This window comes from Callospermophilus lateralis, chromosome 5 (genome assembly GCF_048772815.1).
Source record: "Callospermophilus lateralis isolate mCalLat2 chromosome 5, mCalLat2.hap1, whole genome shotgun sequence".
NCBI lineage: Eukaryota > Metazoa > Chordata > Mammalia > Rodentia > Sciuridae > Callospermophilus > Callospermophilus lateralis.
This window is the reverse complement of record NC_135309.1, coordinates 5,140,360-5,207,949: the sequence shown is the minus strand read 5'-3', so window position 1 is coordinate 5,207,949 and position 67,590 is coordinate 5,140,360. Positions and strand designations below refer to the sequence as shown.

The 67,590-nt window shown below is 45.9% G+C and overlaps 4 protein-coding genes and 2 pseudogenes across 4 annotated transcripts; 5 read left to right on the top strand and 1 right to left on the bottom strand.

Annotated features, from left to right (window-relative positions):
* The first annotated feature begins 6,533 nt into the window (after window positions 1-6,533).
* Window positions 6,534-7,451, top strand: LOC143400177 (olfactory receptor 13G1-like). The gene has a single exon (XM_076857497.2). It carries the CDS (start codon window positions 6,534-6,536, stop codon window positions 7,449-7,451), a length of 918 nt encoding a protein of 305 aa, XP_076713612.2.
* Window positions 7,452-15,419: 7,968 nt separating this feature from the next.
* Window positions 15,420-16,383, top strand: LOC143390343 (olfactory receptor 1C1-like). The gene has a single exon (XM_076842779.1). It carries the CDS (start codon window positions 15,420-15,422, stop codon window positions 16,341-16,343), a length of 924 nt encoding a protein of 307 aa, XP_076698894.1. The 3' UTR covers window positions 16,344-16,383.
* Window positions 16,384-23,529: 7,146 nt separating this feature from the next.
* LOC143390338 (olfactory receptor 6F1-like) lies at window positions 23,530-24,487 on the top strand (annotated as a pseudogene).
* An 11,944-nt stretch (window positions 24,488-36,431) lies between these two features.
* Window positions 36,432-37,762, top strand: LOC143390337 (olfactory receptor 14K1-like). The gene is made up of 2 exons (XM_076842775.1): window positions 36,432-37,361; window positions 37,706-37,762. The coding sequence occupies exons 1-2, from the start codon at window positions 36,432-36,434 to the stop codon at window positions 37,760-37,762; spliced, it is 987 nt and encodes a 328-aa protein (XP_076698890.1).
* Window positions 37,763-48,146: 10,384 nt separating this feature from the next.
* On the bottom strand, window positions 48,147-49,090 carry LOC143400117 (olfactory receptor 14K1-like; annotated as a pseudogene).
* Window positions 49,091-60,519: 11,429 nt separating this feature from the next.
* LOC143390345 (olfactory receptor 6F1) lies at window positions 60,520-61,446 on the top strand. Its single transcript, XM_077109369.1, has one exon. The coding sequence runs from the start codon at window positions 60,520-60,522 to the stop codon at window positions 61,444-61,446; it is 927 nt and encodes a 308-aa protein (XP_076965484.1).
* The last annotated feature ends 6,144 nt before the right edge of the window (window positions 61,447-67,590 follow it).

Sequence of the window (67,590 nt, the reverse complement as noted above, 5' to 3'; positions counted from 1 at the left end):
GTGAGAGATGCACCCCAGAAGTGTGGGTATTTCTCTCCATATGAGCTGCTGAGGGGTTTTGCCTCTTTTCCTAGGCTTTTTGCTATTTCTTTAGTCATTTTTTGCTATTTTTGTAATTATGGACATTAACTCCTTATGATATTCATTAATTTTTTTTTCAGTTAATTTGGACCTTTTGAATGTATTCATTGTATTTTCCCCCACACATTTGAAACACATTGTCCTTGGTCAAATTTACCAATTCAGTAGAATAGAAACTGTTGGGAGTCGCCCAGGCTCCAAAGACTAACTTCTCCATCCCCAAGAAGAGCTGACCAATGGTGAGCCCTGTTGGCTCACATAATCCTGCCATCCAATGGTGAGCCCTGCTGGCTCACATGGTCCTTTCCCACCAATTAGAACGCACCCCAAGCCAGCTGACAAAAAAACATTAAAATGTTAAACTGTTTCAACTGTCAAACCACCCCTGGCTCTATAAATATGCAGAGCTGCCTCAATAAACAGGCATTTTTTCTCCTACTGAGAGCCTTTATTGTTCTTTCCGAAACAGTGACGAAGTTCACCTGGGATGTGGCCCTCCACTCATGACTCACTACCGATTTGGAGAGTCTATTAGAAAGCCAGTCCCTCCTCCTGCGTGATAGAAAACATTTCCCACTTTTCCATCTAGTGGAGTTATTGTTAGCATTTCAACTGTTCCATTGTAATCTCAGAATCATTTTTTCCATTGACTGGCACAAGGAATGGATGTCCTGTTATTTTTGCCAAATGACTGTAGAATTATTTTAACCCCATATACTTAAAAGACTGCATTTTCCTCAGTGAATTTATCATCTGTTAGATCCCTTCCCTTCTTCTTTTTTTTTTTTTTTAGATGGGTAGATACCATCACAATTGTACTAAATGGCACGACAGTCCATTGGTGTCCAGAGAAAAGTATTGAAAACAGTAAAAAAAATCTTTAATTTATTAACTTTTACAATAAGTTGCGGGAGGGGAGGGCTCTCCCACTGAGCAGCCAGGCCTCATTCAATGGCTTTATTTATCACTTTGGTTATTTCCACACTAATCATATATGACTTTGCTTCAGGAAAGGCTCCGATTTCCTAGAAGCTGTGTGAGGCACAAGCCCTTCACATGACCACTGTCCCAATCAAAAGACAGAGGAGTCAAGGCTGACTTTAGGGCCAGGAACACCAACAACATGAAGGTCATGAACTGTCCAGTGAGATGTTGGGAAGTGCTGACACAGATGCCCATAACTTCCCCATATCTTCTTGCATATCTCTCGGGAGTTGGCAGAAGTCGTGCCCGTGAGGTTAGAAAACAAACGTTACAAGACCATCTCTGCACATTACTCACACAGGGAAGAATCTTGAGAGAAAGGATGCTGAGCAACACTTTGCAAATTGATAGGGTGTGAAACTAAACTTCAGAGATCCTGTATGGTAACATGGTACGCTAGATGATGAAACTGCATGCCATGTGGGTAAAGTTGATGATCCAGACCCTGCTGTATGTGCTGGAGCTGCATCATGAAGTCAGTGCGTGAAGCTGGCCCCTCACTCCCCATGGGAATTTACCACCATTCACAGCAGAGACGGGAGTCACCTGCATGTCCCAGAGGAGACCCTGCCAGTTGAGTGAGCACTCTTGTGAACCTAGTGCAGACGTGGATGATTCTACTCATAAACACGTGTAGACACGAGCTCTCAAGGTGAGGATACACACACATGCCCTTATCTGACTCCCGAGATGATCCACCCGGTCGCACAGGCACCCACAGAGCACCCAGAGCACCTAGCTCCCAGCCATGAGGTCTGACACCACCCTCCAGGAGGGCGCAAAGGGATCCTTGGAGAGGTGGCTTCCAGGACTGGATTATAAAAGAGGAGGACGAGCTTCCTAAAGTGTCAGAAAGTAAGGAATTGGAAAAACAAACAAACACACTTATCTAGACTTGTCAAGGTGATTAGATGGAATAATAATCTGCTGTATTTTTCAAAACAACTAAAAGAGTTAATCTCACTGTAAAAAAGATAAAGTGCAACAAATTATATTTCTTGCACATTGATTATGTCAAAATAAACCCCAAGATTATGTATAACTATAATACACTTGCAAACACATAACAACGTTATTTACAGTTTTTAAAAATGACAGATGAGGTAAGTGCTATGTTAACTAGGTTGATTTAACCACTCTGCACTGTATGTGTACATCAAAACATCGCATTCAAGCCCTTACAAGAACACAGCTGTGATTTGCCAACTAAAACAGTGCTGATAATATTAACTATAGTAATGATGAGATAATCCCTGTGCCTAGACTAGAATGGTTCATCACAGGTGGAAAAGTGTCCTGTTCTGCAACCACAGTATGGAACACAGTTCCCCAGGTGCGCTGAGATCAATAAAGACCTAGGGAGAACTGGCGGGAGACACGTCTGCACCTGAATGTGCCAACTGCTCCAGACACCCTGTCCCAGGGACATGGGTGCTTTCCTCCCCACTGAGATCTGCCCATTGTCCTCCTATGGAGAGGGCAGCAGGGGACAGCACTGAGAGGCCAGGAGCCCTGGGGAACACCACCCCGCCTCTGAGCAAGGCCAGTGGTCTTGGCACCAGGACATTCGAGTGTCCCCTGCAATGTGGTGGGAAGGCTGTTCCTTCTCGTGCCATAGAGAGTGTGAGAGGACAGTTGTCCCTCTCACATTCTCGTACCCTGCTGTGGGGGTGTTCTGCTTCTGTGGTTTTCACTGAAGAAATAGGCCTTCATCTAACTGGGGGATTAACTGGCAAATCCCACTTGAGGGACTTTCTACTGAGTACTGCCCTCAAGACTATCATGGTCATCAAAACCAAGGAAAATCTGATAAGGTGACCATCCCGAAATGTGACGTGGTCACAGAAAATGCAGAGGATGCTGGGGAGAGCAGCTTTTCCCCTCTCTGGCAGCTTGTTTGCAGGTGTGTTTGTCTTTTCTGTGTCGCTGACCACCAAACCCAGGGCCTCTCACCCACGGTGCGTGTGGGGCCTCTCCCACTGAGCAGCACCCAGCCAGCCTCATTCAATGCCTTCATTTATCACTTTGCTTATTTCCACACTAATCAGATATGACTAATGGGGTTACAGAACTTGGAGTGAAAGGGAATTCAATGTTTTATCTTTCCATTTTTTTTTTCTGAAAATCAGAAACTCTTCTAAAAAATCTTTTTTAAGTAAAAGGCCAAGTGTCCCAACCAACAAGATTTTTCTTAGCTCATCAAATTTATTTTTCCAAATAGCAGGTTGTCGTATTGCAAAATGTATGACCTTTCCAGACTCCGGGGTGAAGTCTGGACTCGTGCTCCTTCCACCATGCATTTACCAATGAGATGTGTTTAAGAGGCAGTCGGTTCTTTCCTTGGTGCATAAATATAAGTAATTCCATGATGACGCCTCCATACTGAAGTCCGCACAGACCGTCCTGCACATCTGACCTTGGAGTATTCAGATGTTTATTTGTATAATTAATTCAATGTTGTTGTTTTTCCTGTTTGGTCATTAAAAGGTGAGAAAATACCTTCAAAACGTTCTCTGATCAACACTGAAATTTCTGCCATTCCACATAAAAGTGCATTTTTGTTGTACTTTGACTTGTTTTTAAAAATATTTTTGTCAAACACTTAACATACGGTGATGTCACAAAAATGGGCCTGTGGCACGGGGAGCTCCAAGGACCTGTCCTACACAGAAAACCACTCTTTTGTCAAGACTGTCAGAAGGAACATGGAGGGACTGGGATCTAAACTGTGACAGAGACGTCACTGAAGCGGCAGGCAGGTCAACCCCGAGGGAGCAGCGTCTGCTTCACCCAAGGCCCAATCCAGGGGCAGCTGTGGGTTGGCCACACCCTGTGCATCCCTCCTTCTCAACAGAATGAGATCTTGGTGTTTTGAGCCAGCTGGCAGTGCCGTAGGGGACAGGCCCAGAGGCTGGCCTTTGGTCACCTCCTACCCCTTGAAAGCATCTGGATACACATCACCTGCAGCACACTAAGCCTGGGACAGCAAGTGGGGCTCAGGGGATAGGGCAAGGGCCCAAGAAGGAGGCTGTGGAGAGGAGGATGCCCCAGGGAAGGAGGTCTTCCAGGGGCTTCCACATACTATCATGGGTAGGGGGTCTGTGGCTAGAAGGATACTGAGGAAGTGACCACAGGTCCTAGGCAAGCCCCCAGGCTGGCACTTGGGCTCTCCTAAAGGAGACGGAGGGCAAGGCTGTGCCGAGGGCCCCACTGTGTGCTGAAGGAGTGCCCAGCTGGAAACCACTCTGCAAAGCCTGGGGTTCTTCTTCCTATATGGATGCTTAGATTTAGGGAGACGTCTATTAGCTCAGTGGCCAGCTGACAGAACATCAGTGACCACACACAGGAATGTAGTAATTGCAGAAATAGTTTGGAAAAATCTCTAAACAAAAGATAGAGAAAAGACACTCAATAAAATTGTTTCAATATTCTTCCATTTGAAAACTCAGAAAACTAGAGAAAGAATGTCCTTAACGCAATTGAGGCATGAATCCCACGATGCTGGAGGCTGGGTCGACGGAGGCTCTCCTCTGCACCTGGAACAAGAAAAGCAGGCCCACTCGCCATTTCTGTTCCTCAGGTTCCCGGCAGCCTTAGCCGGGCATGAGGCAGGGGAGGAAAGGAAAGTCCCGAGGACAGGGCAAAGCCCCCCTGTCTTCATGCTCAGATGACAGTCTGGAGTGGAAAGCCACACAGAGCACACAGAAACTCTAAGAAGTAGTGAACCAATGCAGGAAAGCGCAGGTTGCAAAACCAATGTACAAAGTCCATAGTCTTCCTTTAAACAGCAGACAGACAAGAGGACAGACAGAAGGGGACGGGGTCAAAGAGAGGAGGAAGGGCTGGGGAGCAGATTAGGGCACAGCACATCACATCCCCGTTTTGCCACGTCAGAATCCACAGGTCATGCATGACTAAAAAGAAATTAAAACATGCAAAAAATCAGTTGATTACCCAAACACTAACAACTAGCTATCCCTCCCCTCAAAATAAAAAAACAAAAACAAAAACAAAAAAAAAAACCCATAAATGTGACTCCGGCTATGATAGCCAAAAATAAATACATAAAGATAAATACTTAGCAATAGATTTAACCAATCAAATGAAAGACTTACACACTGAAAACCAAATCATTAATGAAAAAATTAGAAAAGTCACAAATTAATGGTAAGGTACTCTGCTTTTGTGGATGAGACTTAATACTGTCAAAATGTCCTCAGTACTCAATCAATCTATAGCTATAAGGCAATTCCTACCAAAATTCCAGCTACATTTTAACAGAAATATATAAAAATAATCCTAAAATTCCTATGCAGTCACACACACACACACACACACACACACACACACACACACACACACATACACACACTCACCAACAGCCATGGCATTGTTGAATCAGAAGGAGAAACCTGGAGGCATCACAGTGACTTATTGCAAAGACTGCAAAGGTGCAGCTGCGCACATGCACGCGTGTGTCTCTGTGTGTGTGTGTGTGTGAGAGAGAGAGAGAGAGAGAGAGAGAGGGAGGGAGACAGAGAGGATAATGACGAACATTTTTATCAGCTTGTGCTGGGATGGGTTATTTCACCTGTTTAAAATGTGACTGAAGCTTGGGGGTGGCCCACACCTATGATCCCAGGGACTTGGGAGGCTGAGGCAGGAGACTGAAAGTTTGAGGACAGCCTTGGCGACTGAGCAAGGCCCTAAGCAACTTCACAACATATTGTCTCAAAATTCAAAAAAAAAGAAACCGTCTGGGGATGTGGTTCAGTGGCCAAGCAGTGCTTAACCAGGACCAGCATGTCCACGTGCCTGGGACAGACTATGCCATGCCCACCACCTGAACAGTGGACGCTCATTAAGAGAACCATTTGATTTCAGCTTGAACGTGTGCCTGGAACCCCATGGATTTTCTGCCCATCTCTTGCTTTTTTGGGACATATTTGGCTAAATTTGCTATGAATTTTAAATACGTATTAGCTCACTCCCTGGCTGGACACTGCGAGAGAGCCTAGCATTTGCCCACAGAGCTTTTCTCTCAACCAACAAACAGAGCAAGGAAGCCTGTGTGGAGAACATGGAGATGTACCTTGTGTGCCCTGTGGACCTGCACACCGAGTCCATCCAGCCCCGGGGACAGCATGAACGTCCCTTCATCATGAGTGTATCACATAGCTTGGTGAACTTAAGTAATTTATTTCTCTTGTATTTTCTCCCCAACCTCTGCCATTAGTTTATTCCAGTCTCCCATGGAAGACCACGCACCAGAGAGTGGAACCTGCCTGGAGAGTAGAGGACCCTGCCTGGACACCAGAGCTCCGTTCTAAGGGATTCTGGCTGCAGCATTCACCAACCTATATTCATATCGCAATGCACAACCCCCTCCCCAGTGTGCCCTGGCAACACCCCCTGGTCCTTTACCCCTGTGGTGCACCGAGCAGCCCCTGGCACCTGTCCCAGGCAGGATGAACCACACTGTGGTCACTCAGTTCATCATGCTGGGGCTCACCCAGAACCCAGAGCTGCAGGGCGTGCTCTTCTGTGTCCTCCTCCTCATCTACATGGTTGCGTTCCTGGGCAACATGCTCATTGTGGTCGCCATCATCTGCAATACCGCTCTGCACACGCCCATGTACATACTCCTCCTGGGGCTGGCCATCATGGACATCGTCTGCACCACCAGCATCATCCCCGAGGTGCTGTGGACGATGCTATCCGTGGAGAGCACCATCTCCTACGGCAGCTGCATGTCCCAGCTCTTCTTCTTCACCTGGTCCCTGGGGGCCGAGATGGTGCTCTTTACCACCATGGCCTATGACCGCTACGTGGCCATCTGCTTCCCCCTTCATTACAGAATTATCATGAACCCCTGCACGTGCATGGCCTTGCTCAGCTTTGTCATGGCCATCGCCGCCACCAACTCCTGGGTGCACACGGGTCTCATCCTGAGGCTCACCTTCTGTGGGCCGAATACCATTGACCACTTCTTCTGTGAGATACCCCCCCTGTTGGCCCTGTCCTGCAGCCCTGTGAGGATCAACGAGGTGATGGTGTACGTAGCTGACATCACCCTGGCCGTGGGGGACTTCACGCTGACCTGCATCTCCTACGGCTTCATCATCAGGGCCATCCTGCACATCCGCTCCGCGGAGGGCAAAAAGAAGGCCTTCTCCACCTGCTCGTCCCACCTCATTGTGGTGTCCCTCTACTACTGCCCCATGATCTACACCTACATCCGCCCCGCCTCGAGCTACACCTTCGAGAAGGACAAGGTGGTGGCCGCACTCTACACCCTGGTGACACCCACGCTGAACCCCATTGTGTACAGCTTCCGCAACAAGGAGATGCAGGAAGGGGTCAGGAAGGTGCTTCTGAAGTGTTAGCAGGTTCAGGGGGCATCACCTCTGTCCTCCAGAGTCAGCGTCACATGTCTCAGGCTTGAGGGGCTTTCATAGCTCCGTCCCCAGTTTCCCTTCCTGATGCTTCTTTCTGTCCCTGGTCTTCTCCACAACTCCGTTCTCCTCTTGTGAACATGTTTATGATGCCGCACACACAGCACACTCACAAACACACCTCACTGCACTCTCCCAGTGTGTGTAAAGTGCACACCTACAATTCTCCTGTGTACATGGACACAGTGACTTACAGCAGCCTGCGTGTCCCACGTGCATACATGATGAATGTCACTGCTGATGTGAAAGAATGCACTAGTCTATGAGCCAACCCCAACACAGCAGAGAAATATATTTTGTCACCGTGGAAAATATTTGTCACAGGAACAGCACAGCTTTCCCTCCTTGAAACCCATGTCACAGTCAAGGTTTTGAGGCAGTAATTTTTAAATCTATGCAGATGAATTAAAATAATACCATCATTTCATTGCTGCCTGCTTTAGAATTTTTGCTCCATGAATACAAGAACTATCAATTATCATAAAAAATGCTTGTGTTCTTAACATCAATTCTTAGTAAGCCTGCACCTAATGGCGAGAGCATGAATCACATGGTACCTTGCAGTAAAGGCCAGTGTGAAGGCTCATGGGGCTACTGGCCAGGCTCCTGTGGGAGGCTTTGTCAGCAGAGGAGAAGCACAGGGGACTCCTGTCCCAGAAGCTCTGATTCTGCCCATCGGGGAACAGGGGACTTTCAAAGAGGTGATTCAAAGCTACACTCCCGGTGTGCCCTATGGGGCATCCAGTCACTGACCACAGACCCTGCATGGTGCACTGGGGAACTCTAGAGACCCAAATCCTCCACCCAAAAATCTTGAATAAGACCATCTTTGTGGGCCTCTGACCTTGCTCAGAAGGGCCTTGTGCTAGGTTTATTGCTATTGTTGCCATCTTAAATTTTTTTTCTTTGCAATACTGATGGTTGAACTCAGGGCCTCACATGTGCTAGGCCAGTCTCTACTACTGAGCTGCATGCCCAGTCCAACTATCTTAAAACTTAATATTTTACTCCCTGAACATGTTTTTTTTAAATCAATCAATTATTTTTACAATAGAATGCATTTTTACATATAGTACCCAAATGGAGCACAATTTCTCATTCCTATGGCCGTTCATGGTTCAGATTCACTCCAGTAGTGTAATCGTCCATGTATATGGGGTAATAATGTCTGTCTCTTTCTACCATCCTTCCCATCCCCACAGCCCCAACTCTCCTTACACTCCCCTCTACACAAATCAAAATTCCTTCATTCTTCCCTATTTCCCTGCCACACTATTGATAAGCAGATGAGAGAAAACATCTGGCCTTTGTTTTTTGGGGGATTGGCTTAGTTCACTTAGCATAATGTCCACTAGCTCCATCCATTTACCTGAAAATGCCATAATTTCATTCTTCTGTAAGGCAGAGTTGACTTTTCTTGCTTCCCAATTTGCATACAGCATTCGCTTTGCCCCTGAGCAGGGCATTCAGGTGGACCCACAAGGGTGGGATTTCAGCAGGACTCAAGGCCAACAGGAGAAGGTGAGCATCTGGCCTTGGAATGGGCTGAGTCATGAGATCCACTCTCACTCCCACCTAACTTGCTCTGGAACAGAAGGTGGAAAAGAAGCAGCACCTAGGAATCCCATGGTGCTTCCTCGCCTCGTTCTCTGCCTTAGCAACTCTCTCCTGAAAACAAGGATGTGGGTGGAGGGAGAAGGATGCTGCTAATGGGAAAGGTGGCCTCTGCTTTTAGCCCAACTTGCCAGCAACCTTCAGATGGGAACTTCAGCAGCATATGTAAATACCGAGAAGTGAAATACAAACAAATGAAGGTAGTTTTGTGCAGTTTCCGCGTATGCATTTACAGATGGGAACCTTGAGTTGTGTGACTTGTTGGATCAGCATAAAGATTTGCATTTAAAATGGTGCTGCCCCCTTTTCAGATAAACGGTGAGATCCACAGTAATAATTTAAACTTACCATTTTCTCATAACAACATTGAATGGCCAACTCATTCAAAGGTCAGAGCAGACAGAGAGATGCTGAGAAGAATGAAAGCCACATGAATCAGTGCCTCTGCTATCCAGCTAGGCCCACTGTGCCCCTTGTGCAGGTGCCGGTCACTGCAAAGATGAACTTGGCAGAATTTGGGGTCTATTCACTAAGCAGCCCAAGAGGGAGACAGGAGCAAGCCTAGTGTCCACTCCCCAAGGACAGAGTTTATGGATCCTTGTGCAATAGAGTGGCAGGTAGTCTAAGGCTTGGGAAAGGTGCCTAGAGGCCAGGGAGGAGCCACTGGTGGTCATGAGGAGCCAAACATCTCAGTTCTTCATAGGACACATGTTTAGAAAAATGGCAGCCTTAGCTTGGTGAGGTAAAGGCTTGCCCTCCAATATCAAAGACATCAGCTGTTGGAAGCTCAGCAGGCCCAAGGTCAGTGGTTTCCACTGGTTTCAGACAGACACTAGTGGCTTCCAGCTTAGTCCACTAGGACCACCATCACCCCCATCTCCAGGCATCCTCTATTGCAAACTTAGGGGGCTCTTAGCTTCCTGACCTCTGGAAATGCTGTGTCCAGGCCAGCTGAAGCAAGGGGAGGGGGCAGTCTAGAGGGCATACTCAGGCTCACCTGGAACTCAGCTCACTCCTGCATTATGGAAGAGGACCCACAATCTAGGACCTCACAGATCTCAGCCTCAGGTCAGGAATCAGATAAAACACGGACCGCATGAATGTAAACAAAACATGGTCAGCTAAAATTCAGATATAGGAGTGCTCTGGGGAGCCCCAAAGTGCCCTCCCTGGTCCTCGCTTCACTGTCACAGTGGCCCCATGCAAGTATCTAGTGTAAGGGCTTCAATGGCAGGCTTCCTTTTGCCCAGGCAGATATGGCCCCGTCATGTGGACGGGGGACTTGAGGGAGCTCATTGGCCACATCACTCAGAGGCAGGTGCAATCCAGCAGCTTCGCCTAGAGTGCTGCTGTGCACTCAGTCTTGTCCTGAGGCTGTGGTTGGACTGTGAAACTTCTCCTGTAAGCAGCAGCTGCAACAATGTTCAAAATATCAGAAATGTGTGACAGAGGGCAGATGGCATTGCACCACCTCTAACATGAAATAGTGGTCATGATCCACTTTAGTTTATGATGGGAAAGAGAAGTACTGAGAAGGTGATGAGCCTTAAGACTTCTGGTCATAGAGCTCACCCCAGGACTGAGCTCATGAATCGTGACCCCCCCGCAGCACCCTGCTCTTTCAAGTGGGGTTTTGCATTCTTGGAAAGCATGGAGCATGGTCATGGGATAGATTTGTGTGGGAGCTGGGAGGACCCCAGGAGCCATATGAGGAAATGTGGCATTTCAAATGGGCCTCCAAGTGTGCGCAGGATGGGGAGTGCTGAAAGTCAGGGCATGCAAGTAGCCAAGGGCGGAGTGGAAAGAGCCCAGGGAAGAGCACACTCCATGCAGTATCCAATTCCCCACAGTTAGCGTGTTGTGAAGTGTGCGTGCACTGAGGAGCCCATTACATGGAAATAAGATTGTCAAATGCTCCTTGACATGTAGAGTATGCCGCTTACAATTTCATTTGTTAATTTTCCATAAAGTGCCACTAAGTCTTTCCCAGAAATTTGGGAATTAGGATTTTGTTGAGACATCATTCACAGCATCATGTACAATCTAACTATAAAAGTAGGCTTTTTTTTCAGGAAAGAAAAAAGTAACCTCAAATGTGAAAATAATTTTTTTAATTTAAGATCCATTTTTTAATTCAAATTTCCCGTGGAAGATGATCAGCCCATTATCATTCAATACCATGCAGTGAAATTTAACGTAACCTAAGTGCTGCCCACTTATCTACCTGCTCAATTTCATTTTTGGATCATGTTCGATCAGCGGCCCTCCACTCCTGCCCATCAGGGTCAGCGCCACCCTTGCCTCCTGGCTGCTGCCCGCACTGGCCACAACTCCACCTCCTGCAGGGCATTGCTCTGGCCACACACATCCTTGTAAAACATTACTGTCACAAACTTAAGCAACTGCATATTTCATGACATCTAGCTGTACTCTTCAATTTCTTGTTGAGATTTAATATAAAATGGCTTTATATGATGACTATATTGAATACATATCCAATAGGAAATGTGATACCCTACTACATACATTTTAGTAGTAACATGTTTTTATTGACTTTCTGATAAACACATTTTACCTTTAAAATAACTTTTATTGTGTGTGCACTTAGGATACACAGCATAGTTTTGTGGGATACACACAGACTGAGAAAAGGCCACCGCCAAGCAAAGTAAGGTATTCTTCATCTCACAGACCCTGCTGCTTTTCCTGTGGGTATTTCCTGGACAAGCTGCTAAGATGCACTTGTTCAGCAGGAACCTCAGATATGCTACATTTCTTACATTAGCCCCCAAGCTGTGATTGGATTTCTAGGGTTGTGCTTTCTTCATGTCTGATACTCTGTGTCCTCTGACCTCTCTCCCTGTCTCTTCTGCTTTCTCTGCCTGGAAACTCCCACATTTCCCTCTCCCTTCCCTTCTGCCCCCACCCCTTTCCTTTTCCTCCTCATTGCCTTCCTCTCCCTTTCCTTCCTGTTTTATACTCCACACCTAAGTGGGGGCAGGTGATTTTCTTTTTCTGTCTGACTTATTTCACCTGGTATAAAGCCCTCCATGTTCATCTGGATTTGGTAGATGACAGGATCTCCTTTTTAAGACTGAATGGTTTTTCAGTCCAACAGTATACCATGTTTTCTTTACCCATGGGCAAAATCCGGGCATTTAGGTTATTTTTTATGCCTTGACTAATGTGAACGCTGCTGCAAAGAACCTGGGTAGTCAGATATGTTTAGGAGACGGGACTTCTTTTCATTTGCAGGCTATTGGGGGTCTTTTGTGGTTTCATAAGGATCATAGGGCTGTTTTCTACTTTCTATGAATAACACCTTTGGAATTTTGATAGAGGTCACAAAGAATCTGTGTATCATCTGAGTAGTGTTGCTGTTTTGATATTAGTGTTTCTGATCCATGAACACTGGATATCTTTCCATTATTTGCATCTTCTTCAATATCTTTCATCAATGTTTTATGGGGTTCAATACAGAGATTTCACTTCCTTTGTTAAATTTATACTGCAGTGCTTTTTAAAATGCTACCTTTCATGGAATGGTTTCCTTGACTTATTTTTTCAGATAGACCATTTTTGTGTATAAAAATGTTTTACTTTTAAAAAATATAGCTTGAGGTAATAAGTGAAAAGATGAGACACTGAAACCGAAAACCTACAAACTTAATTATCCATCCCCATAAAATTCAGTCACCACTCCCTGCCTGTGCCAAAGGAACTCAGGGACACAGAGAACCCTCTTTGGAGTCAGACACACGCAGGCCCAAATATTAATTAGTTGTTTGAATTCTACAAAGCATTTTGTTTTAATGTCATGTAGAAGATAAGGAGAATTTGTCTTAGAAACTTCGTAGATTTTAAAGCTTTTCCTGGCATGCTCTGTTGGACCCTCGGCTTGCCTTCTCTTCCAAACAGAGAGAAACAACTATCACCATGAGAAAAGCTGTGAGGAGGTGAAATTAGAACTCCACATGGCCTCTGCAGTGCTGAGCTCAAGGGACAAAGTGTGCCTTGATCATGGCCTGTCCCTCTGAGTCACTCAGGTAAACAAATTACTGCTATTCCCAGAAGAGAGGAGCGCGCCCCTGTCCCTCCGGTTCCTCTCCTCCTTGTTAATCTCCTCTTAGGATCTGAACCCGTGTGCAAGTCCACCTCCATTCTCTTGGTCGGACCTTCAGAGAGAATAAAAACGTACAGATGGATCTCCTCCCGACAAGAAGGGTACGTACTCTGAGCTCTTCTCTGTCTCATCAGAGACACCCTGAGTATGTGAGTCCCAGAATCATGACACTCAGACTTTTGTAATGGCACCGTCAAGGTTCCCGTGGAAGAGTGGGCTAAGCCCAGGTTGAGGAAGCCACCCTGGAGCTCACAGAGGTGCCGTGAGGGAGGCGCTGTAGTGCTCTCTCCGATAACTACAGGCTGGTGCAGTCAGGTGCTGCTCCAGAATGTGACCTCAGCTGTTTCGATAGCACTGTGTGTCACCAACTATGTGCAGGTTCTTCTTCCAGCAGGACACTGGCCACAGGGAAGCAGACAAACAAGGTGAGCTTCCATGCTGGTCATGAAAGGGGCTTTCAGCCTGATCACAGGATGGGGAAAGGGCAGGAGAGATCGTCCCGCAGCAGAGGAAGCCAGCAAAGCCCCTTACTCCAGAGTGGGCAACTGCCCAGCGTGCAGTGACCCCGCCCAACACAGACCTCATCCCGACTCACCTGCGCTTGGGTGAAGAGGTAGAGAGAAGTTAGTTAGAGGCTATAGCGATCAGAGGGAGGGAACTGTGCGGGTCGGAGGCTGTGGGCAAGCTGGGACTGGTGGCTGGGTAAAGAGCAAATGTATGTTCCAGTTAGTGGCAAGGCGTTACCGGTGCTTCCTACACTGCCTGGCACAGGAGCTCGGTGGAAAGAAGGAGGCCTCCTGAATGGGCCTTCAGAGGAGGCCTGTGCACCCTGTTCCATGGTTGTGTATTTGAAAGGAGAGGTCTTCCTCCTATATCACACATCTGGAGGATGACAGTGAATATTCCTATAAAACATAAGAAGCAGATACAAGTTCTGAATTTGGAAGAACCTCCTGAGACTTAGAAAGGGTCTCCAATATGTACACACCAGACATGTTTTATAAAGAAGTTCATTAGGATCCTAAATGTAAAATCAATAACAAATAAGCCTTAGGTGAATCAGGGACACTGTGAGAAATAATAACACCCGCACTAAAAATGGCATGTCCCCACCAGCCACTGTGATTTTATAGCCACATGTCCTGTTCAAGGCCATAATAGCCAGTTAGATTTACAACAATATAAACTAAAAATATAAAGTTTTTAAAAAAATTAAAAGCCCCCAATGTCAGGAAGAACGTTCTGGAACACATAACTTAATCAATAATTCAACTCCAGTCAGAAAAAATAATATTCAGTGTCAAATGAATTGTGCCCAGAACGTGGACTGTAGGCGGTGTTTGGGACATATTTATTGAAGGAAGACACTGGTCATGTGAATGGATGGATAATTACTTGTTTGCCAATAGTTATAAAAACTTATACCTTGATAATATTTAGAATAAAAGCGGGTATTAATTACATCATATTATAGTAAGCATTTGGAGAGTAGAGACACTGTGAGGCTGCAAGACACTTGGTGAAGGATTCTCGTAGGGCAGGAGCACTATCACATCTCCTAGGGAGAGCAGGGCACAGGGCTGTGCTGGGCTGAAGGGCCTAAAGCCCCTGAAAGGGTGTGGGATGTCAGGGGAGCCTGCATACCTGGCAGAGGCACTGAGCAATGACCAGCAGAGAGCAAAGAAGCCAGAGTGGGGGCCTGGGAACACCAACATTTATTCCCACCCAAGTGAAGAAGCTGGCACAGGGCATCTGCCATCCTGGTTGGGATACATCAGGTGAGCAAGGGACACTGCTCAGCCACAGTAACTAAATCTGCTCGGGGCAACCAGCATGGCTGCCAAAATAAGCAACTTTCTAACAAGGTCGGTATGGACAATGTGATTATTGTCGGCAAATGAAAATAACGGGTCCAGTTAAAAATGGGCATTAGTCACCGTTTATTTCCAATATTGGGGAAGAAACCATGCTTTCTTGAAAGCAGTTGAGACTGAGTCGCAAGATGTTTCTGTGCGTATGCAGACATGATGCCAGAGACACAGACATGAGTGGCAAACATCGGAGGTAGCAAGGGTTAGGGTGGCATTTAGTCCCCCACACGTCATGAGGATCCTGTGGGGCTCCACCATTAAATGTTCTCTTCTTCTAGATTCGATGGGAAGATGGAAAGAGGAAACCTAACAGCCATCGGGGAATTTGTCCTCCTGGGGCTCTCGGACTCCTCAGCACATCCGCACATCTTGGCCCTGCTTTTTCTCTGTATGTACTTGGTCACCGTGCTGGGAAACGCGCTCATCATCCTGGCCATCGGCGGTGACCCCCGCCTCCATTCCCCCATGTATTTCTTCCTTAGTAATTTGGCCTTTGTTGACATTTGCTTTATTTCCACAACAGTTCCCAAAATGGTAGTGAACCTCCTGACTGACACCCTGACCATCTCCCGCGAAGGCTGCCTTGCCCAGCTCTTCTTCTTCATTTCTTTTGTGAACATGGACAGCCTCCTTCTCTGTGTGATGGCCTACGATAGATACGTGGCCATTTGCCACCCTTTGCATTATGCCACCATAGTGAGCCCTCAGCTCTGCCTGCGGTTGGTGGCAGGGCTCTGGGTGGTCACCTGCCTTCATGCCCTCCTGCACACCATGTTGATGGAACGCCTGTCCTTCTGTGCCTCCAATGTCATCCACCATTTCTTCTGTGACCTCAACCCTCTCCTGCAGCTCTCCTGCTCAGACGTGTCCCTCAACATCATGGTCATTCTCACGGTGGGGAGTCTGCTGGCTCTCACGCCCCTTGCCTGCATCCTCACATCGTATGGCCTCATCTTCTGCACCAATCTGAAGGTCACCTCTACTCAGGGGAGGCAGAAAGCCTTTTCCACCTGCAGCTGCCACCTGTCAGTGGTTGTGCTAGTCTATGGCACGGCCATCGCAGTCTACTTCAGCCCCACCTCTTCACACACACCCCAGAGAGATGCCCTGTTGGCTGTCATGTATACAACTGTCACCCCCATGTTGAACCCTTTCATCTACAGCCTCAGGAGCAGGGATGTGAAGGCAGCTCTGCAGAAGACACTCTGTATGTGAGCTGCTCTCAGCGGTGACCACGACCCAGAGGTAAATCCAAGTGCCAGGGCAAGGGGCCAAGGCAGGCATGTCCCACATGGGCACCGCAACAGCCATCAGGGCAGATGGTCGCCCGGATGCCTCTTCACACTGGAAACTGCGTCCAGTGCTTTGTGTGTATCCTCACACTCTGCCTGAGCAAGCACTGGGCGACCCAGGAACCCCATGGTCAGGATTAGGACGGTGCATTCTGGAGAAGCAGGTGGGGACTGCCAGGTCCCTGACTTCAGTGCAGTGAGGTGTGATCAAACTTCAAGCTGTCCAGATGAGGATAAGTCCTGCTGGGGCAGCATCCGAGGTTCAGACTGAACCGCGGCTGGGCTCCAGTGCAGACCCATGGGTGGTGGGAGCAGGGCTCTTCTTGAAGAGCTCTCGGGAATGCTTCCCTGTCTAGGGAACACTCCTTCACTTTGCTCTCTCTCTACACACCTCAATGTCCCCATTCTGTCCACCGTGTCCTTGTCACATGTGTGCCCAATTGTTTCTGGCATAGAGGAAGATCACCTTCTGCTCAAATCACGTTCCCTGCCAACAGGCAGAAGCTGGCAGAGCCCTCTGCAGATGTGCCTGGTGCAGCCCACTCCCGAGGAAGAGTCATGGACTGTCCTCCTTCGGAGGTAACAGGACCTCATCAAGGGGAAGCCTTGCTCCAAACCTCTGAGTTTTGTTCCATCCTGTCTTGCTAATAGCAAATCAATATGCAATATGCAAAAGTGATTACATCAGCAGTTATTCCGTTGAATAAACTCTATGTAGGATATGGCTCTAATCCCTAGTGCTTAGGGACTCACTCATTCCAGTTCACCTTTGGGATTGTCACCTGTCCTTCTCCAGAATCAAAATGTCTGCTTTTGTGCCTCTGTAAATGCTCAAGTGAACACACACATTCCACTTTCAAAACCTAGTAGAAATTCACACCTTCCCAAGGAAAAACAAATATAGATGCAAGAGTTTAAATCCCTTCGAAGAAAAAAAAATGTTTTTCAAAAAAAAAAAAACAACACAAAACCCAACCAAGTTGGCAGATAAACTTCAGCTCTTTTAACATGCCTATCTAGCTTACAATATGGATAAAGAATGTAGATTCATGAAGGCAAATCAGTAAGTAAATAAATAATGTATGGGGAGGTGGCTTATAGCTTCAGCTCTACCTAATGACCACAGGACTGGCTTCCTATCTGTATACCTAAAAGGTCACCTGTCCAGAAGTTCACTTAATGCTTTGCTAGGATTTTAGGTGTGGAAAATCATTTGGGATGATGGGTTTAGAAAGGGGATCCTTCTGAAAATGGAGATTATGTGTGTCAGGCTTTCAGCTGTCACTCAAGCCAGCCCTGCCTTGAGTGACATCGTCATGAAGGTGGATCTATCAGCAGGTACAAGCACCACCCTCATCCTTGTCCCCGTTGCTGTGCGTTCTTTAGATGGCATGTTCTTCTCTCCATCACCTCGAGCCCTTGAATTACCCATTACAGAGTCATGGGAAAGTGCAGACTGTTTAGTAGCTTCCCTGAACCAAAATAGAGACCTCAGAGTAATTATTTAAGGGTTTTCTTTTCTAAACATCCAAGAGTCAACTAAAATGGTAAAGGTACTCCACAGGGGAAATGCACATCTTCCTTTCAGAAGTACTTTGCAACTTCCACCTGGCTGTGGGTGGACTTCAGCAAATCCAGGAAGGAGGCTCGGAGGACCTGGGGTGCCACCACTCACAGGGAGTGCTCTCTAAATGTGCTTCTGCTCATCTCACACGTTCTTGAAGAAAAAGGAAAAAATATGAAATGCACAAGTATGTAGAACGGAGGAAGACGACAGTGGTTCCTGCGGTGGAGGGAGCAGTCTGGCCGGACACCAGGGACTCCTTAGAGCACAGCAGAGACTGGGAGATAAACGGGCACCAAGATGCCACTCGGTAAACAAAGAAAAGAAGAAGCAAAAGAGAGATACCGCCCAGTGTCATTAGCCTGGTTTTCATGATATAGTGCCTTCGCATCCTTCAAAACTTCTGGGGAATGCAAATTCCTTCTTTCCCATTGAGGTGGTAAATTGGACTCCTGAGAACTGGAGATTTAACCAGTTTTCATTTTACTAGTAGTTCAAAGCCTGCAGAGGACTGCAAGACACTGGCAAAGCGTGAAGCTTGAGGCCATCTGTGCAGCTCCCAAAGCTGTATTTACCACTTCAAGACGCACCCTGAGCCAGATGCAACTGTGAGGCCTCCTGATCCCACTCAGGTCATTGCATTGCACAGGATGATTTATGTGTGAATGAGGAGAACTCTCCACGGTCTGACTGTTACAGCACTCAGTTGTCCTTGAACTCTTTCAGCAGGCCATGTTGTGTATCTGCTGATTCTAAATGTGTTACATAAGCAACCTGGAGAACTAGGCATAGTAGCCTACGCACATTCCATAAATAAGACCTTCAGATGTCTTTCCACTAGAAATCACCATGAGGAATCTTATTAAAGTTAATTGCAAAAGCATTTGGCTCCACTAGTTTTTCTTGCCTGTGTCCCCAGGGCAGGCCACAGGCTCAGCTGCTAGCCATCCCTCCTGGACTCTCCTGGGGTGGGCGGATGAGGGGCAGCAGTGCCTAGCTGGCTGTGGGGCTGGCGTGGGTCAGGTCTGCTGCCCCAGGGCGTTTCCTCCTCCCAGCCCCCTGGCTGTCCTCCTCTGTTCTTTAGTACTGAGTGAAGTTACAGTTCTTCCAACAAAGGGAAGACTATGGATAACCACAGCCAAATCACACAAAGCAAATGCTTTTCATTCACAGTCCTGGAAGACACATCACTCAACTGCAGGCACAGTCTATCTTGACGTGTACAAGAGCTAAATTATATTGCTGATGGCAGTTTTTTTTTTTTTGGCCTGGTTTCTGTTGCACAGTATTGTGTTTGTGAGAGTCATCTATAAAAGAACACCAGGCCAATTCCCCTCATGAGCGTACATGCAATATCCTTAGCAAAATCCTAGAAACCCAAGCTCAACCCCACATCAAAAGGGTCATTCACTGCGGTCAAGTAGCCTGTAGCCCCCAGGATGCTGGTGGGTCATTATGAAAAGATCAGTAAACGACGTTCAGGTAAAAAATGTGTAATCGTCTCAGTGAATAAGACGAGGCTTGGACCAAATTCAACTTTCCTGAAGAAACTGAACCAGAGGTCCAGAAGAGGTGCAGAAGAAACATGCCTCAGTAAGCATGAGATCCTGCAGCCAGCACGAAACCAAGTGTGAGCAGGGAAAGCCCCCAGGTCAACAGCCCCAAACCGCCCATTGGCAGGGCACTGGAGCAGAGCAATGGCACAGAAAGGGACCTCAGAGGGCCCAAACAAGACAGGAGGAGGTGAAAGGGTCTCACTGAGCACATGACTGCATTCAGAGACAACCCTAGCTGCTCCCCAAGAGCTGCGGGCAGTGAACTAGAAAGGAACTATTAAGCCACAGGGAACAGAATCAACACAGACAAATCAGGGTGGGTTCACTGGGAAGGACAAACATGGTGAAGCAAGTTTCCGCCTCCTGCTTTAAGGTCCACTTGGTGATTTACTGCACTCTTGCCATGACATGGAGACACGCCCAAAAGGGCTGATCACTGGGCACATGCAGATTAGACCACCATGAGGCATCACCCCGACTTGTTAAAACAGTTGTTATCAATGGGAGGCTAAGACGAGGATGGTGAGTTTGAAGCAAGCCTCAGCAACAGTGAGAGATTGTCTGTAAATAAATATAAAAAGGGTTGGGACATGGCTCAGTGGTTAAGTGTCCCGGGGTTCAATCCCCGCTACCAAAAAAAAAAAAAAAAAGAAAGAAAGAAAAAGTTTGTTATCAAAAAGATGAAAAGTAAGTATTGGCAAGGAAGTGAAAAAAAATGAGCCCCTGGTGCGAATGCAATTTGTTACAGCAAATATGGAAAATGATAGACAATTCCTCAAAAAAAAAAAAAAGACTTACTCTATCACCAGCCATTTCAGGTCTGGTATTTACCCAAACACGTTGAAGTCAGCATGTCAGAGGGACAGCTGGCCTGCCACGTGGGATGTGGTGTTACACATAGATGCCAACGAGCCAACCTAAGTGCCCACAGATGGATGGGTCCCAGGGAAGGTGCGGTTGTTCACACCAGGGCTTTCCTATCAATCAGCTTCAAAGAAAGAGAAATTCTGTAGTTTGCGATGACATTGATGGAGCCAGAGAATGTCATGCCGAGTGAGGTAAGCAGAGACCCAAAGGCCTCCGGTTCTCACTCACAGGTGGACCCTAAAAGGTCACCTCCCAGGAGCAGAGGCCAGCTTCCATGTGCCAGGGTGGGGGCCTGGGAGGAGGGGACGGCAGAAATGGATGGCAGCCTCAGCTGGGCAGGAGGAAGTCTGACTTTTCTGAGGTCTATTACACAACATGGTGGTACAGCTGACAATAAGAACTGTGTGTTACATATCGCTGAGAGTGAACTTCCAATGTTCTCATCACGAATGTGTTAAGTGTTTGAGATTCATGCCTATTTTCATTAGTTTGGTTTGATTTTTTGTATTCAGAAAAATCATGACTTTCTACCCCATAAATGATCCTTTAAATATGTAATAAAAAGTAAATTAAGAAGGTCAAAGACCACTTTTTTTGGATCGACTTGAACAAGGTCATACTTCTTTCCAGGTCCCCTTGTCGCTGTGCACGCATCCATATCATCTCCTGACACCCAGGGTGCTCCCCCCATCCCCAGACCCTGCCAACTGCTACGCCCACCTCCTGGGGGCAGGCCTTGTCCCCCTAAGCTCATTCACTGTTATGGAAGGATGAGGGCCCCTTTGTGTTTTAGGTCTGTGTTTGTGAAGGAGACGTCCTGGTGGCCAGAGGCTTTGTATGTGTGTTCAGGGCGCCTGGTGCTACAACCTCGCTGTGGGGCCAGAGAGCAGCCCCATCTCCTGCTATCCACTTTGCAATGCTGGGCGGGGAGCCAGGGCCCGCTGGGCGAGGGCTGCATCAGTCCTGTTTCTAAGGGGAGTGCCACAGGCAGGGCAGCTGCAGTGGCCTGGGGCCTGGGGACATCCCTAAGGTCTCCTCTGCTCTCCCTCAGTCCCTGGGAGAGCAACTGTGACCCTCACGAAAGTGTAGTCCTCAGGGAGCCCCTGTGATGCCCAAAGTTGAGCCCAGCTCTCCCAGGCCTAGAAGTCCTAATGAAGCCCCCAGGGAGATTCCCTGGCCTTCCCTCCCAAGCCCCGACCACAGGGGAGAAAGACAAGCAAAGACTGGGGTGCTAACTGGTAACACAGATGCTGTGTGCTGGTGAACAGCACAGCCGCCAGGAGGTCCCCGCTATGTCGATGAGGCAATGGGTTCATTTGATTTGATCCATGGCCTCGATGAAAAGAAGGACTAAGATTATTTGACCAACAACATCACATTTCTGAAAATGAGCAAAATACAACAGCACGTGAGTGTACCCAGGGAAAAGCTGTGCACCCGCTCCCCAGTAGCCCATAGGAAAGGGCCAGGCCCATAACTGCCGAGTAGTGATGCTCGTGGCCTAGCAGGACCTCCTCCACATGGGAGCAAAGACTGCAGGCTATGCATTAAAACCACCAAATTAATAAAGTGTGAGTTGCTTTTTGCACTTGAGTTTTATTTTAATGAAAGTATTGCTTGGTTTAGAAGATATTTTCTCTCTTCACTTTCTAAGTTTCTGTAGCAGAGGAACATGGAGCCTGCCTGTCAGTACAGAGGACTAGGTGACTAGGGAAAAGACTTAGGAAAAGGGAGGGACGGTGTGACATTTCAAATGCTGTTGGATTGTGGTGTAGCAAGAAGTACAATTTAAATTTTGTTACAGAAATATGAAAAAAATGTCAGCATTTTTAGGTGACTAACAGACATCATTACTTTATATATATGTGTGACTGCATGACCAATATGTTCCTATAACAAGGTACACTCAGAAAAATGAGAAATCATATCCCATCTATGTATAGCAAAGTGCATAAATGCATTCTACTGTCATGTATAACTGATTAAAGCAAATAAAAAAAATTTTAGAATTGATATCCCCAACCACATTAACATTACTTGATCTTCTAACTCTGTAGCGAATAATTTCCAAGATCCGTCAATGAAAGCTCCCCTCCCTTCTTCCCCTGTGCACTGCAGGGAACGTGGACGCCATGGGGGAGCCTGTGGGTCTGGTGACTGAGAATCTCCACGTTCTAAAGCAGGATGGGGTAAAAATGGGAGCGCATATCCCACTTGAATCAAAGTGTGAAATATGATATATCAAGAACTATGTAATGTTTTGAACAACCTACAATAAAAATTAATTTAAAAAAAAAAATAAAAATAAAGCAGGAGGTAGACAGACAGGACCCAGCTGACTGCACTTCGCACTCAGCTGTTGTTTTCACGATGATGCTGGAGACAGATGCTTGTGTTGTTTCCGCACAGACTTTATAAACGCTTCCATCCCATTCTACACATACGAGAACATTTTTAGGATGGCTACCCAGATATTTTTTTCCTTTATATCATCATCTGGATTTTTGGCACTGAGACACCTCGGTGTACCTTCTGGGAATCCTCGCTTCTCTAGAGCTTTCTGGTCCCTTAAGAATCTATTTGACAGATGCAAATAACAGGTGCAAGGATTCAAAAGTCAGCCAGAACTTGGGGGGGTGAAGAGTGCCTGTGAACAGACATCTTCCGCTCATGTCCCCTCCACCCCTGCTTTGTGCTCTGAGGCTGGTTTCACGGAGACCACCCTCTCCGCCCGCCCTTGACTGACGGAGCAGATGAGGGGTCCCCAGGCTGAAGCTGGGGGCACTCCTCCTTCCCGAAGGGCAGGCCCCCATCTTGGTCTCTCAGGCACCCTCTGTGCTTTGGGAGGTGAGTTTCCAGTGACAGGGCCATGCCAGGATCAGTCCTTTGATGTACAAGTTTGGACTGGCCTGGGGCCACCTTCCTGGGTTCCAACCCACCCTGCCACTGAAGGGTGAAGAGACCCCTAAGAAAACAGCTGACCCCCTCATTTCCTCATCTGTAAAACGTGGATTACCAGAACTGCCCCATGGGAGGCTGTTCCTGAGGATCGGCCAGACAGCCCAGGTGAAGTCTCCCAGGTCCTGAGTGTGGTCGACTCCTTTCCGACCAGAGGATGCAGCATGGACCTGGCCAACAGGACAGCAGTGAGGGATTCCTTCTGCTGGGGTTCTTGGGAGCGCCCTGGCTGCAGCACACGCTTTTTGCGCTATTCCTGGCCGAGTACCTGCTCTCCCTCGTGGGAAATACCCTCATCATCTTCATTGTCCTGGTGGAGGCCAGGCTGCAGACACCCATGTACGTTTTCCTAGGAAACCTGTCCTTCCTGGAAATATGGTACACCATAGCCACGGTACCTAAGCTGCTGGCCACCTGCCTGTCCAAGGGCGCGGCCATCTCTGTCCCTGGCTGCATTGTCCAGTACTACTTCTTCTTCTCCATGGGGGCCACTGAGTGCATCTTGCTGGCGGTGATGGCCTACGACCGGTATGTGGCCATCTGCAGCCCTCTCCACTACTCCCTTCTCATGAGCCTTCAGCTCTGCCTGCGCTTTGCAGCTGGGTCTTGGGTTGGGGGCTTCTCGGCCACCCTCCTACCTACCATACTCATCTCTCGCCTGAACTTCTGTGGCCCCCAGAAGATCAACCACTTCTTCTGTGACTCAGACCCCCTTTTTAAACTTCCTGCTCAGACACGTTCTTAGCAGAGGCCTTGGGCTACACCTGCAGCTCTGTGGTGATTCTCAGCTCCTTCCTCCTCACCATGTCCTCCTATGGCAACATTGTGGCCACCGTCCTCCGGCTGCCCTCCCTAGAAGCTCGGAAGAAGACCTTCTCCACCTGTGCCTCCCACTTCACCGTGGTCACCATCTACTACGGCACCATCATCTTCGCCTACGTCCTCCCTCCAGCCAAGTACAACTTCACCATTGGCAAAGTGATCTCCGTGTTCTACTGCGTGGTCACCCCGCTGGTGAACCCACTCATATATACCCTGAGAAACAAAGACGTGAAGAAAACGTTCAGGAAAATTCTGGCACAGAGGAGATTCCTCTTGACCAGTAACAGACAGGAGTTTTGAGTTATCAACACAGAAAAGCAGTTTAGAATGGAAACTCAAACTCATGTGCAAATGGTAAGCATTAAAAACCATAGTCTGCTGTTGATACCACCTAACGTGGCCACCCGTGCATGGTACTTGTGTTTTGAACTCCACTGGACAGCTGTTCCACGTCTGCTCTGCCTCTGGTGCCTTAGGACAGCGCTGTGATGGGGGAAGGTACCTGACTCAGGCTCCTACCCTAATGCGTCCACAGGCTGGCCGAGCGGCAGTGTTCCAGGGACCCAGGGGGCCACAAAATCTCTGTTAAGTGGGGCAGTAGTCCTCCATCTAATGATCTGATCGTCTGATCTATACTTGGTCCATTGTACCTCAAAGATGTGTCCCCTTCAGGTACATTTCCTACACACACATGCCAAGTCAATGTTCTTCTCAGGCATTGATGTTGACTTGTCAATGATAATGCAGCTTAGTAATTCTGTTAGAAAAATTAGGCCGTCAGGATTTTTCTGAGGAACATAAAGCCATGAGTAAATGGGGTTGCGGTTGTGGCTCAGAGGTAGAACACTCGCCTAGCATGTGTGAGGCACTGGGTTTCACCCTCAGCACCACATAAAAATAAAATAAAGGTATTGTGTCCACCTACAACTAAAAAATAAATATTAAAAGAAAAAAATATTAAATAAATAAATAAATATTAAAAGAAAAAAAATGAACTGTATTTCAAAAATTAGCAAGGATTCCATGACTCAAAAGTTAAAAAAAAATAAATTAGATCTGGACACTGAGAATGGAATATCTTACGTGGTGAGGTAGTGACTGTTTCAGATTCCTACAATGTAGGCAAGGAGACACCTAATTAAGCAAAAACAAGTCTGATTCTGAAAGAGAAGAATGAAGGGCTCCAGGTGTTCCCCGCTGCTCAGGCCTCTCCTGTGAGGAGGAAGCCCTGTCATTCCCATCAGTGCAGCACAGGAGCACAGGTGACAGCAGGGGACGGACCTTAACTCCCGAGCCAGCCCCCTAGGTCAGGCTTCCTCCACCTGCTCCCTGTAAGTGCCATGGTGGCCCAGTGGCCAGGGCAAGCCGAGTGATGGCAGGACCTCACCTGGACCTCTGGGCTGAAAACCTGCCCGGCTAGGAGGTCAGGACCACATCCAGTCTCCAGGGGCAAACTAGAACAAACTACTTGACCAAGGTGTTTTTAATGACAAGAAAATGGAAAAAAATCCAGAGTTTGTAGCACAGGACTATGATGAGATTCTCTGGATTCCACGAGAGCTATGATAAAATCTTTGGTGAATGCCTGGTTAATTTTCACTTTTGAAGCAGTGAACAATCTTGCAATTATCACCAAGGTGACCTTTACAGGTAACATGAAACTTGAGCCACACGACATCTTCTCTAAACCTTGGCCTTCCACCAGAACCTCAAAGCCATGTGCAAACTGTCCCAACGATGAGGAGCTGTTCGGCGTTGTGTGCAAACTCGAAGAAGGCGAGGTCCTCATCCTGTCATGGTGACAGCCCACCTCAAGAGACACCCTCCTATATCCTGTGTTATGGCCTCAGGCCATATCTGAACTCCCTCCCTGGCAGCTCCCCCATTCCTAGGGGCTCCCTGGGGCTGCTCTGGGCTGGGTCAACCTGGAGCTGCGTGTGGCCTGGAGAAGGGGCTCACTCTGCGCTCCAGGCTGCACCTTCAGACACTTGGAAGACCACCCCACACCACCACCCCACAGCTCCTTCATTTTCACCCCAGTGTTTTGTTTGGGGACTCTCAGGGCATACTCGGGTGTGGCAGGAAGCGTGGGTTCACTGGGAGGGACAAACATGGTGATAGTAACAACGGTGGCAACTTCTTAGGTGGAAGCACTGGAGAGGACCTTCCTGGAGTGTCAGTCTGTGCTTATGGAGACCCTCTGGAGACCCTCATAAGGCAGAATAGCAGAAAAAAGGGAAATGCAAACCCAGGTCAGATACAGAAGTCCCAGGGTCTCATGACAGTCAAAAATATTCCATCATATTTGGATCATAAAACTCTATGTCCATCTGAAGGAAGTTCACGAAACTTTTTGCAGGAGACACACGGAGAGGACAGTCCCTTCCAGGCTGCTGTCCAAGTCTAGACCCGACTCACACATTGATACCAACTGGGACGGCAACACATCTGGGGCGTCTCTCCTAAGATTTAAAGCAACTTCTCAATTTAGGAAATCTTTTTAAAGCTTTCTCTTTTTTGGTGGTATATTGCTGTGTGGTGTGAATTTACTAAAATAGTTGATACCACTTACAGTGTGGGCATGAAATTCGCGCTGCAGCGTCTCTGATGTTCTGAGGGACTGGATTTCCTTGTAGAGCCTCTGCCTCTTTGACGGCTACCTCGAGGTTGAATTGTGCCACAGGCTGCGGCAAAGTGACCTCCTCTTTGCCCCACAAACCGTCTCATGCAGCTGCTCAAGTTGGCAATCCTGACCCTCAGCGCTCCCCTGGCTGTGCCGCTCCGTGGCTGCCCGTGAGCACCAATGTCATCCTGTTTTCACACTGTATCTTTCCTCATGAACGGACATGGGTTCATCTCCACCAATAACAGCAGAATCAAGCTGTGTCCACGTTTCAAATGCCACAGCATCCTCCTCAGGGGCCTTGCTTCCTTCCTCTTAGGACACCTTCCAAACTGTCCTCTGTGTCACACCCAGTGGGAGGGTTTTGCAGTGTCAGTCAGAGCTGCCTCTGTCCTGCTTAGCAGATACCAGTGTCCTTGTCTTGCCCTAGTGCTGGCCCTGACCTAGAAACCCTGCCCGGCCTGGCTACCTCTTTCCATGTTCTTTCTTTTGCTAAAGTTAAAGATCTCCATTACCACACACCTGCCACGGCTCCCCCAGCCATTGCACCCATTGCTGGCCTCCTGCAGGACCCTGCTCCCAGCACTGGGGCTGCGCTTCTCCCCAGCTCCCCCTCCCCCAGGCTGCCCTCCTGGGAAGGAGCCCTGGCCTCCCGGAAAATCTCAGAGCGCCAGCTCACCTGCCTTATAGTCAGGGCCTTCCACTCAGACCTTGCTCAGTCAGTTGCACACCTTTCCATCTGACAATATGAGAGTGGAACTGAAACACAGTCTCTGATCCTACTTCTCATGAAAAATTATATCAAAAGTTCACAAAGCGAAGCCAAGGGAATATTCAGCAATCTCAGTTCTTCACCTGTCCTGTTGCCCTGTCTAAAGTGTTCTCATGATCTCCGGGGTTTTCATGTGAAGCCAAGGAAGGGAAGGCACACAAAGAGGAATTCATAACCTTTCCCTAAAACCCTGGAATTGCATGCACAGCATGCCCTTGGGATCTCAGTTCATTATAAAGTGTCTTGAAGAAGGTTCAGTATCAGGGTGAAGAGAGACTCTTTTTTTTTTTTTTTTTGCCATCCTATGTTCCATCAAATGTTCTGTGTTGCAGATTTCTCTATTATTGGATGGTTTCTGATTCTGATTTCTGCTATTTCAAAAAAGTCCTAGACAAATAATGTTATGTGGTAGTGTGTGCATGTAAATGTAGATGAGGGTGTCTATGTTTGGGTGTGCATGTGAATATAGATGTGCGTGTATTTGTGTCTATATGTGTGTGCATGTGAATGTAGGTTTGTGTACATATGTGTGTGTGTGTGTGTGTGTGTGTGTGTGTGTGTGTGTGTGTGATTCTCAGGAGTGGAAATGAAGGTCCAAGTAAAATGCATTCACATATTTAATAGATAAATTCAATTTTGTCCGCAAGAGAATTTCAAAATTTTGTATTTCCAACAGCCATTCTACCAGTGCAGCTCCTTTAGAGAAGATCTTTCCAAAAGATGAATTTGGTCAATCTTTTAAGTAAAAACCCAAAGCAAACAAACAACAACAACAACAAAAAAAAAAAAACAATTTTGATGAGCTAAATTAGTACTTTGACTATAAGTTTGATATTTCACATGAATATCCCAAATCCTGGTATTCCACACCCACAGAATCTGTCTTGTTTGTTTTTCCCATTTTTCTGTTGTGCTACCAACTCATTCCTGTCAGGATCAGGGATTTTGTTCTGGTTTTAAGAAATACTAACCTTAAACTATGAGCTGAGTTGCAAATATTTTCCTGTTTGCAGATTTTTAAATATATGCTTTTATCAACCTGTGGAAAATACTTTTCATTTAGTTGTATATTTCAGTCCTGAACATCACGAACCTTATATTTTGAGGAAATACTTTTCTTATACAATTATTTGAAAGGATTTCAACATGTTTTCTTCTAGAATTTCTTTCTTTTTTTCTCAAAAAGCATAATTTGCCCATAGGAAGTGGTCACCTTGTATACAATTTGTTGCAATAGATTAGGTATTTTCAAGGTAAATGTTCATTCAGGGCAACATTATGTATCAAGAGGTCAATCAAAAATAAAATCAGCCTCATAAAGAAGAGAGAAAACCGCCATAGACATCCTGCCTGGTCTGTGTGTGGCACACAGCTGGCCGTCCTGCTCACACCCTGTGCACTTTGGGAGGGGGCCTCTGCTGGGGCTGAGGGGCCTTGGCAGCCCTCTTGGAGGCAGCTGGCCGCTGGAGCTGTCCAGCTCTTCTGTGCTGGCTGGTTCCCGCTCAGCCAGCTCTGGCTGTGGCTGAGCTTGGGCAAGCATGTTGCCATAGTTACGGGTCTGTCCATCTCTCCCTGGGGCAGTCAGTTTGCTCCATGGGTCCTGAAGCTCTGCTGGGGGTGGCTCTTGCTGAGCTGATGGTTCTATCATTGCAGCACCTGTTCTTACTCTTGTAGTTTTCTTTAGGGTAAAAATCAACAGCCACCCCCGACTTCTTTGATTAGTGTTTGTGTAGAATATATTTTGATTCTTTTACTTTTTTTTTTTTTTTTTGGAACTGGGGATTGAACTCAGGGGCATTCAAACACTGAGCCATATCCCCAGCCCTATTTTGTATTATATTTAGAGACAGGGTCTCACTGTTGCTGAGTCTGGCTTTGAACTCATAATCTACTGCCTCAGCCTCCCAAGCTGCTGGGATTCAAGCATCCGCCATGGTGCCCAGCTGATTCTTTTACTTTTATCTACTTATACCATTATATTTAAAGTGAATTTTTTTGTAGACAGTGTATACTTAGATCATTTTTTAAAGTCTACTTGACAACATTTGCTTTTTAATTGTTCTTTTGACAATTTATGGCATCTAATGTAATTACCAATATAATTGAAATTAAGATTATAAGTTTCTTATTTGTATTTCATAATTTTAAATTATTTTTTATGAATAATGTTTTAATATAGAGTTTATATTAATATTTTAAAATGAAAAAAGAAGCAATTAAGCCATTTCTCCTGGTATGAATTATTTAAATCAGATCATACCAGTTCCTGAATTGGGGTCTTGAAACACTACCAGTCAGAAGGGTAGTGAGAGTCGGCCAGCTGAAGAGGGTCAGAGCAAGGCCACTGTTTCTGTTATGTGTTTTCACTCCTGGAAACTCTTGTTACTAACAGCTCAGTCTTTGTCCCAACACCTATCCAATAATGAAGACAGAGTTTTGAGAAAAAAAAAAGAAGTTTTATTGTTTTGCCAGCAGAGGAGAAGCACAGAGGACTCCTGTCCCAGAGGCTCTGATTCTGCCCATTGAGGGAACAGGGGACTTTCAAAGAGGTGATTCAAAGCTACACACTGGGTGTGCCCTATGAGGGCCATAATTCACTGGAAGACTTGGGAGATGGCTGTTCTTGGGTCTTCTTGCAGTGTCCCATGTCTGAATTACTGCATTCCTGTGGTGTGGGAGCTCAAGGACAGCTAACTCATGCTGGGACAGGAAGAATGCAACCTTGCTCCTTCATGGCTAAGGAGCAGGAGGGGGAGAAGAGAAACAGGGGAAAGAACATGTCAGATTTAAAGCAACCCACAGAGGCAGAGCAGTCACAATGTGGGCCCCATTAGGTCTGACAGTGGCCTTGGACCCCGCCCCAGGCCATGCAGGGCATTGGACTCCATCAGTCTGACATCTCAGGGAAAACAGAGCCCTCTTCACTGTTGTTGGCCAGTTGAATGGATTAGTGCTTGTGAAGCCCAGGAGGTGCACACGCCTTTAAATCTGAAGCAAGGACCGGGAGAGTTGACTGAGTTTTCTGTTAGCCAGCTTTTCTTTACTGTGATGAATACAGAGGAAATCAGCTTAGAGGAGGAACCATTTGTTCTAGTTATGGTTTCAGAGATTTGGGTCCAGGGTTGTCTGGCTCCATTGCTGGGGCCTGAGGTGAGGGAGAACCTCCTGATGGAGAGGGCAGCATGGGGGAGCGAGCAGCTCACCTCAAGGCAGCTAAAAAGCAGGGATGAGATATCATGCCCAAGGTCCCATGCCCTTCAACCAGGCCCTGCCTCCTGCAGGTTCCTTGACCTCACAGGGTCCACTCAGCCAACAGGGGACTAATCCACTGTGAGGACTGAGCCCACACTATCCTATCACCTGCCCACTCCCGCCCCCATCATTTCTGCTCTAAGGACCAGCCTTCAACACGGGACACTGAAAATCCAAACCATAACAATGTGGTACTCAACTTGGCATTTAGAAGGCACGTGCGTGCACGCGCACACACACATACACACACACACAAAAAAAATTGCCTTGTTCATCCAGATCCCATTTTTGCACAGGGGGTGTCCTGTGAGTTTAAAAAAATGTCTTAAGCATTAGAACTTCTGTCTCCAGTTCCATGGTTCCTGAAGAATGCCCTCGTGGGCTCTGGGGTATGAAGCCTGTGGACTTCTCACCAGTTTCCCCCATGCTTACATTTCCTTGTGGAGGGAGAGCTTCCTGAGCCCTGGGTTTGGCAGTCACTTTGGCTCCATGAAGTCAGAGGACCAAAAGAAGAGGTGCTTTCCTACACACCACAGGCACTAGTCAATTCCATCTGCTTCTTGGGTACTCAACAAGAGGGAGACGAGATGGCTCCATGACCTAACAGGACCACTGATAGTAGGGCTTACGGGGACATCACTGACGGGCTTTGATGTGCAAGAACTGACCTGACTCTTCCACCATGTGCACACATCATGCTCATGGTGTGCAGCCATGAAATACATGAGTAGTTTCCAGTTCTATCCTGATTTATTCACCTAGTCATTACAAGGACAATTTATGGTGAAAACTCAGACAAACAAGGGCCTCTACACTTTTTGAGGAAGTAAAAAGTAGGATTAAATATGAAATCAGGAAATGTTTCACAAATTCCCTAAAAAACATACATATATACACATTTGTGTGTGTATAAGCTCAAGAACATACATGCAATGTACAACTTATATATGTACACACAAATATGCATCTGTGCACACACAGACACACAGACATATATACAGGTCCATGCAAGCTCACAGTGGTGTTAAAGATGGATTTCTCCTGACATACACATCTGTATTTCTATGTTTTTTCTTCCAGTTCTTCTGCAGCTGGCAAATTCAACACTGCTCTTTCTATACCTTTGTCACTGTCCCCAGATCCATGATGAACTCTGACAAATGCCCATTCTCTTTCTTTCCTGGGATATGCCACACCTGCTTTTCTTTTTTCTTATAATTAATTAATTGTTGCTGACCCAGAGTATGCCTTTATTTTTTTTGTGTGTGATCATGTGTTTTTATTTCAAATCTGAAGATAATTTTTTTAAAAAGCCTAAAAACTTAATGTAAATTATCTGGAAATTATTTTTTTAAAGTTTATATTAGGGGAAAAAGAAAAAAATAAAAAACATTATCTTTCATTATTGAAGAGCTACAATTATTTTCCTTAACAGCTATTATCTTAAAGACCAGGGCATGCATTATATGTGTACACACACACACATGTATCATATATGTAGTTACAGTAACCTGTCATATACTTTGGTAAAACTTTATTATAATTTGCTCAAATGAGAAAATTAGATCAGCATATGGATTTGGGGAGGACACCCCAGTCCAGTACTGTCCGTATCTTATTATTCAAAATTTTGTGTTTGAGAGATACATTCACCAAGCCATCCACAGCTCTGTGTTTAGTCTTTTTTTTTAAAGATAGAGAAAGAGAGAGAGAGGAGAGAGAATTTTAATATTTATTTATTTTTTTTTTTAGTTTTCGGCGGACACAACATATTTGTTTGTATGTGGTGCTGAGGATCGAACCTGGGCCGAACGCATGCCAGGCAAGTGCACTACCGCTTGAGCCACATCCCCAGCCCAAGTCTTTCACTCAATGTTGAAGTTAATTCCTCCATTGTGATTGATTCTGCTCTGGGTTTGTACTGTTCTGCTGATGAGATTTATGTGGCCTCAGATTTTCCTGATAATCAGAACCTCAATGACTGGGACTATGATTCTCTCCCTTCTGTGAGTTGTTATCTGTGGGAAAGTGAGATCACTGTTTGTTAATGATGGCACATCTTCATTTTTGGGTGACATTTCAGATCAAAATGCAGCCTTTCCAACCTCAGAGGAAATATAATAATAAATCCTATAGAAATGAGGCAAATATCATAGAACTTCTTTCTTGGCCCCTTCAGACATGCCCTGGAGCTCCCACTTCAGCTTGCCTGGAATTCAGAGAGGAAGTGGGTCCCTCTGACTGCAGTGGAGCACAGCCCCAGTGCTCTGGGAGCTCCTCCCAGCTGGGAGGCTGGTGGCACTTCTCAGGGACATGCTACAGGAAGAGGCAGAGCACAGAGCCAGCCGTGAGGCCTGTGGGCTCAGAGCCAGACTGCACGCTGCTGTCACTCCAGGCCACCAAGGGTCCACAGGGACCAGCCAGGGCACCTGTAGAATTGTCCCTGGTTCTCCCCCCTCAGTCCACTGTTTCCCAAAGGATGGTGCAGAACACAGTGAAAACTATCTCAGACTCACTGAAAAGAGGGGACGTCAGACAAGTTGAAACTACTGAGCTTCTCCCTCACACCCAGGATGGTTGAAGACTCTCAAGAAAGAAAATTTCAACATTTCTGGTCCTTCTAGTTGGGTCTGAGAACTGGGCCTTCAGGGGAAGTAGGGAGGTAAGTGTCTGTGGAGGGGGATCATGTGGGCTGCCGAGGACCCAGCAGGTCCAGAACATTCTTTCCCTCTGTGTCAGTTCAGTGAAGCAAGGAGCTCAGTGAGGTAACCCTACATGTCCTTTTAATTATTTCAAGATTTAGAATCTTTTAAGTTGCCCCATCATGGTTTATATTTACGAGGTCAGTGTGACAATTCCATGCACATACACAACCAGTGACAATCTCATCAGGGCAGTTAGCATCTCTACCTCCTGAGTTTGCCACTCTTTCTGCTGGGAGCCTTCAAGCTCTGTCTCCCCTGAATTTTACTGGAGCAAGCCTGGAAGCCACTTCAGCAGAAGCCAAGGCTCCTCTGTTCTGAGATGACACCTGATCCAGTCCCTTAAGGCAATGATGGTCCAGATGGTCATTGTCAGGAAGCATGAGGACCAACTGTCTTCACACTGTTTTAATATGGAACTTGATGTAAACATATTTATTAAAGCTAAGAAAAGGCCATTAAGCTTCTTTACTGGGAAAAAATAGGTTCACCTCAAAAGTCAGTCATCTTGCACAGAGAATATTCAGGATAATTGAAGAGGAACACAGAGAACTGTGGGAGGTGAGCCCTTTTTCAAGCTTGCCAAACTTGATTTCCCTACATACTATGCTAAGGACACCAGTGCTCAGCTGAAAGCACCTGTGTGGGGGCGGCAGGCACCCGAACTAGAGCATCCAGTCGGGGTGACCCGTCGACACACTGGGTTGGGTTGGTGTTATTATGCACATAAAGTAATGAGTCTGTTTTAGAGAATTTTCTTGGGAATCACGAAATCCAAATTCTTTTTTTTTATATTTATTATTTTAGTTTCATGTGGACTCATCATTATTTTACATTTATGTGGTGCTGAGGATCGAACTCCGTGCCTCAGCATGCTAGGCAAACAGTTTACAACCCAGCCACAACCCAGCCCCCAAATCTAAATTCTTTATTTTACAATGAGAAGAACTGGAGCCAAAGAGACCCATAAAATCTCTAAGTTAGCATCCCCCTGCTGCCCGGTGGTCCTCACTGGGGGCTGTTTTTCCTTCCTGGGAAGTGAACTCACTTCTCAGTTTTAATAGCCAGAGTACACACAGGAGGAAGCATCATCAAAGGAAGAGGATTATTTGGGGTTTAACAAAAATTACCACAAGGCTTAATTTCCTTCGGGACAAATAATTTTGGAAACACACCAAGTGAGTGTGTGATTAAGATGAAAATATGGGGCTGAGGCTGGGGCTGTGGCTCAGTGAGATAGCACTTGCCTCACACGTGTGAGGTACTAGGTTTGATCCTCAGCACCACGTAAAAATAAATAAATTAAAAAAGGTATTTTTAAATAAAAATATTCTTAAAAGAAAAGAAAATGTGCTGTGACTGCAGACTCTGCAGGAAGGTGGTGGCATCTAGCTTGACACAGTCTGGCTGGTCACCTGAGGGGAAGGAGGGAAGGGAGGGTGGGAGAAGGAAAGTCTCCTGCACAGTGTGTTTCTATATAGCATCAGGGGCAGGAACGGTGAACATTCTCCCCATATTCCCTGTGCTCCTCCAAGCTATCATCCATGACCACTATTGTTTCTTCATTGTAATGATACACCTATGTAATTACAAATTTCCTCTTTCACTATTTATCTCTCCTTTTTGTCAAAAGCTTTACTTTTAATTTTTCCTTTAATAAATTAATTAATTTAATTATTTGGCACATGGAATTGAACCCAGGGGTGCTTAACCATTGAGCCACATCCCCAGCCCATTTAAAAAACATTTTATTTATAGACAGAGTCTTGCTTAGGGCCTCGCTAAGTTGCTAAGGCTGGCTTTGAACTTCTGATCATCCTGCCTCAGTCTCCAGAATCACTGGGATTACAAGGGTGTACTACTGTGCCTTGCAAACTTTAATTTTTATACTTTAAATTTTATACATTTGTGATGGAAATCTCAGACCTGAATGAAATGAAATTATAACATCATTATGAGGAAGAGTCTATGCCTGGGGAAAGGGTTAATTCTCCTATACTGTGTCACTCTCTGAATGCTCTACAAACATAGGTATATCACTTAATTGCTAGGCAATTAATTGCTGTCAACTATGAGCTTCTAGGCTTAGTTCTTTGGGAGGGAACTTGAGTTACTGCTGCCTGTGGTGAGGGCCACTTCATGAGAACACTCGCAGGTGTTGTACCGTCCTTGCTCTACAACCATGAACTACTTACCCTAAGTTCCCTGTGCATGGTCTTCCGTCACGTAGGCAGGAATTCAAACCCACCAGTGTTGGGATGGTTATGAAACGATGTCAGATCTCCCATCAAAACCCCTTGTAACATCATCTCGGGGCCCAGAACTTCAGAGCACCAGCTCATTTTGGTCCACAGGCTTAAATAAAAAAGTTCTTAATATATAAGCAGGAAGTTCTTCAGCTCTTCTAGTGGTGCTTGGTCTCTTGCTGAGTGTGATTTCTATAACACGTTCATTTAATGCATTTAATAATAAAATAAAAACATTTTTTACTCTCTGTGAAAAATGTCAGTAGGCAGTAAGAACAAGATTATTCCTTCTTAGAGCTGCTTTAGAAGTTCAATAGGTTATGCCAATAACTTCACTTAATAGTTCAGCTAATGAGTCAGGATATATTTTATAAAGTTGCCAACATTATTGTAAATATGTCAGGTCCACTAAAGGACATGTTTCTCAGTTTTCTCCCTGATCATCCTTCTCGGCATTGCTGTGAGGCACATTGGGAGTGGAGTTGGGCATGTTGTTGAGCCTGCTGTGTCAGGAGAGCAGAGGGTACACGAGTTATTGCAGAGCAGAGCTGGACCCTGCAGCGGTGAGCACACACTGTTGGTCCAGAGCAAGGCTCAGTGGGAACCTGTCATGCGTCCGCCCTCCCATTCCCTCCATCAGGTCCACAGCATGGCGTCCACAGCCAACCACACGGTGGGGATGGAGTTCTACCTCACACTATTCTCCGAGGACCAGGAGCTCCAGCTTGCCCACGGCTTCCTGTTCTTGCTGATTTACCTGGTGGCACTGGTGGGGAACCTTCTCATCATCGTCCTGGTCACCGTGGACCAGTGTCTCCACACCCCCATGTACTTCTTCCTGAAGAACTTGTCCCTCCTGGATGCTTGCCTTGTCTCAGTCACTGTCCCCAACTTCATTGTGAGCTCTTTGGGCCACAGGAGCACCATCTCTTTCCCAGGATGTGTCTCACAGGTCTTGTTGGTGACTCAGTTTGCTGGGACTGAGCTGTCCGTCCTCACGGCCATGTCCTATGACCGCTATGTGGCCATCTGCCACCCCCTGCACTATGATGTCATCATGAACAGGGGGCTCTGTGTGCAGATGGTAGCTGTCTCCTGGTTCCTTGGGGGCATCTTCGGGGTCTTATACTCTGCAGGAACTTTCTCTTTATCTTTTTGTGGCTCCAGAAAACTCCCACAATTTTTCTGTGATGTCCCCTCTCTGCTGAAGATTTCGTGTTCAAAGTCACATGTCACCATTGATGTTAGTGTGGTCATTGGAGTCACATTTGGACTTTCCTGTGTTCTGTCCATTGGATTTTCATATGTGTACATTTTCAAAATTGTCACAAGAATGCCATCCTCACAAGGACGGTCAAGAGCCTTCTCCACCTGCACACCCCATCTCATAGTGGTGATCACATTCATAGTGACAGGTGTCACTGCCTATTTGAAGCCAGTGCCGGAATCTCCACATCCTGTGGACTTTCTGGTGTCTGTTCTCTATTCCGTGATGCCTCCGTCTTTGAACCCTGTCATATACAGCCTGAGAAACAAGGATGTCAAAGCCTCTCTGTGGAAGATTTATGGAAACTGTGTCGTAAGTATTATTGGGGAAACCAGAGAACTAGTTTCTAGGAAGGATCAGTGACATGTCTTTTTGTGTTGCTCTGTGTGATTTTAATAATTATGTAGATCTTTGTGATGTAATGTAAACAAATCAATATCTTGACTCAAGTACTCAATTTAACTTAAAAGTTCAGGAATGAGATTTGCAGGTTTGTGATCAGCTCCATGACCTCAGAACCTGTGTGAGCTGGACACGTGTTCCTCCAGTGTTTCCATGTAACTCACTCAGAAGCACATGGTGGGCTCCGGATGAGGCTTGCAAGCTGCTGGGCTCCAGCTCTGAGGAACCAGTGCACATATTCTTTAACCTTGCAGAAGGGACCTTGCCGATATGATGAGGCAGTGTGGAATGGGCAGATTGCCCAGGTGTAGCCATCTAAGCACGTCAACCCTACAAGCCATGGGCCTCCTAAGACTTGCCCAGAGGGAAAGATGTGCTGTGGAAGGCCGGACATGCATCGCTGGCACTGGAGATGCAAGGTGGTAGCTGCAGAGACAGTCACCTCCAGCCCTGGGAGGCAGAGGAAACACACCCAATGGAGACCCCAGTCAGGAATGCAGCTCTGCTGAGGTTCAGCATGATGTGAGCATTGCTGCCATTCTAAGTCTAGAAGCTATAAAATAATGAACTTCTGTTTTAGGATAAGATGTTGGTGACACCGTATGACTGCAGCAGTATGAAATTATCATGAGCCTAAAATCTTTGTCCCTGCAAATTCTCTTAATCATACCTGGTGTGAACAGGTTTGCTGCCACTAAAGTCTCAGAAAAGCTGAGGAATGTTGGAAAGAACACACAATTCTTGCTCTCAATATCTTTACAATATGGCAGAAAATCTTTCATTTATGCCTATATTTTCCTTGTATTTACTCATATTACAAATAAAACCTTAATATGTTCTCATTTCTATTTTGTCATCAGCTTTCTTATTATGAAATCAGATGTTATAAAAACTTCATCAACTTATCACTTCCTTAATTCTTGTCTTCGTTGTTGTTATGGTTATTCTAGCAGTTAAAGTTGGTATTTGGGATTGCCAGTTATTTTGCCTCTATTTTATCAAAATTTATCAATGCCTTCATCATTATCCATACTGCCCTTTTATATATTTTAAACTTATCAAGACACATTCTTATTGTGTGGAAGACTGAAAGTCTAGCTTAGCCTTTGTGGAGACACTACAAAGTCACATAAGCCCTGTTGAGAGTCTGGAGGCAGCCAAGCCGGGGCTTGTGGACTAGAGAGAGATGGCCCAGCAGTGTTCCCCTGCCTGAGGACCTTTATGGCTGAAGCTGCTGTGAAGTGTGGGGAGATGACTTCACACTGAAGAGCAGGGGTGGGGGCTGTGAGACCAGGACACTCCTCACCAGTTTTGGGTGCTTATGGAGCACACCAGCCTGCAAAGCTTCCCCATGCAGGCTTCTTCTCAGCTCTGGGAGAGGACATCTGATACCAGGGCAACATGGTCTTGACTGGTGAGCATCCTGCAAGGTTGGCTGATGGCTCCGCCTACTTGACTCCTCATGTGGAGGGGCAAGGCTGGCTTGGACTTCTTGTAGGCATAACCCACCCCCATGATCTAATGATTTCCCACAATCCCCAGCACCAAGGACCATCTACTGGGGATCATTTTTTGCCTAAGTATTAGGAAATGTAAACATAAAGGTTGCTTTTCAGCAGGCACTGATGTTTAATAAGGAGGATCAAGGGCAGCCAAGTTCTTCTTCGGCTCAGTGAAAAAAAAAAATTTTTAAATATTTTTTTAGCTACACGTGGACACAATATCTTTATTTTGCTTATTCATTTTCATGTGGTGCTGAGGATCGAGCCCAGTGCCTCACGTGTGGGAGGCAAGTGCTCTGCCACCAAGCCACATCCCCAGCTCTCAGTGAAAAAAAATTTAATCTACCAAGATTTGCATCATAGGGACAATCCCTCAATTCTAAAATAGTGATTTCATTCAAATTTGGGTCAGTGATGATTTCTTTAAACTTTTTTAATTATGTGACATCTATTTTGACACATTGTTTCTTATTTGACAATTTTCACTTTTCCCCCCACAGCATTGCTGATCTTGGTGGGATTTATGGGCAGCCCATTCCTTCACACTTATGTTGAGGTATCTGATTAGTCAGATACTGGATTTTGATACGCACATGGAGCTCTCTGGACTTTCTGTGCAAAATAATTCATATTTTATTTCTTTAGATATGTCATGGAAGAGCTTGATCCCCAATGCTGAACTTTAAAAAAACATTACATTTTTTTAGAGCAAGAAGGGAAATAGAATTCCCCAGGCCCTCTCCTCCACAGAGACAGTGACATCACAATAGCATGTGACAGCACTGGGTACAGTTGACAGGGTGCAGCACCCAGGCCTGAGCGTGCTGAGGTGCTCTCTGCTTGTCCTCTAGAGCCCCTCCGTGGCCAGCAGAGAGAGGAGCTTTTGTGAGAAAGGTCCAACTTGTGGCTTCTCCCTCTGGGAAGGGAAGAGTGTCCTGTGCATTCAGCATCCTGTGTTTGAAGGCATTTTGAGCGGCTGGTTCAGCCTTTCTTGAGTTGCAGCTGGGAGGGGAGCTGGCACAGTGGCTGCCTCAGCACACAGAGCCAAGGTGAGTACAGCAGTCACTTCCAGAAACTGCATCACCACGAGAAGATACTAGCCAAAGCTGAAAAATTATGAACTGAGGGGGGGGCAGGTGGTGGGAGGGGGGGAGAGATTGCAAAGAAAATGGGGGTGGGTGGAAAGACTTCAACTGAGATTAACACACAAATGCCCAGAGAAGACAGGTCTTCAGAAACATTAACAAGTCCTCTCTACTCTCTAGCTGGCATGATTGGTAAAAGCCTTCTCCTGTGTGTGAACCACTCATAAAGACTTTAAGAGGTGTTTGATTTTCATTGCAAATGCCCAAATACCAACAGCGAGAGAAAGAAAAATCATAAAATTACAAAAAAATAAACCATGAAATGTGAATCAATAAATGCAACAGAATAAATCTCCAGAAACTAACCCTGGAGACACTGAGGTTTGTGAATTCCCTGAGGAGGAAATAAGAACGACCTTACTATCAACTATCAACGTTCAATGTACTTAAAAATAACACTTGTGGATAACTAAACAAAATCAGGAAAATGATGCTGTTGATAAAAAGAAGAAATCAAATTTCGATTTGAAAAATAAAATAACCGAATTGACAAATTTACTAGAGGTATTTAATAGCAGACTTGAACAAACCCAAGAATCAGCAACCATGGATACAGGTAATTTAAGATTATCATGGCAAAGGGGGAAACAAACTAACAAATAAAAAAGAAAAGAAAAAGAAAAAAAGAAAGAAAAATTAGATAGAGCAAAGTGAAGAGAAAGCAGGGAACTGATGGGACATTAGCTTGTGGATCAAGGGAATTCCCAGAGGAGAAGAGAGGGAAAGAACCAGATGTCCTAAAACAGAATCGTGGTGGAAAACTTTCAAAGTTTTAACAATGAAATGTGTGTACAAACTTGTGAAAATCCAATAAAATGAATCCAAAAAAACCTTTACCAAGGCACCTTATAAGAAAACTTCCAGAAGTCACACAGAGAACCCTAAAAGAGGGACAAAGTGACTGGGCAGATAGGAGGGAGCTCCCATTGTATTATCAGCAGACTTCTCAGCAGAGACTCCACCAGCCAGAAGAGAGAGGAGCAGCATGTGCAGGACTCTAGAAGAAAAGGAGCTTCCTGCCAAGGAGGATGCCCGCAGCCAAACTGCCTTCAGAAATAATGGGAAACTGACTTTCCTGAGCATGTTAAACATGACTAGAGTGTCCCCAAATGCCGCAGTCCGGCTGCAGCAAAATAACCGGGGGGTGAGAGCAACTTGTGTAGATTGATACAGCAGGAGTGGGAGCCGTTTATTGTCGGACACGAGGGGTATATATACATTTGGACACGAGGGGTATATATACATTACACACAGCTTATCTTAATTAACATAAACTAGATACAGCAGTCAACCAATAAGGAATCTCCACACTTAATGGCTCCCTGGCGTTACTTCACAAACCACTCCCTCTGGCAAAATGCCAGGCACCATCTTGACTTGTTTACAGACCCTAACACCCAAAGAAATGCCAACAGGAGCCATTCTACTGGGAATGAAGCAACTCTAGACGCAGCATCAGAATATTCAGCACCAAACCTCTCAGGTGAATGTACAGAAACACAGGTTTTCTTTACTACTGTAATGTTGGTGTGCAAATCACTTCTAACTATGGTGTATAACAACATAGGAATGCATAAAATGATCACAAAACCATGATACATATATATTATGAAGAGATGGGTTTGTGACATCAATTACACGAAGCTGAAGCATTGCAAAAAAAGAAAAAAAATAGATGGTGTATGTTATTTCAGTAGAGCTATCAGTCAAACACAGATCACTGTAACTTTAAGACTGATCTGATCCTCAGGGTCATCAGAAACAAAACCATTTGTGGGAAATGTGTAAGAGGAAACAAGACTCCAACTGTGTGGCTACAGAACAGAGCAAAGGCAGGCAGCCACAGAGGGAAAGAGGGGCAGTGAAGGAGGAGGGCGTGGCGCCGGGGTGCCTCCCAGGTCAGTAAGTGGGGGGCCTGTAGAGCTCCGGGGACCAAGGGCACCATGCATCCTGTCCATCACCGCACTCCAGAGGAATCAATCAAACTCTCCAGGCAGAAGGCACAGGCAGGTTAGATGGACATTTTTTAAAATGAGACTCACCTTCCTGCTCAGTCTGCAAGGAACTCAGGTCAGCTCTGAGGACGTGTGAAGGCTGACATGAAAACCGTGAGGAAGACCTCCAGGCTGGCCAGCCCAGGAGGCAGAGGGGCCATAAGGTAGCCAAGGAGATTTCAAGCTGGAATCCCACAGGAGAAAAGGCACAGATCCTACAGTGGCTAAGTGATGGATCCCTGTGAACGCACCTAAAACCACAACCCCCAAGCCGCCTAGGAAATAGCAGCGGCAGGCTTCTTCTCTCAACCAACCAGCCTGTTCACCGCCCACCCAACCGCACAGCTGGCCTGCGCTCTGGCTTCAGATCACCAGATTTGGTTTAATCCTAGCGCCTCGCCCAATCTCTTGAGATCTCCGAACACCAGGAGCGCTGGACATGTGCTGGGCATCTGTCTCTGCACCCAACCGACTGCGCTCTTCCCATCACCTGAAGCACCCAGGCGCGTGGGCCAGGAGAGCGGCAGCCAGGCTGCTCCAAGGTCAACGCCAAGAACAGGTTCCCAGGACCAGGAAGACGCTGAGGTCCACACTGAGTGTATGAAGAGGAAGAAGGCCCGGCGGATGCTCGCCTGAGGTCAGCCGCAGGGCACTGCAAGGGCTTCGCGCTCCGTTTTGTGAACCAAGCAAGGCGCCTTTGGTTCCTGGTCTCTGGAAGACCCTCTTCTGAGGATCTCCGGGCAGAGCTCAGGCTCTGCTCGAGGTGCATACAAACTGCTCGACTTTGACCTGGAGCGCCAAGGGTGTGACAGCAAGTGCCCACAGAACACAGGTGAGCTCTCCAAAGGAGAGGCTGTCGCGGAGCCAGGCTCCAGGTGTCTCTGGGGCATATCTCCATAAGTGTCCCCCGAAACAGGAGTCCTCTTCCAAGGGCTAGTCACCTCCTGGTCTCCAAAGCCTCTGCTCCTGGTGAACATTGCAGAATAGCTCGATCCTCTTTCCATTTAAGGTCGAGATTAGGAAAATAAAATCTAGGAGCATTTATCATCTAGCTAGCAAGCTATCCACGAGACCCTACAGGAAGTATGGAATTTTGTATTTTTAATGCAAATAGATTGTCACATGCATCATGCACCACACATTAAAGAGAAGACAACACTCAAGACTAGTGGGCCACAGAAAGCCTTTGCTTTCTGTTTTAATGCCGTGGAAAAACTACTTCTAAATCCACACATACTTGATGTAATTGTCTCTATTTTGCTTTCTAAAAATCCCTCTTTGTGGCCCTTCGATCAATCACAGGCATACATGCTTTAGACTGGCCAAACACCGAGTGCCCATTCAGCTGTAATCCCTGTGTTCTCTATTCACAGCCTGGCTACAGCTCACGATGCAGTGAAAGAAGTCCAGATGAGGGTGTCAGCATTCTCACCCCAGCAATGGGACTCTGTGAGCACAGTTCGTGCACACCTGGGCACATGGCAGTTTACATGACAGGGGGGCTCGGAATACCAAATGAATTTAAAATAAAAGAGGGAGAATGCAAGAGCAAGATGGGTCAGAACAAGGTGGGATTAAGTTGTAGTGAGACCACCTCTGTGTGTGCGGCTTGGTTCCTTCATGCAGATCTGGATAAAAATTCAGAAAAGAAGGAGGCACTCTGTTATTTTTTACTTCAGTGAATATTTAAAAAATCACACACAGAAAATTAAAAGAATTTGTTTTTCTTGCATTAAATAAATGGAAGCCAGAATAGCGCCATCCTCTTTCCATTTAAGGTCAGTTGCTGATAACAGTCACTTCACCCATGCTAAGGAATACACACCAATACATTGACAACCCAGCAGGAGGCAGTTTTGTGCTTCCATAATGTTATGGAATGGTTGAGTTGGTTTTGGTATGGGAGCAGGGGTTAAACCTCAAGGCACTTGACCATTGAGTCACATCCCCACCCCTTTTTAAAACATATTTATTTGTCTGTTTATTTATTTATTTATTAGTGACAGTGACTCACTAAGTTTCTTAGGGCCTCACTAAGTTGCTGAGTCTGGCTTTGAACTCACAATCCTCATGCGTCAGCCTCTCAAGCCACTGGGATTACAGGGGTGCAGCACCACACCTGGCTAGGGGTGGAGTTTACATTCAGGTGCTTCACCAGATCCAAATGCTGTCAAGGCTCAGGCCTGAGTCTTCATCACAGATGTGGGCTCGGGGGCCCTCTGTGTACTGAACATGGGCTTTGAAGTGGTTGCTTTGCCTTGACTGGTTCTCCATAGGTGACCATGGGAGTCTACTTGTACCTCCGTCTCATTTGTCCATGTCTCTCTCTCCCCTTCCCTGAAGGAATCAGTCACAATAGTGCTTTCTACCAGAGTCCCATCTGAACCAAGTCTCACCTGCTCCTCAGTGTAAAATAAAGACACTGTCCACAGTGTAGAGAACTCCTCAGGGCTTCATAAATGAGGAACGGAACGTGTATTAAGTCCCTAGAGGAACCTCTGGCACATAGGTGCTCATGATTGCTATGAGCAGTAATTATGCACCACAGAGTCTCTGAACAGCCATATGGCACCCCACAAAGAGCAGCACACACTCAGAGGTCACATTTCTTCCCAATAACCCCTGTCAAGCATGACCATAACACAAGTGATAGATGCAATTTTAGAAACTAGTGCCCATCACTTTGAATGACACAGTGTAACCCAGTCTCTGCCACAGTTTGGATTGGAGTGTCCCAGGGCCACGTGTGGAAGGCATGGGCACCAGCTGTGGTGCTGCAGGGAGATGGTGGAGCCCTCTGGAGGTTGTGGGGGGAGTGAGTCTTTGAGCTGCCCTGTAGAGGCAGGTGGGGAGCCCTGCACACTCTCTGCTTCCTAGATAACAGCAGGGGCAACTTGACCTCTCTGTGCGTTCCCTCTACTGTGTCTGTCCTGCCACAGGCACAGATGGTTGAGGCCAACTGACCATGGGCTGGGACCTCTGAAGCCATGACTCCGTCTTTTCTCTTATGAAAGGAGATTGTCTTGGGTGTGGTGTCACAGTGACAGAAAGTGACAGTGACCATAGGATCTAAAACATGATCATTTCAACATGAAGTACGAGTGAGACTGTAGGTTTCATATCAGGTGTTTAAAATTCACTTATATGAAATATGATATGTCAAGAGCTTTGTAATGTTTTCAACAACTAATAATAAAAAATAAATTAAAAAAAATAAATAAATAAAAAATAAAAAAATGAAAATAAAATAAAATTCACTTATGTAATTATTCATTTTGGTCACAAAGCTTTCACTGGAAATAATTCATATTTAAAATCATGAAGTTTGTTATGGGAAAAAGAGATTCTTGTACATAGGTTGTTTCAAACACCCTTAAAATATTCCAATAAGTGAAACTGAGTCAGGGATCAGGTTCTCCACTTCTCAGTGATCAGCTGTGGAGCTCATAAGGCCTACCAGTCACCCGCTGTAGTATACGCAGGCACGTATCTAGCGGTGCCTAGGCACTAGTCTAGATCCCTCTCGGTTTGCTTGGTGCTACCTTCTAAAGGTCTCTTCACACATAATATATTTATTATGGAGACCGTGTGAGTTTCAATGCACATATTTTATAAAGATCAATCAAAGGTAATTAGCATTTCCACCATTTTATGGATCAGTTATTTGCATTGGGAGCATTCAGAATTCTCTACTTAAGAACCACTTCTGCAGTAGGACTTCTGCTGCCCGCCTGGTGTTCTCCAGACATGGGCCTGGACACACATGGTCCTCCGTCGATTCTCCTGTCCTGTCAGCTTGCTTTCTTTTGTGAGGGTTCTGAATGTTTTGCTTCCCTCCTCCTGCAGCCTGGGACAGGAACGTGTTTGAAACCATTCGCCTCTGTTCACATGAGGTCTTCATCGGTGCCCACTGGCATACCACCCACGGCCAATGGGTCCAACTCCACAGAGACACAGCTATGGCCAGGACTGTAGGTAGAATTAGCAACAGATGGAGTTTTCCAAAGAGACAGTTACTGTGTCTGACCAGATTCCAAAAAGAAATTCTTCACCCAGTCGTGAATGTCTGTGTTTGCATATGTGTGTGTCTGAGTGTCTGTGTGCGTGTGCACTGACACACAATATCAAGGTGCACGTGACGCAGATGGGACCTGGCATGACTACAGGCATATTGTAGCTTGGATCTGGAATGTCCCTAAAGGCCCCTGTGCTACAGTCCAGGTCCCCAGCTGCTGGTGCTCTTCGAGCTAGAAACTTTGAAAGGTGGGACTTAATTAGGTGAGGCTCGTCACAGGTCACTTACTGATTCTCCCTTGAGAGTTTTGTCACCATCCAATGCCCTCCATTCCCAGATGTGCATGTTTTCCATATTTCAATTCAGCATTTCTGTAAATGGGATTTAATTAAAAATTGATGGGTTCATTTAATACAAAAAATTTCCGAGAAAAATAAGTTTATGATGGTATAAAATAAACTGACCCGGGGTCAAATGTCTATTAAAGGTCAAGCTTTTGAAGACTCTGAATTGTGAACGACAACATAAAGGCCTCATGGGGGGCCTCATAGGCCAGTGTTCCTGCTGCAGCTTGATTTCTACAAGATACTTATTTTCTGTCAATATATATACAAGTTCCACTACAAAAAATATTTTAAATTCCTTTTGTCTATTACATACAAGGTTTCATAGACTGGAAATGGGCAACTAAGTACTTTATAGGCAGGCTCAGGCTGGACTGGGAAATTTTGGTAGACTATAAACAAATAGAAGATTTCCTGAGGTGGGTCATAGGAGAAAGTTTCAGAGATGCAGTGCTGAGCACCCAGTCTGAAAGGTGTGTCCAGTCGACAGCAGGGGTGTTTACTACAGCCCTGTGTTGTGATATGGGCAACCAAGCACACAGCATGCCTTTTGCATGCTGAGCGCTGTAGCCACCTCCCTTTGGCTGTGAGGACCAACAGAAGGGGTGGATGTAAAGCCTGCACACAGTGAAGGTGGTCAACAAGCATGGCTTCCATCTTCAGGAAGGAGGCTTTAAGCAGACTGGAGAGGGAGATGAACTGTTTCCAGCTGTGAGAGTTCCTTCCCTGATAACATGAAATGGTTTGGGGGTAATTTTTCCCACTGATAATTGCAGGTTGCACCTGTAGGGTTCTGGAAGTGTTACATGACCTGGAAAGTCTGGAGAAGGTGGGATTTATCACAATGTTAGAAGTCATGCCAGATGTTACTTAAATTACAGAATATTATTAGCACAATATCAGGAATTTGCACATTAGATACAAACAAATTTTGGTTAAGAGAAAAGTGCCTGCATCCAAAAATATAATTTACATGCAAAGAAACACAGATGTGACGGAATCATATGCTTAAATCTGTAATGATATAAAGTACATCAAACAGACAGGTATAATGGTATACACCTGTAATCCCAGGTATTCAGAAGTTCAAGGCCAGCCTGGGCAAATTAGTAAAACTCTGTCTCTAAACAAAAATAAAAAGGATTGGGGATGTAGCTCAGGAATAGAGTGTTCCTTAGTTCAATCTGCAGTACCTTAAATTTATCAAGCATATATTGGAGCAAAAAGTAAAACTTGTGACAGAATTAAGTACCTTGTTTTGAACTGCAAAATTGTTAAGGTCATGATTTTAAGTTGAAATGATTTTCACCAAATAGTGAAAATCAGAAGGGCTATATAGTCAAGTCGAATCCCTAAAGAGAGGCAAGGAAAACTCTGAAATTATAAATCATTAGCTAAATAAAGTGAAACCCAGGAAACATGTAAGTTTTGAAGAGGTAAGAACTTCATAGAAAGCTCACGAAACTTAGGAACAAGAATCAAAATCAAGAGTGTAGTAGGAAACCTTTGCAATTTCCATAACAGTAAGATATAAAGTGAAGGGGGGTAAGAAAAGGCTTACTGTCTACAAAAACATACACCCTGAAGTTGTTGCTAAAAGGCTGTGCAGCATTTCAATCTCTAAGTAGAAATTTAAACACTTCACTAGACGCAGAACAACAACAAAACCCTGAAACTCTGGGTGCCAGCTTCGACTTAGTCCTGTTCCCATTGCCGACTGCTTCTAACCCTCCTGAGGACTTTGCCCAGAGCTGACTGGATGTCCTTGTTCCTCAGGCAGTAGATGAGGGGGTTCAAGGCTGGAGGTACAGTGGAGTAGAACACAGACACCAGCAGGTCTACACCGGGGGGCCCATCAGCCGCAGGCTTTAAATAGGCAATTGCACCAGTTCCCAGAAATGCCCTCACCACAATGAGGTGAGGCACACAGATGGAAAAGGCTTTGGACTGGCTCTGCCTGGATGGGATCTTTAATACCGTGGACAAAATATGCACATAGGAGACCACAATGCACACTAAACACAAGAAGGCATAGCAGACCCCGACGGCCATGCTGGCTTCGATGGTGGTGTGCTCTGCAGAGCAGGTGAGCTTCAGCAGGGCAGGCACGTCACAGAAGAACTGGTGCATCCTATTAGAACCACAGAACTCCAGAGAGAATGTCCCAGCCAAGTACAAGACTCCGAAGGCCCCCCCATTGATCCACGACAGGGCCATCAGCTGGACACAGAAAGTGCTGCTCATGACAGCCTCAAGTGCAGAGGGCGGCAGATGGCCACATAGCAGTCATAGGACATGGCTGTGAGGATGCCAATCTCCGACCCAGCTAACAGGACCACCAAGACGAGCTGCAGCACACACCCCAGGAAGAAGATGGAGTCCGAGAGCGTGAAGGAGTTGAGGATGGACTTGGGCATGGTAGCAGAAATGAGACACAGGTCCAAGAAAGACAAATGCCTAAGGAAAAAGTACATTGGGGTGTGGAGACGGCGGTCAACAAGCGTAAGCAGCAGGATGACCACATTCTCCAGCACAGTCATGCAGTAGATCATCAAGAAAAGCGCAGCCTGCAGCCACAGCACTCGGCCTTCAGCCAGTCTCAGGAGCAGGAACTCCACCACCAGCGTCCGGTTCTTCATAACTTGAGTCAGGAGCCAGGGTTAAGAAAAAAGTAGGTAAAGCAACACATCAGCTAGAACGTCACTTGCTCCTTAATTTCTGAGAAGAGTAGAGGTGAGCATAGTGAGGGAGAAAGCTTTAAAATGCCAAGGTATTCACATATCTAGTGGACCCATGAGTCAGACAACAAAAACCTGCAATATACCTGGACTCAAGTTGATTGCAAAAAAACATAAGAATTACAGATTCTTCCCTGATAACACAAAATAATTTGGGGGTAATTTTTCCCACTGATAATTGCAGGTTTGGCTACATAATTGTAATTGTAACAGGGTAATAACTTTTTATATAAATAACATGCTACTTGTTTAAATATTTTTTTTGTGGTAGAGAAGTCTTGAATAACACTTCTGCTTCTTGTGCACTGCAATCTTTTAAATAGTTGCTAATTTGACCTAAATCAAGGCCAGCAGTTGGCTGAAGTGTTGGTTTCAAGCAGAATCCTAAAGAAATGTTGGGCTGGGGTGTGGCCCAGTGGTGGAGCTCTTGGCCAGCATGTGCAAGGCCCTGTTTCAATCGCCAGCACCACAAAAGTAAAAGAGGAAAGGAGAGAGTGAGGAAGGAAGAAGGGAGGGAAGAAGGAAGGAAGACAGGAATGAGGGAGAGAAGGAGGAAGGAGGAAGGAAAGACAGGAAGGTCTTTCTATAGTTGGCCATTTCATATCTTGAGAAATGTAGCAGCCAATTCAGTAAGAGGAAGAGTAAAATAAAAATAAACTAAAAAAGGAAATATTCATTATTATTAAGTGATGCTGTTGTTTATTGTTCACTTCTCTTCTTTTTGAAGGACACTGAGAAATTAAATTTTAAAATTCTTAGATTCAAACAAGAATAGTAGTGATACAACATACCTAAGCCTCTGGGACACTCCGAGGGTGGTTCTTAGAGGAAAACTTACAGCATCAAGTGCCTGTGTTAAAAACAGCAAGATCCCAAGTAAGCAACCTGAAGCCGCACATCAAGGCCCAGAAAAGCAGGAACAAACTAGTTCCAAACATGCAGAAGACAGTAAAAGATCATCACAGCTTAAATTAATGGAATTGAGAATAAAATGTGTGGATTGGCATCAAAACAGACAGGAGACCAATGGAATAGAATAGAAGGCAGAGGGACAAATCCACATAGATACCACCACATGACACTCACCAAAGGTCCCCAAAGCATAATCTGGAGAAAGGACAGTAGGACTGGGCAAACTGGATACCCACATGAGCAAGAATGAAACTCGATCCCTGCCTCTCACCCTGCATGAAAATCAACTCAAAGAGAAGCTGCTAGAGACAAAAGGAGACCCAATGCTCCCACAGGTTGGCACAGCACCAGCTTCCTCAACACAACCCCTGAGCTAAGGAAACAAAACCAGGAACCGGGGAGTAACACTGACCAGATTCTGCCTGCACACGTAGGAGCTTACCACAAGCATCCCCATCTTGTACATAACTATGATGTACTAATTTAAATAAATAAATAAAAGAAAGACCTGTAGATAGAGGAGGGATGGGATTAGGGTGGAGGAGAGGGAAGGGGCTAGTACTGGGACTGAAATGCAGAAAACTGTGTCATGTGCATTTATGAATATGTCAAAATGAACTACAATGTCATGCAAAACTGCAATACACTAGAAATTTAAAAAAGTAAGTTAAAATGTGAAATCTTCCTTGCTGTAAAGTGATCTTACATTTATTATCCACTTCTCTTTTATTTTGAAGGACCTTGATTTCTCCCCCCATACTTTCGTGAAATAATGTAATTCTTTGGTGAAAGTGCTATTTTAGTGTCTATTTTGCTTCTTTAATGTGGATATTTGCATAGTTTAAAAAAAATTAGAAAGCCATAAAAATTATTTTGAAAACAACTGGTTTTCAAAAACACAGTGACATTTTTCATGACAACAGCAACTCCTAAGACTAAGGCAGGTGATGGTCATAACATTCTAGGCCTGATGTGATTAGCACCAGGACCAGCACGTGTTAGACATGTTCTCTGCACCCAGTAGAGCAGCAGGCGTGCTGCCACCAGGACCAGGGGGCCTCTACCAGAGGCCACTCACACATCCAGGGTAGGGAGGCCTGTACCTGTTCTTGCCCCTGGATCCTCCTTCGCCCAGAGCCCTGGATTCTGCTTTAGCATTGCCTCAGGGACATGTTTTCTCAATGTCAGAGGCTGCTCCTGTGCACCCTGATGCCAGAGAAGTGGACTTTGCCCTCCAGGCTCCTGGTTTGGACTCCTCCCACCCAAGGTTTCCCCAGCCTTCTCCTGCTCCTGGGTCTTCTGACAGGTGCCTGTCCCCATCACTGATGTTCACCCCAGATAGACAGCTTCAGCCGTGCCACTGTTGAGAACGGAGTTCCTAACTGCTGTCCTGGTTGGCCTGGTCTGTGTTGGCAAGGCTTGTCCAGCTGAGCTGAGGGACATGCTCTCCGAGTTCACCAGGATGGCGGGGCACTCTCCAAGGAGGACACCCACCCGGGAGGCTTCTCGGTCCCTAGCCACTGTTCTTCCTCTCCATCTGGAGAGACAGCTCAGAGTCTCACTTGTTCTTTTTTTTTTTTGTCAGGGGGTGGGTGTGGGTAACCAGGAATTCAACTCAGGGACACTCCACCACTGAGCCACACCCACAGCCTTATTTTGTATTTTTTTTAGAGACAGGGTCTCACCGAGTTGCTTAATGCCTCGCTTTTCCTGAGGCTGGCTTTGAACTCGTGATCCTCCTGCCTCAGCCTCCTGAGCCTCTGGGATTGCAGGCATGTGTCTGTCTTCTCTGTTCTTTGTCTGGCTTCTGCACCCGCCAGTGCCAGTGTGGTCACTCCTCACCTTAGACAAGTGTGCAATCTGAACAGCGCAGTTTCACTCACAGCCAAGAATCAAACCCCTGCTTTCACAATAAAAAAAAATGAACATTTTAAATGAGAAGTTCTGTAGTGTAATATTAGGATGTTATTTGGAATAGCAACATTTTAAAAACCCAAAAAGTTAATAATTCTATTTCTACTATGCAAAAAAAAATGCTTTGAAGTTGTTTCGTTTTAACAAATTACGGTGTTGGTGAGGAATAGTCATACTTTGATGTTAAAAACGTGCACATAAAAAAATGAGCCACAAAGCACTCAACAGTGTGGGGCTTTCTCTCGCTCCCTTGGACGTACCTGGTCTTCCAGCAGGATGCTACAAGATGGGTTTCTCTCATGTGTTCTTGTTCTGGTGCTGGGATCACACCCAGGGCTTCGCAAGCTACATCCCCAGCCTCCAGGTCCTCTGCTCAAATGCTCTTGGTTCACATTTGTTTTCAAGGATAATGAATCAATAGGAGAAAACTAAATAGGTTGTGGAGGAAAGAGCAATTGGTAAAATTGGGCACCAAATTTATTTTATTTTTAGTGAGAACCAGATGAGTATAATGTAAATCAAAGAATGAGAAAGTAAACTGAAAGGTCATGGAGCTCTTGTTTGATTGGTGTGGAACCAGGGATTGAGCCCAGGATGCTCTATCACTGAGCCAGGGTCTTGCTAAGTTACTAGGCTGAACTCAGACTTGCCATCCTCCTGCCTTAACCTCCAGAGCAGCTGGGATGACACAGCACCTGGCTCATATGAGGTGCTTTTAAGAGGCTAGAAAGTGAGTATCTGTGTTGAAGCAGCAACCAAGACACCTAGAATACAGACAATACTACTCCACACCCGAACACACACAGGCACTGCGCACATACACGCTGCATGCACACCTATGCACACACATATACACATGCACACACACAAGCACACACAAACACACATGCATGCACACCTGTGGACACACAAGCACACACATGTACATAAGCACACATGTGTAACACAAGTATGCACAGAAGCACATGCACATGTGCACACACACATACACACATGAACACAAACATGCACACATGTGTACACACAAGCATGCACACAGGTGCACACAGGTACACAATCACACACTTTTCCACACTGCTCTCCAAAAGGTGTGCTCTGAAAATCAGCCTAGGCTTTCATAGTCTTCCTATCAAGAGAAACAAGTCCTTTCAGTTTCAATAGTAATGACATTGCTTACTTAAATTCTCCAAGAATGCATTTCTCTTCCAACTTTAAAGTTGAAAGACCCATCTGCAAAGGAAACCTCCAGCTGCCTTGCACACTCCTGTGTGCTTGCTGCGGGAAGACAGCACTGGCCCCAGCGCGGGCAGCAATGGGGAGCCTGACTCAGGTTGCAGCTCAACCCCACACTCTCCTCTCTCCTCTGGTGAATGCCAAGCTTGGAGCAGATCTGAGGGCAGGTTCCCAGCCAGCCAGCTTCTCTCATGTCACCTCCCTGTGCTTCCAGGGTCCAGAGCTAGCAGCAAAGCCTCTGGAGTCTTCCCACACCACATTTGGCTTCAAAGGCAAATCTCCACCCTGGAGGGCTCCACCCTGGAGGGCAAATCTCCACCCTGGAGCTCACTTTGATTGCTTGAACCACACTCCTCATGGCCATGTAGGAAGTGAGCGCTGGAAAGCCTGCTGAAGCCTCTGTGGGTTCTGCTTCACAGAGGACATGGCACAGCAAGGCTGTGCCCCACTGTGCCAAGACACTCATGGGACCAGAGAAGCTCCACGCAATGGGGCAAACATGCAGCTGTCCCATCCAGCACTACAGAACCTGGGCCAGGAACAGCCCTGTGTCCTCGGGGGTCTGCTGCGCCCACAGAACTGGGTAGGGCCAGGTACAGACACCTCTCTACTGTTCATATACAATGTTAAAGTAAACTCCCACTCTGGGCAGGAAGAGCCGGTGAGGGACAGACAGGATGGAGGAGAGAAGTGAGGGCGGAGGACTGGAGGGCCAAGGTTGCTCCCATGGAGGCTGCACTTCCTGGAAACACTTCCAGTGCCCAGAAGGGTCCACCATAACTTCCCACGGGAGAGCGGAGCCCAGCTCCAAGTCCCACCCTCCCCTCTGCCCCTCAAATCACTGTGGCCTGAGGCTGTCCTCCACATGCAAAGTGTGCTCCCACTGTCAGGCTCCCAGTTCTGGGGCAGGAGAACTGTGCTTAGTGGCCTTGGTCTCGGGCACTTGTCCAGGAGTGTCAGGTCTTTAAAGCCGTAGCGAGCGCCTGTGTGACTGCCCGGGCTGCTCCCCGAGGCGCTCCTGGCTGCGCTGAGATCACTGCTCAACCCCAAGCCCAGGAGGCCAGGCCTTCACCACCCCCAGACTGAGCCCAGCCCACTGCCCTTTCCTCCAGCCTGCAGAGGGGAGCTCCCTCTGGGTCTCATTAGGGTAGCTCTTAGTAGTTCCTTACCTATTTGCTGTGTGTAGGTGACAATCATGTCCTAAGACGCCCATTAGCTTCTAAAGCATGTAACAACTAATTTATATCTGCATGCCCACTTTCTTCCCATTGGCTGCCCTAACTCAGCTCAGTTCTTGTGGAGAGGGACACTGACCCACAGTCCTTGGAGGTGGGGGTCTGTCGTGTGGGCTGTGTTAAGTCCCAGGGCCACTGAACTTTTCTTTTCCTCTCTCCCTTCATGCACATCAGCTTTGTCCTTCCTCATGGCTGAGTAATACTCCATTGTGTAGATGTGCCACATTTCCTCACGCATCCATCGGTTGATGGCACCTGGGCTGACGCCGTAACTTGGCTGGTGTGAATTGTGAGGCTATGACCACCAAGTGTCTGTGGAGCTGACTTTAGTTCTTTTGGATAAACACCAAGGAGTGGGACAGCTGGGTCATCAGATGTCTCCATTTCCAGGTTTATGATGGACCTCCGTACTTTTTTTCAGAGCATTCGTACTCATTTTCAGTCCTGTCAACAAGGTGGGAACTTACCTTTCCCCACTTCCTCAGCAACATTTATTATTATCTGTATTCCTAATAATTGCCTTTCTAAGTAGAGTGAGATGGAATCTTAAAGTATTTTTAATGTTGTAAATGGACACACAGAATCTTTATTTATTTTTATGTGGTGCTGAGGATGGAATCCAGTGCCTCACACACACTTTACACTAGCTCCAGCCCCGGCCCTCAACATACTTTTGATCTGCATTTCCTGGTGGCTAGGGATGGTGAACATGTTTCATGTATTTGTTGGCCATTTGTATTTCTTCTTTCGAGAAGTGTCTTTTTAGGTCTTTGCCCAGGTATTAATTTGATTGTTTGGTTTTGGTGGTGGTTGTTGCTGCTGTTGTTTTTGGTGGTTTTTTTTCTCTCTAAATTCTGGATATTAACACTCTGTTAGAGGAGCAGCTGGCAAAGATCTTCTTTCCAATATCTTCATGCCCTAAATTGGGTAAAGAATTTGTGGTTTAGATACTCAGCCCCAAAGAAAATTAAGGTTCTGGCATTTGCTGAGTGAAAGAAGCCAGACCCAGAAAGTCAAGGGTGGAATGTTTTCTATTATATGCAGAAGCTGGATAAAACTAGGAAAATAAGGGAATGGGGAAATCTCTTGAAAATAAAAGGGAGATTAGAGGAGCATGGGGTGGGGGAAACCGTGACTTCCACCTTTATGTAAACCTATAAAGCACGCATTAAAAAATAACTACAGACAGAAGGAAGCCTGGTAGACAGAGGAAGGGCAGGGATGGTGGAGGGTCAGGGAAGGTACTGGGGCTGCAGTGGGACAAATTCTATTACTGCTGCATGATTGCCTCACACGACTCCCAATATCATGTATAAATCACTCAAAAAAAAAAAAAAAACATAAGATCCCTAAATATGTTAGTCAGAACTCCAAAAGAATTCAAAAGATATGTTGGCATAAGAAATGGCTTAAACAAACCCCCAAAGGAAAAGCCTGGGAGGAAAATATTGGTAAGTGTGACCAAGTGAGAGTTGGACTTGTTTTTTAACAACAAATACATGATGTTGAAAGATAGTCTCAGACAATAGTTTAACAATGTGTAACCATCAGTTTGCAGGATTCATAGATAAGATAAAATAATTTAAAAACACAAATGATTTGATAATAAAGCACATACATGTGCAATTTAGAGAAAATACCCAGAAGGCAAAGAAACATTAAAATTTGGTCAAATTCAGGAATGAAAAAGAAGAGCCACAGCAAAGTCCAAATTAGACACTCCACTATAGTTATTAGAGAAAGTTTTCAAGTTCTAGCAATACTAAGTGCCACCAACATCGTGGGCAAAGGACAGTGACTGGCGTGGGTCCTTGTGGATTCCGGAGAGCAAGGGCACTCTGAGATCATGGGATCTGTGCTCCTGCAGGATACTGGGTGTGGGGCAGCCAGGCATGGGGCAGCCAGGCCTGGGGCTTTAAGACAGATCATGATGACTCCTAGGTTGAACCCAGAACTTACAAGGATTACACAGAGGGCAGGAATAGCAACCTCCAGATGTGCACCATGAGGCATCACTGCAGGAAGTAATTGTACTCCTGGAGCAATAGGCACCAACAAGGAATCTGGCAGTAGAGAAAACTCCCATTTCCCATTCTTGACACCACTGATTCTTGTGAACTGGAGTTTGACAAATTCATGAAATGTTGGTGCTACCAGACACGCCACCCATCTGGTGCTGTTTAATGTGGGGAGGGGGACTCTGTGCTCTGAGCCAACTGCCCCAAAATTTTTATAAAAAGAAATTGCTTCCTAACAAGGATAGTTTAATTCTTATCCCACCAATAGTGTTTTGTAACATGAAGTTCCAATTTTTTTTTCACTGTTGAACAATCAACTCTATTTCAGTCATAGGAGGTCCCAACACCATGAAACTGAAAGATTTAATAAAAATACAATGAGGACATTATAGTTGGTGCTTTGGGACAATATCAGGGCATGAAATATTACTAATTTGTCTGTTAGTTCAAACGTCCTGTCTGATTTATTTTAGGGGACAGAGCCCAGGACCTCACCCATGTCTATCCCAGTCCCCCACCTTTGATTTTGAGGTTTCCTTTACACTTTAATTTGTATTATTGATTCTAAAAACAAACAAACAAAAACACTACTCTCTGTTTTTCCAATTTTATGAATGATTAACATCTAAAGCCAGAGAAATACCCTTTTCCTTCTTTGGTAACTTTGCCATTTAGATTTCTCTCTCAAGTGACTGGAAAGGTTCTGAAGCCTGGATCTGGGAAGATTTAGTAGAAGGCCATGTCTTGGTGAACTGACCCCAGTACCCGAGGGACAGACGGAGCCTCCTCCCACAGGGCTCCCCATACCTAATTACTCAACAGCAAAGCATTTCCGTGTGAGGCTCTGAATTCTCATGAGGCGGAGAAAACACAAGGTAGCAGGAGGCAGGTTGGCTGTAAGGGGACGCGGCAGGATGGGACCAAAGGAACAAGGGACAGCCTGAGAGTTCTGAGGACCAAGGAAGAACCCGCCAAAGCATCCTGCATACCAGGAAAAGCACCCATGGAATAATGAGAGGCCAGGAGGAAAGAGGGTGATCTAAGTCAGGAGGGAGAGGAGAGGGTGATCGAAGTCCCAGAGAAAACCATGGATGGGAAGAGCAGGGACAGGTGAGTGTGGAGTGGCTCTGGGTGGGAAGGCGCTGCATGCGCCGGGGTCCTGGGAGGGCCGCTGTCTGTGCACTCCACACAACTCCACTCCGCATGCTGAGCTCTGTGGCCAGCCGCCAGGGGCCTCCTGTCTGCCTGCAACAGAAACAACCTGAGTGCAGTCATTTTTAATGACACATTGCTTTGTGTATGAGAACAGTTATTTTCTTTATTCATTTAAACTTTCTGGGTATTTAAATTACATATCATATCTAGTCAGTAAATCATCATGCATTTTTTATAAAATGAATAACCCTGGTAATTAATTTTAAAAATAAAATGAAAATTTATTCAAAAGTAATAATCAAACAATGTTCTTTCTCTGATTTTTAAAAACTCTTCAATCATGTGCCAAGAACATCTTAGAATGAGTTCAAAACCCATTCAACTATAGAGTGACAGACAGGTAGTTTTTTAGAGATGACGTAATCACAGCTTCAAAGGAATCTTCCTATGTTAAAAGCTGTGCTCTGCCGTGGGACTCCAGGGCTGGTGAGCATCACTCCAACTTGGGCAGGTTCTTTACACCTGTGCTTGTTCCTTGTCTATAAGAGTCTGTGCTGTGCCCCAGAGTCCTCAGGATTCAGACCCAGAGCTGGAGATCTGAGGGCTTGTGGGCAACCACCAGGTGTAATGTGATCTGAGGGTGGTGAAGAGGAGGACATGGCCGGGCACTTGTTCTCTGTGCAGCATCTCTTCCCTCTGGGCGCAAGGCAGGCACCCGCCACCTGGGGTTACCAGAGGAGAAGGAGGAAGAGGAGGACAGGGAAGGATGGGGGAGGGTCTGTTCCTCTGCCTGTGCTCAGCTGCCTAGTTCATCTGCACACCAAGGCCCATGCTTGGGGCATGGGTACTGAGCCCCAGCTCTGCCACAGGTTGGCATGGGTTTACTGTCCAGGTGCTCCTGGGCTCCTGTTTACCAGGAGAACAGAACTTCTGGGCTCAGTGCTCGAACTGCAAGCGGTCATTACTGTTGCAGACTAACTTTTCCTGTGAATGACACAGGCGCTGAAAAGTGTTAGCTTTGGGAAATTAGGGAAAGACATTAGGTAGCACATTTTGCTAAAGAGTATCTTTTCTCTGTATTTCTTCTTGTCTGAGTCACCCTTGATATATAAATCAATTTTCTCCTCATTAGGATAATTAATAATCTAGGTGTTTTTGTTTTTTTTAACTACAGTGGGCATGAAAGAAATCTTTTCCCCTCCACTTCGCTTAGACTCACTGGCTGGAGCCCTGCCAATTAGAGAAAACACAAATTTATAAAAGAAAAGCACCCTTCAGTCTATTAAAAAGATCCACGCCCGTGGGAGCACTTAGGTGAGTAGCTCAGAGGAGGGGTCTAAAGGTGGACTCAGGCAGCATCTTTACAAAGAGTGAGTGTTCAGAGCAGAGGCAGGCAGAGGGAAAGCCCAGCTTCTGGGGGTGGTGACTGTGGGAACTGCTGGAAGGCCAGGGTCATTTCTGCATGGCTCGTCATCGGGGCTCCTCTGGGTCCCTGGGCTGACAGTCATCGCCTTGGGGACCGGTCACCCTGTCTCTGTGGAGCCAGCAGCCAGGGAGATTTCCTTATAGCTCCTATTTATTTCCAGCTGCCTTCAGCTCAAAATAATCCAATCATCAGAGGAGCATATGTGGGGGTGACGTGCTCTGTACCCTCCCTTCAGCCAGCCAAGCAAACCTGGGAAAAACACGTCACTCTCTGAGCTTCCGAGTATTTGCCTTTGAACATTAATTGGTCTATAATAACTGTACAAGTCCAGGTACAATGGGATGGTTTTATAACGGAGAAGGCTGCTAGACCATTCCTCAGGTGTGGTCCAGCCAGTGTCCACTTCCAGAAGCTATGTAAGTGCAGACCCACAGATACCACCCCAACCTCCAGAGGATGAACTATACCTGCCCTGGACTCCACCCTCAGGTGCCCCTTAAGGCCTGAGAAGCACTGCCTGGAGGAGGTCAGAGGCCCCTTCTGCCGGACGTTAGGTAGACCCATGCTGTGGACGCATCTACCCACCCAGCCTGGGTTCTTCATGTGCTTGTTGACACAGGACATGTGCAAGAAATTCTAGTTTCCTGGAGGAAGTATGGCACAGGGTGGCGAGGAGGGTCGTACTGGGGACAGAAAGCTCCTGCTCTCTAGAGAGCTCGTGGAGTGAAGCCACCCTGATCCTATGGTGTCTGCTCAAGAGTCTGTCCCCAAGTGCAGGCTCTGGTCACCTGCATGCCTGACAGGAGCAGCTTACCAAAGCATGTAAAGTGGTGTCCAGGGTGCACTAGAGAATGAGAATGACACTCAGAATGACATCCTGTTCTTAACTAGCTCAATGCTCCCGCTTCCCCGTGAGGGTCAGGATGTCCCGGTTGTGTTAAGAGCTTTGTTCAATATGGACTTTTGCTTCTTTTTTGTGAGAAGAATGCATTGTCTTAATAAATTTAAATATGAAAAAAAAAAACAGATCAGAATCCTTAAACTTGATCTCTGAATGTTCTTTAGGGGGACAGAGCTTATAACCTAGAGAATCAGTTGAGAAGGCAAGCCTACCATGGGTGATTAAGGTCAGCACTTATGTCTGGGGGCTGCCTTCTGAGCCCGTGCCTTTATTCCAGGGTTACAGAGTGCTGGTGGGCCCAGCTAGCATGGCAGGAGGCCCAGATGGGTGTGATTCATGGATGTGGAGTTTCCTGGGCTGTGGGTCGACTGGAGTGATGCTTTCCTCTGTGCTTTACTATCATGTTCACCACGCCTGGCTCCAGTGTGAAGACAGCGGTCAGCAGTCACCAGGTTTCATGAGTGCTTCTCTGTGAGTCCTTCCAAGGGGTGGTCAAGGCTGAGTGGCCCTCTGTCTCCTGGTCTGCAGGCCCTGCCATGGATGCTGGCAATGAGACAGAGGGCAGGGGCTTTCTGCTGCTGGGCTTCCCGGGGCCCCAGGCCCTGCAGCTCTCGCTCTTCCTGCTCTTCCTGGTGATGTACATCCTCACAGTGGGCGGCAATGTGGCCATCTTGCTGCTAGTGAGCACCTCCCACCAGCTGCACACCCCCATGTACTTCTTCCTGAGCAACCTGTCCTTCCTGGAGGTCTGGTACACCACGGCCGCAGTGCCCAAAGCCCTGGCCATCCTGCTGGGGAGGAGCCAGAGCATCTCCTTCATCAGCTGCCTCCTGCAGATGTACCTGGTCTTCTCGCTGGGCTGCACGGAGTATTTCCTCCTGGCCGCCATGGCCTACGACCGCTACCTCGCCATCTGCTACCCCCTGCACTACGGGGCCATCATGAGCAGCCTGCTCTCTTTGCAGTTGGCCCTGGGCTCCTGGGTCTGTGGCTTCCTGTCCATTGCAGTGCCCACGGCCCTCATCAGTGGCCTGTCCTTCTGTGGCCCCCGAGCCATCAACCACTTCTTCTGTGACATCGCGCCTTGGATCGCCCTGGCCTGCACCAGCACGCAGGCGGTGGAGCTGGTGGCCTTTGTGATTGCTGCCGTGGTCATTCTGAGCTCCTGTCTCATCACCCTGGTCTCCTACATCTACATCATCCGCACCATCCTCAGCATCCCCTCGGCCAGTGGCCGCAGCAAGGCCTTCTCCACCTGCTCCTCCCACCTCACCGTGGTGCTCATCTGGTACGGCTCCACCATTTTCCTCCATGTGCGCACCTCCATCAAGGACGCCTTGGACCTGACCAAAGCCGTGCACGTCCTCAACACCGTGGTGACCCCGGTTCTCAACCCCTTCATCTACACCCTCCGCAACCAGGAGGTCAGGGAGACTCTGCGGAAGAAGTGGAAGAGAAAATAGCTCTGCAGCACACCTGTGCCCTGTCACGGCCCCCGCCACCTGCTGGGGGCAACAGGTGGGAATTCAGAGGCTTGAAGGCAAACAGCCATTGATTCGTGGAGAGAGAGAGGAAAGAGGGGACACAGAGACAGAAACCCTGAAGACCCAAACCAAAGCACACAAAGCGGGCCTGCTGGCCATACATCTATACACAATGGGAACAGCAGCTTTCAAGACTTTAAAACAGAACTTAAACCTCATACATTAAATTAGCTCTCCCCTGGCTTTTTTTTATAAACTTTGGGGCAATTATGCAGAGGGAAGGGGGCCTTGCCAAACCTCATGCCCAGCAAAGCAGGCCAGGTGACCCCTGCCACTCAGGAGGCAAGTGTTGGGAGGCAGGGCGTCTCTCCCAGGCCGCTTCCCCATTCTTCATGCCTAGCACCGCCATTGCGGGCAGAACTAAGAGGCCCTGCTCTCTGCCTGCTCTAGATTTCTGCCAAATGACACTGATGGCAGCTGAACCTCTCACAGTGACAAACTCTGAGTTAAGTGCTGACATGGCCAACTGTCTGGTGTGGGTCATGGAGGCTTGGCTTCCTGTTTCACAGGTGTGAGTCACAGTCCCACTGTCACATATGGTCTGGCTGTTGTCACTGTGAAGCTGGGCTGTTGTTATGATGTGGAAGTGAGGTGTCTTCCCAAGCTCCTGCTAACGCAGGGGCAGCAGAGGGGAAATGGCTGGATGGTGGGAGCTTAACCTAAGCAGCCCATCCTAGATGGAAAGGACCAACTAGGTGGTAGCTGCAGGCAGGTGGGTGAGGCTGGAGGAGGGGTCACCGAGGCCTGGAGGGTGCATCTTCCTGGGCCCCTTCTCTCCCCTCTCTGCTTCCTTTCTGCTGGGATGAGCTGCCTCATCCGGGCCCAGAGCAGTGGAGTTGGTCATCGACTGCTGGAACCTCTGAAACCATGAACCCAAATAAACTTCCCTGCTCTAGGATGTTCTTGTCTGGTGTTTTGGTCACAGCAATGGAATGCAACTAAAACAGCTGCCAGGCTCAGCCTTGGCAGCAGGCATGTGGGACTCACAGAGGTTTGAAGTCCCCAGAGGTTGGGGGAGCACGGACTGGGTTCCAGGAGACCTGCAGGTGACTGCCTGCCTGTAAGCCAAGCCCCTGAATGTAAACATGTCACCTGTAGAGGACTGAGTACTTCCAGTCCAGTGTCATGTGCAGACCTGGAGTCTGAGCATATGCCACCTGCACAGAAGACAAGTTCAAGACCCAAGTCACCATTAAAGTAGGATTAGGACCCTGATACCCCACGATTACACAGACACAAGTAATAACTGACCCACAGGATTTCACAACGCGGGGCTTGTGGTCGCCCTCTTCTGCCTGGACGGCAAGGGGGCAACAGTGGGGAGGCTGCAGATGACAAAGCCGAGCCCAGAAAAACACGGACACCACAGAGGTCAGAGGCACACAAATACGTAAAGGAATTGAAATTTTTTTGAAAAATGACAAACATATAGTTTACTTATAAATCAAGATATTTAACAATTAAACTAAGTAAGAGATGATCAGCAAAAGTAAATTCATAGAAAACTGAGACAACATTTTACGTTTGTTTGATTGGGAAAAGAATCTTTTATGATGCCATGTATCAGCCTCACAGAGGGGAACCTGGTAACACCTAGTCAACATCATAGTGCCGTCCCCACCATCTGGAGGTCGGCCTAAGCAAATATCCTCAGGTGATTTCTATGGATAAAATGTTATTTACAATATTAAAAATCAGAAGGCATTCAAATAAACCTTGGTACAAAATGGATAAATGAATTCTGAATCATGCAGAAAATACAATATCCCCAAATAGTGTGGAAGTACAACAAGTGCAGAGCGTCTTCTCTGTGGCTGGCATGCACTTAGGACATATGAGTGAATAAGATGGAGAAAAATGTACCCTTACACTCTGCTGGGAGGAGACAGAACATAACTAAAGAGTGAGAGATTATGAATGTGTTCAAAGATGATAAGTGCCCTGGAACAGATGCATCGGTAGGACACAATTTGTGTGTGTGTGTGTGTGTGTGTGTGTGTGTGAGAGAGAGAGAGAGAGAGAGAGAGAGAGAGAGAGATTGAGATTGAACCCAGGAGTACTTAACCACCAAACCACATCCCCAGCCCTTTCCATTTTTTATTTTGATACAGGGTCTTGCTAAATTGCTTAAGCCCTCACTAAACTGCTGAGGCTGGCTTTGAATTTGTGATCCACCTGCCTCAGCCTCCCCAGCTTCTGAGATCATAGGTGTGTACCACCATGCCTAGCCCAGGAAATGTTTTGAATTCAGTCATTTGAATTAATTAAAAAAAATTAGGAGACAAAACAAAAAATCCAAACAAACAAACAGAAAACATTATGATATTTAAGAGTGCATTTGAATATAGAAAACATGCAAATATGACTGAATGCAAACCGGATTCATGGAACTCTGGCTGTGCTGAGGGAGGGAAAGAGGAAGACTGGATTTGCAGAACATAAAATTTTTCATCCGCAACTTGCTTCTAATGAAAAAAATCTGAAGCAAATCATTTGAGTCAAATATGAGGAATTTATTCTGAACACAGTGGAGAAATAAAGGAGGAAGGGACATGAGCAGCGTGAGGGGGCAGTGTGAGGGTCTTCAGAAGTGGAGGTGGAGAGCTGGGGACACACAGGAGGGTCTGTCCCACCTCTGAGAGCAGTAGGGGTCGATGGAAGGCACCACGAGCACCCTGGCTGGCGGGTGGTGAGGGCTCCACTCCACAGAGTGCCCTTCTCTACAGCTTAGCTTCATGGCTTTGAACAGGGAGATCTTGGGCATCTTCCAGGTGAACTGCACAAAACTCCACCCAGGAAGGACCCGCCAGGCACCTTCTGTTCCACCCCCTCTATCTTAGGTGGCCCTTTAATTTTTTGTTTTTGTTTTTATTTTTTTTTTCATTTGTGAAAGGTTTATTTCACTTTGCATAATAGCCTCAGGATTCATTTATACAACAGAATATATTAAGCCTGAATGATATTTTGCTGTTTATGTATATGATGTTTTGTTTATCCACTCATCTGTTGAGGGATATGTGATTAATTAATCATAGTGTTCCACTATAAGGGTATTTTGAACAATGCTGTTATTAATATGGATGTATATATATTTTGTTGAGACCATGATTTCAATTATTTTGGACGTATATACAGAAGTAGAATTACTAGATCACATGGTAATTTTTAGAGCAATTTCTGCAATGGAACAACCAGTTTACATCCCCAGAGAGCACAAAAGTTCCAATTTCTTTATACCCTTATTGTTAAGGTCTGTAAACAAGTCAGATTGGCACCTGTTATTTTGCCAGAGAAATGTTAGAGTCTGTAAACAAGTCTGGATGGCGCCTGGCCAAATGCCAGAGGGATTGGTTTGTGAAGTAACAAAAGCGAGCCATTAAGTGTGGAGATTCCTTATTGGTTGACTGCTGTATCTATTTTATGCTAATTACATAAGCTGTGTAAAATGTATAAATATCGCTCAGATCCTACAATCAATGGCTCTCATTCCTGCTCTATCAACGTACACAAGTTATTCGTCACCCCCCGGTTATTTTGCTGCAGCCGGACTGCGGCACCTTATCAATACTTGATATTTTCTGGGTTTTATTTTGTTTTGTTTGATGTTGTTCTTTTAGGATTTGGTCATCTAAACTACTATTATGTGGTAAAACTTAGTTTTGATTTTCCATTTCCTTAATGATTAGTGATGTTTAATTTCATTTTGTGTGCTTGCTAGAAACATCACTGCTTGTGAGGAGACAAAAGAAAAATGGTCTGTCCTGAATTTTAGCCCTGAATAAAAGAAAATCTCTCATGAATGGCAAAAGTATAAGCTTTAACAATTTTTGGTTATATAAATATATTTTTGTTAATAAAGAATAAAATATAAACAGTAGACTTACAATTTACAAGGGGATTAAAAAAATTAAAAATTCTAAGGTCTTTGAATTTTCAGAAGAAGAGTATTAATAAGAATTAAGTTTTAAAACATTACTATATGTGTTAAAATTTATATGTGCTTCTATGTTAAATTTTCTGAAGTATAAATATGCTAACTTTTTAAAAATGAAAGCACTTAAGAGAAAATAAATAATAGAAAAGTGACAAAAATATAATGCACAAAATAAGACATTTGACAAATTACAAATATGCCATATAAATTCAGGCAAATTATGTATATTTTAAATAGATATATTTAGAAACACACTTCTAAGAGATGCATGGACCAATGGACTAATTTTATAAATCCAAAGGAACCACAATAGAAATTTAAAAAACATGTTTAGAATTGTACAATGCTATGTATCTATGACTGTTGGATACAAATAAAGTATTGCTAAGCATGGAATTTATAGTCTCAAATGTTTATATTGGAAGGTGCCCCAAAAGACTGAGAAGGAGTTAGATATAAATCTGTAATAAATGTGTGAAAGAATCACAAAACAAAGTCAAGAAAGGAAAAAGTCATAACAAAGAAAAAAAATAATAGAATTGATAAAGACAAAAATTGATAATTAGATAAAGGAAAGAAGAGTAAAAATTGACACGATAAATTATACCAACATTAAAACTTCTGTGCATCAAATAACAAAATAAATAGAGTGAAAAACATCCTATTTAATTTGAAAAAATATTAGCAAATCAAATATAACAAGGAATTAATATAGAAAATATGTTATGAATTCCCACAATTTAACAAAAACAGCAAAAAATGAAAACAAACAGTAAACCAATGACCCAGATTTAAAATGGGAAAAGGCCTTGAATTGACTTATCTCCTAAGAAGATATACCCATTAATTTTTTGAAACACTTCTTATCTCTTTTCTGGATGCAGGATCCATCTCCCTATTACCCTGCTTTGTCTCAGGAGTGTGCCCTGCTTGGCCTCCGTGCCTGACTTTTCCACTTAGTGGTATTTCCTGCCAGCACCAGTGGGGCACCCACCTCCTGGCCTCCTTCACATGTGCACAGCGTTCCCCTGGTACACACACCATGACTTTATTCAGTCTCTTCAGCTGGATACTGCAGCAGTTCCCATCACCTACCTTTACAGTGGTGCTGTGGTGGATCAGTTTGTGGGTTTCTGCATTCTCAGGTTAGAAATGCACACCAGGTGGAGGCACTAGGAGCTTAGTTGCCATGTGCCATGTTTCCCAGTAGGCTGTGGGCTGGGGTCTGAGGGGCCCTGATGCCCAGGCTCACCATGGTGGGGCGGGATTGCAGCATCCACAGATTTGCAAGGAGGAAGTCACAGGAGGCCCTTTCAACCTGCCTCTGTGTTACTAGTGTGGAGCTCACAGTGAGAGATACACCTGAGAAGTGTGGGTATTTCTCTCCATGTGAGCTGCTGAGGGGTTTTGCCTCTTTTCCTAGGCTTTTTGTTATTTCTTTAGTCATTTTTTTTTACTATTTTTGTAATTATGGACATTAACTCCTTATGATATTCATTAAAAAAATTTTTTTTTCAGTTAATTTGGACCTTTTGAATGTATTCATTGTATTTTCCCCCACACATTTGAAACACATTCTCCTTGGTCAAATTTACCAATTCAGTAGAATAGAAACTGTTGGGAGTCGCCCAGGCTCCAAAGACTAACTTCCCCATCCCCCAAGAAGAGCCATCCAATGGTGAGCCCTGCTGGCTCACATGATCCTTACCCACTAATTAGAACCTACCCCAAGCCAGCTGCCAAAAAAACATTAAATTGTTAAACTGTTTCAACTGTCAAACCACCACCCCCACCCCACCCCAACCCCCGCTCTATAAATATGCAGAACTGGCTCAATAAAGGGGCATTTTCTCTCCAAAGGCAAGCCTTGATTGTTCTTTCAGAAATAGTGAAGAAGTTCACCTGGGATGTGGCCCTCCACTCATGACTCACTACCGATTTGGAGAGTCTATTAGAAGGCCAGTCCCTCCTCCTGGGTGATAGACAACATTTCCCACTTTTCCATCTAGTGTAGTTATTGTTAGCATTTCAACTGTTACATTGTAATCTCAGAATCATTTTTTCCATTGACTGGCACAAGGAATGGATGTCCTGTTATTTTTGCCAAATGGCTGTAGAATTATTTTAAC

Coding starts and splice junctions, on each gene's coding strand:
- LOC143390337 (XM_076842775.1), top strand. CDS start 36,432: ATGGCGTCCACAGCCAACCACACGGTGGGGATGGAGTTCTACCTCACA. Junction 37,362..37,705: donor AGATTTATGGAAACTGTGTC/GTAAGTATTATT, acceptor TTAACCTTGCAG/AAGGGACCTTGCCGATATGA.
- LOC143400177 (XM_076857497.2), top strand. CDS start 6,534: ATGAACCACACTGTGGTCACTCAGTTCATCATGCTGGGGCTCACCCAG.
- LOC143390345 (XM_077109369.1), top strand. CDS start 60,520: ATGGATGCTGGCAATGAGACAGAGGGCAGGGGCTTTCTGCTGCTGGGC.
- LOC143390343 (XM_076842779.1), top strand. CDS start 15,420: ATGGAAAGAGGAAACCTAACAGCCATCGGGGAATTTGTCCTCCTGGGG.